We start from the raw sequence: 72,089 nt of genomic DNA on the forward strand, positions 1-72,089 counted from the left end.
GGTTGTGCGTTTTGGTTGACCACCTTTGGCAAGGTGCACACTTTGTGTGTACGTTATCACATGGGCTTGTGATTTGGATGATCAATCCTTAATTAGCGATGTTACTTAATTACGGATTGAGTGGAATAAGATTACAATGGAGGATGGAATGTTTGATGACTATTTTGGGCCCCGATGATCGTCTTTCACTTTAACTATCAAGTGATCAACCACCCCGACCCGGTCTTGATTGTTAATTAGCATAATTCACCTTTTCGCAATGTAAAGATCCCTTGGACAAGATCACAAGTGGAAATTACAAAGGCTTAGGCAAAATGGCAGAGAATCAACAACCTATAAATGAGAGGCCATGCTCCCTATTTATAGTATTCGAGATATCCGCGGTCTGCGAATTACCTAACCATCCGCGGAAACTCAGCGGATTAAACCGTAGTCTCTTATTAACGCGGAAACATAACTGCTGCACTTTATTTTCAGCGAATATTGCATATCTTGGCTTTAGGGTCCGCGTAATTCTGCTCTTGGCCTGTAGCAAATAAAATATACATATACAACGCTATGTATATGATCAAGTCCCCTCAGTTTATTATGATACATTTTCGCGAAGCAAATGTATCATGATAAACTCTAAAAATAAAGAAGTGCTTATTAAAATATTTCACTAGCAATATTTTATAATTTTTACCGTCCATTTATTACCGTTGTTTTTATTAGGCCTAACGCGTAATTACAACGGTAACTTTTGCCATTCTGTCAAATCAATACGCTGTAACGGTTAGAAATTTACCGTTTACACGTTGCGGTAATTTTAGCCGTTTAAATGTAATGATTACCATTTCCACTTGCTCGCCCTAATTCCAATTATAAATAGCTGAATAATCCGCATAAAAACTGTACGCTTTCTCGCTCGATTTCATTTTCAATCAAATTCATCAAATCGTACCAAGCAATTAACGAATCCAAGCTTTAATTTCTTCAATTCCAACTTCCGATTTATTTTCCTTATTACAAATGGCGTCGTCTTCATCTATGCATACTCCTGGGGGTTATGTTTCCTATATGATGGAATCAAAACTCCGAACCCCACAAAAGTGGTATCCGCCACTTGCCTAATTTGTTCCTACCGCACCCGCATCTGAACAACGAGCTGACACTCCCCCTAAGGGGATGATTTCTATTTATGAGGCTGCCATCTCACAGGGCAACCTATGATTTCCACTGACTCAATTCTTCCGCAGTGTATGTGAGTATTATAAAATTGCTGTGGCACAATTGCATCAAAATGCGGTTAATAAAATTGTGCTGTTCGAGATATACTGCAATGCCACCAACGTACAACCGCTGCTAAACGTGTTTCGCACGTGTAACAGTCTGATTTTATGCGATGCGGGATGGTTTTCATTCCGCAGCAAACTGGGTACAATGATTTCGCCAAAAGACTCAATCGGTAATTGGCGCGGTTCTTTCTTTTATATTAACGACATCGCTAATGTGAACAGCAACATACCAAAAATATGGTGTACAGAACTTGATCCCAATCTCAATGAGAAACCTGTACTTGATGATCTTGAGCATGATATTCTCAAGACACTAAAAAACGCAGGCCTAATTCTGCGAGCTTATTCGAATGTACCGCTGTACATCGGCAGAGTTTCAATTCAATGGCCATGGAGCGACTATGATGCGCTTTTGGTTGACCAGGCAAAAAATGGTATTTCGCTTAAACTTATCGCATAATACTTTTCATACTTTTCGCAGTATATTTTTGCTTCACATAACACTATATGTTTATATTTTCGCAGTGATTGCTCTTGACCTTATCATGAGGTCTGCCGATATCAGCAGGATCAGCCCTACTCGTCGCCTAAAAAATGGCGACGGCGAGATTATACTTATTGATGAGCCAATCATCAATACATGTTATATTACTGGTGGCGAGGACCGCGGCAAGCGAAAAGTTGTGGAAGGTACCCCCACTCCACGCAAAAGATGACTACGGTCTCTTTCTGAACAAGAAACAAGTAAGCAATTGCTAAGTTCACAGTATTCCTTCATTATGCGCTTTGTTGTTTTCGCATAGATTCGCTACATTTGTTTATCTGGTTATAGTTGTTCTTTCAGAGTCATCCGCTGAAACCACCCCGCTCTACAACATCAGAGGGAGCATCCCTATAGATGTTCTTGAAGAGCCTGATCGCGAAAATTTATCACTTCCTTCGGATGCAGAAGCATCTAATCGAGAAGAGGAAGGAGAAGATGATGCGGAAGAAACCGCAGCAGCAGAACTGTCCAATCAACTATACCACAAACTTTACAAATTTATTCCAAAGGATACAAAAGAGCAATATCGCAATTTTTCATATCCTGAAGCTGCAAGGCAACGATTGCATAATTGCTATAAAGCAATTTGTCTCACTGTAGACAGTATGGAGCATTACACCGAGATGTCGGATGAATATGATATTGTTGTGAATATTGCCAATGCTAGCGAGAAAAAAGTGCAAAGGGCTTAGGCGCGGTTAAAAAAGGCTGCGGAAGAGAATGCCATTCTCAAAAAGAGGGCGAAAACTGCAGAACATAATTTCGCACAGCTGGTCAAGTATCTCCCAACTTTCGCAGAATAAAGTGATGGGCTCCAATCCAGTCACTAAAAAATTTCAAGCGTATGCCCAAGCAGCAAAACTTGCCACCCGCTGTGAGTGGTACGATTTATTATGCAAGCTTGGTGATCTTTCTCAACCTCTACCTTCTGACATGGCGAAAGAAATATGCGCCACAGATGATGCTCGCGAAGCACTCGAGAGAGCGAAGAAGGAGGTCAAGAAAGTTAGCATACCTGCCCTGGAGGAACTTAGTCAGCGCGAGGGCATTTAATTCGCTGATATTGAAGCATTAGAGCTTTAAATTTGGCTTAGCTAGCTTTCGAATGTATTCTCGCAATCTTGAATTGCGTTTTTTGTAATGACCCGCGTTGTTTCCACGCTTAATATTAATGACTTATTTATAATTCGCAGTTGCAACTTCTTTTATTTATATAGCGCTTTACATTATCATATATTCATAATTCAGACTTGCCCTTTGCAATTTCCGCATTCGCTATTTTGCACATAACAAAGCGTACTCTATACGAAACAATCTTTTAATCATTATGAATCTTCTAAGTCCGACAAATCGATCCTTAGGCAAATTTAGCATTGCGAAGCATCTAAGTATTGGCAAGATCAAGTACTTAGGAAATTTTATCCTTTCACAATTAGTAACACAAGTGGGCAATTTCATCACTTTGTTTTTAACAAATTATTTCGCAATGCATTTTTGCATTACTATAACATTTAAGTAGGCCATGTTTAGCGAAAACCATGCCACCTTACTTAAAGTATCCGCAGAACAAACATTAACTCAGTGTTATAAAAGATAAGTAATTGTATTCTGCGAAATTATCACTTCATGTGGCCACACGCAATGCATTCGCTTTGTTAAAGAAACAACTACTAACACTGAAATTAACTTTGCCTCATTCATTATTGTTTCGCATTACAAGGTTCAAAAAATAAACGCAACAATCATATTCGCATTATTATATCATACATTGATGAAGTTTGCCTTAGCATATCATTATAACTTTTAAGATTTCGCACTATTCATGATTAACTGAATGTTCTTCAATACCCATATCCGCATTTGCCATAATCATAGCGCAGAATGGCTCCATCTCCGCAGAAATTAGCGTGCCAATTCCCTTATTGGCAGAAAATTTAACCATGCCATGTATAGTGGAAGGAATAGCGCCAAACATGCGTAGAGCAGTGCGCCCAAGTATCATATTGAATCGCGATTGATTTCGTATTATGTATAGATTCAATAAAGCTTGGCGCCTTAGCGACTCATCGCTGTCATCAACTAGCTCCATTTGCAATTCTAACTGGCCAACAGGCCAGGATGACTCTCCTGAGAACCCAGCAAGTGAAACCGCAGTAGGTTTCATCAAAGCTTGAATGTTTGCGGGCAGCTTGCTAAAACATTGTTCATACATGACATCGACACTGCTACCAGTATCCACATGTACCTTCATTATCATTATACCAGTATTCGCAATACGGCATGAAACCACCACAGGTTTATCATCATCCGCGGTCAAGCTTGCAGGAGGAAAAGTAATGGAGGGGCACCTCCAACTTACCATCTGCTCAGAAATTTGAAGTACTGACAGTTCGCCCTGCACTTCTACCACATTAATTACTTGAATTCCGCGCTGATTTTCTTTCTTATTTACCATCTTCACCCCCAGATTTTTCACTGCGGGAGCCTTTCGCTCAACCGCATTTGATGCATTTGAGGTGTTAGCTTCTGTAGGCATTATAATCACATTTGCAGTGTTTTGTGCGATTAAATGGTCCAGCTTGCCTTGCTCGTATGCTTCTGCAATGAATTCCGCCAAATCTCTGCAGCGATTGGTGTCATGACCATAATCGTCATGGAAAACACAAAACTTTGATCGATCGCGCCTGCTATTTTCTCCCAAAGGCTGCGGATCAGGAAAAGATTTAGCAACTCTTTCCTGTAACAAAATCTCCTTTGGTGTTTTTGTTAGCATCTGAATGATATTGAAAGATTCATTGTTCCACTTTCGCGTAGAATAGCGATCACGACGGCCATATCCATGATTATCATTTTGCCCTTGAAACCTGTCATTTCGCGGGTATCCACTGCCGCTATTTCTCCGCGGAAAACTTGGTCCGCGATAATTGTCACTATTACCATCATGAAAAGAATCATTGTCATCTCGCTAACTTTTGTCTCTACCCCACCCACATGCAGGGGTTATAGTGCTATCCTCTCCACCGCGGAGATAATCATATGTTTCCTGTTGAACTTTGGCAAAAGTGTGCGGGACATCTCTTCGCAGCCTTCGCACCAGAGTTGGATGTCGCTGCGGATTAATAGCATGCAAAAATCCAGAGATTTTTTGAACTTCATGCAGGCTTGGAATCTTTTGACATTCATAGATGTACCGCGTAAGTAATGCATTCAAGGTTTCCTTGTTGCCTTGTTTAATATCGTGACATTCGATATGCGTCTTTTTCTGCGGTAGTAGATTCTGGAATTGTAACAAGAATTTTTCGTGAAGATCAATAAAGCCAATAATACTGCGAGATTGTAGACTATGAAACCACTCCCTTGCTGACCCTTGCAAAGCCATGGGGAACACTCTACACGTAACTGGTTCATCCCAGTTATAGGTGCTTACCACCCCTTCAAAGCGTTGCAGAAAATCTAAGGGATCGGTTAAACCCAAATAGACTCCTAGAGTTGCCGGCACGATCGGCGGAGAAACAATTGGATAGTCAGAAATATGCTGGGTAAACTTGTCCGCAGCAGTAGTGATTTCTGTTGCCTTCTTTGTGCGAGTATCTACATTCTCCGTACAAAACTTGGTAATCATGTCTTGCAAAAAATTTGGCTGATCAAACTTATGTTGCATTGATTTTGGCGCAATGCTTCTGAAAGCATCCGCTAAAAAATTTTGAGCATTTTCTCTGCGGGCAGCATCATATGCTTCACCTTCTTCCCCATAACGAGGGAAAGGTGTTGGTGGGCATTTTCGCTTAATATGTGGAACTTTAACAAATTCTTCCACACTATCTGAATCATCAGAAAATTCGCTTTCCTCTCTTGGCGCCTTAGCCATTTTTGAGTTATATGCAGAATTCAAATTAACGCACTCTTCTGCATTATCACTATCACTATCGTTTCGCTCAATAACTAGGCGATCGACCTGTGATCCTGAATCATTTAACGGCCGTAGGTAAGTTCGCGGTATGCGGGACTCGCGACTACATTTAGCATCTTTCTTAGCCTGTTCAATAGCAGTGCCACCAATTTTTTCAGTTCGCAGACTAGATTTTCCAGCCAAAGCCCTCATTTTCTTTCCTTCAGTAATTGTTTCATCGCGATTTTGCAGCAAAGTTCTGCGCACAATCATTTTCTCAGCAGCGATTTCTAGCTGCGAATCACTAGCGTTGTTTACAGTGGATGTTTTAGCAATCGGTTCCTGAACCGATTTTCCCGCAGTTATACTAGCATTTGTTTGCAATGGAAATATAACGACGTTCTGCGAATTGCTGGGCAGTTCATTAGCATTCGCAGAAATGCCAGTTTTCTTTACATTTGTCATCGTGACTGTCAAGCAGATCAACTGATTACGTATTCAAAAATTACCTGTAAATCATCACAATAAAAACACGATTGAAATTAAACTGACGAATTAGTTGTTTGATGGCTCGAAACAAAAAAATTTCAGTTTAATTTGTAAAACGTGTCCCACGGATGGCGCCAATTGATCAATCCTTAATTAGCGATGTTACTTAATTACGGATTGAGTGCAATAAGATTACAATGGAGGATGGAATATTTGATGACTATTTTGGGCCCCGATGATCGTCTTTCACTTTAACTATCAAGTGATCAACCACCCCGACCCGGTCTTGATTGTTAATTAGCATAATTCACCTTTTTGAAATGTAAAGATCCCTTGGGCAATCAAGTGAAAATTACAAAGGCTTAGGCAAAATGGCAGAGAATCAACAACCTATAAATGAGAGGCCATGCTCCCTATTTATAGTATTCGAGATATCCGCGGTCTGCGAATTACCTAACCATCCGCGGAAACTCAGCGGATTAAACCGTAGTCTCTAATTAACGCGGAAACATAACTGCTGCACTTTATTTTCAGCGAATATTACATATCTTGGCTTTAGGGTCCGCGTAATTCTGCTCTTGGCCTGTAGCAAATAAAATATACATATACAACGCTATGTATATGATCATTGGATAACCCTGATGATGTGGAATTTTATAATCCCGACGGCGTAGGTTTGGTATTTGAGTTACGGAGGAGTAACCCCGATGATGTGGATTTTTATAATCCCGGGACCGTGGGTTTTGATTTGGGAGGTGAATCACGAGTGGTGCGGATTCAAGATGACGCGTGTAGTTTCGGTTATCTTATTGAGGTAGTGGTCACGTGTGGTGTGTAAAGACCCATCCTAATCCATAAGAACGAATATAATAACATATGATTACATTGCGAGGTATTTGACCTCTATATGATACATTTTACAAACATTTCATTCGTTTTAAAAGACAAACTTTCATTACATTGAAAGTTGACAAGCATGCATACCCTTTCATAATATATCCAATCTATAAATGACTTAATCTGTTATCTTCTTAATAATAATCTTTATTGAACTCAATGACTTGAATGCAATGTCTTTTGAAATATGCCATGAATAACTACAAGTAATATCTCTAAATGAGCAAATGCACAGCGGAAGATTTCTTTCAAACCTGAGAATAAACATGCTTTCAAGTGTCAACCAAAAGGTTGGTGAGTTCATTAGTTTATCATAAACATTCATTTTCATCATTTTAATAGACAACAAGATTTCAGATATATAATTGTACACGTAACCTGAGTACAAAATAGTACGCATAACCTGCGAATTAAAAATCATTCATATGGTGAACACCTGGTAAACGACATTAACAAATGCATCTAGAATATCCCCAATATACAGGTACACTCATTTGTATATAAAATCGAGGTACTAAAGCATCCGTAACCCAGATGGGACGTGTCAAAGTTCATAGATCTATCTTCAGAATTCGCGTCAATTTGGGGGTCTGTTCCCTAATTCTTAGGCTACCAAACTAAAAGGGTGATATACAGTATAATAATTCAACCATAAAATGTAGTTTCAAGTACTTGTGTCTATTTCGTAAAACAGTTATAAAAGCAGCACATATATTCTCAGTCCCAAAAATATATATTGCAAAAGCATTTAAAAAGGGAGCAAATGAAACTCACAAAACTGTATTTCGTAGCAATAATGCATATGACGGCACTGAACAAGTGCAAGGTTGGCCTTGGATTCACGAACCTATATTAATTATATATATTTATATGTTGGTCAATAACTGTCTAACAATTTAGGTCAGGTCATAGTGTATCACAATCCTAATGCTCGAGATCGATATGCAAAAGTCAACAAAAGTCAATTTGACCCAAGATGATTTACAAAATATTAATCATGTTTATTATATAACTTAAATAGTCGTTTTATATATTTAAATACATTTATCGGATTTTATTAGAGTAAAAATAATACAAGTCATTTATAAATAAAAATTTATATTTAAAATTTATACATGATAAAAATATACTTTTATATATCTTAAATAATAAAATTTATAAAGTTTACTTAAAATATAGTGGTATGTATTATTAATGTAATTATATTACGTGTGGTAAAAATATCTTTTTATCACATATTTATTTGATAAAATAATATCGATAATAACAATAATAAGTGAAAGTTGTATTATTTTGTAATAATAATAATTATTATTCTACTAATAAAAATAACAATATTTATATTTACTAATGATTATAATAAAATGATAATTCTAATCATGACAATCTTAATAATAACAATACTTTTTAATATTAACAGTAATAATAATATTTTATATAAAAATAATATTTCTATTCAAAATGATAATTTTAAATAATAATAATACTAAAATGATAATAATAATGATATTTTATAATAACAATGATATTTCTATTAAAAATGATAATTTTAATAAAAATTGTAACGACCCTGGATTTTCCAACATTTATTTATTAATAATTGTTATTATTAATACTTGTGATTAAACGAATGTATGTTATTACATTTACATGTTGCCATGATTGCCCGTACTTGACTTTAATTGCCCGAAACGTCTTTGTGACACACGAAACTTGCACGAATAATATTTTCAAGTATTATTTACATTCATGATTAAGTTTTATTAATCATTTTATTTAACTAAGGTTATTAGTTAATTACATGGGCTTTTATTGGATTACTTGTTAATTACTTACAAACTTGGGCTTTATATTTGTACATGGACTTAAAGAGCCCACCCTACATCTTATATGGATTAATTAGCCCACTAAGACATGTAAGTATCACTTTAATTGTAACTAGTTAGTTTAAGAGAAATTGGAATCTTGTTACTTGTTCTTCCCATGTAAGCACCCATATTATCCAACTTTTATGACATATACATGCAAGAACCAAGTGTGTAATTTTCTTTCCCCTCCCCCTTGTGCTAACCGTCGACTAGGAAGCTCCAAAGGGAGTGTTTGCTTTCAAATTTTGTTTACTTGTTCACTTGTATCTTCATTCACTCTTCACACACTTCATCTCACTTCAAACTTTTTCTCTCTTTTCTCTCTAAAATTGTAAGTAACAAAACTTAATCTCCTTCCTTTTTCTCTTGTAAAACCGAAACCAAGACACCCTTTATCATCATCATCTTTTATCACTTGTTGTAGTTTACTTGATCATGATTTACTTACTTACTTGTTGTTGTTACATACTAGTTTCAAGAATCAACTCTTTAGTTTGATTCTTCATAATATCTTGTATTTTCAAGAACACAAGAACATAAACTTACTAGTTTATGATTCTACATTTATTGTTTCAAAAGATTTAAGGTTCATGTGTTGTAAATCATACTTGTAATTCATGTTAGTAAACTTTAAAGTTTACTTTCTTAAAGATCAAACTTTGGTTTGAATCTTTAAAGTATGAACAACCCATGAACTAGTTACTAGTTACTTGCTTACTTAGCTTATTTACTTCATTTACTTGCACTTTAATTTCATGATTTATGTTCTTGTTGGTCAAGTGTTACTAGTTAACATTGATCTCATTAATCTTGAACTAAAAGTTAACTTTAATAGTTCAAGAACATGTAAGTAAGATTTCTTTAATTATAACTTTGTACACTTATGTTAGATCTAGACTTTTGAGTCTTGGATCTTCAAGATCAAACTAAGAACTATGTTTTACATCTTAAGATCTTGATTTCATAAGTTCACTTTCAAGTTTGTAACTTATTATTAGTTTTAAAGTTCATGTATGTGTTAGATCTAAGACTTTGATGTAACTTTGGTTCATCAAAACACTTGCAACACTTAAGTGAGTTGTGCTTCATGTCTTAGACTTACACTTGGGTTATGATGGTCAAAACTTGGTGAAAATGATGCAAACACATCAACGAGTTGTACACTTGAAGCTATATGCATCAAGGATGAGAACCATGATAAGCATCGAGCACCAAGAACCACCGGAACCTACTGACCCTACTGTTCTACTGTTTCTGTGTCTGACCTGTATGACCTGGGCTACTGTAATTATGATTTTCAGATATCTCTATTCGAGTAGATAACTTTTCATATAGGACTCATCTTAATCCGAGTTACGGTTTAGGATTTATGGCCCTCCGATCGTCACTATGTCCATTTAACGTTGTGCTGACAATTCTGACCTACTCGCACTTAGACCGTCGCCACGGTCAAACGAAGATGAGTTTGCTTCTGTAATTTTTACCATACTTAAAGGACTCAAAACGGAGCTATGGTCACTGGTCTCACCTTATTTCAGTAGGTGTAGAGGCCGTGGTGACTGACCGAACTCAGCCTTTGTTTTAAACTACTTTCATAAACGAAACTTACTTTACACCTTTTGTTAAATGATGAATGATGATGACCCTTAAGACCTTATTTACATACTTTTAAACCTATTCAGACGATTTACTGACTTAGTGCTATTTGACTTAGGTTGAGGACCCGTTTGGACAACCTTCATTACTTGCTTACTTTCCGAATCATACTTTACCGCTACTTTATCATTGTGAGTTATAGCATTCCCTTTTTACTTTAACTTATTTTGGGAACTGAGAATACATGCAGATTTTATGTTTTACATACTAGGCACGAGTACTTAAACTTATATATGTGTGGGTTATACAACGGCATAAACATTCCCTTTAGCTCGGTAACGTTTAATCATTGGATTTTGAACCATGAACGCGAATCTTAGATATGGATCCATAGGGTTTGACATCCCCACTCGGGCTAGTCGCGCTAGCATTTAACGAGTGTTTAATACTTCGTAGACATACGCACTTGCCAAGTGTACTTTCAGGGGGTATAAACGTTAAGTTAGTTACCAAGTGCCCACGGTTAACATATACTTTATCATACTATTTTGAAATGCTCTTTGTAGCACTGAAATCTCGTGGCCTACCTTACATACTGTTATACTTAAACTATAGCTCACCAACCTTTGTGTTGACATTTTTAAGCATGTTTTTCTCAGGTGCTTAAGGTTATTTGCTTCCGCTGTCGTGCTAGTCTTGCCGTAGACACCCGCTGCTCTAGTGATATCACCGCATGAAGTGTTTATCTTGCATTCAAACTTTAATACATTTGAAACTATGTTTTGTAACGACCTAAGGGTCACATACATTTATTCATGTTTGCTATTCATAGAAGCATACTGTTGGTGTAAAACAATTGATGTCGGTTATGACGTCATCCTTTTATCATGAATGCAACTTCTTTTTATTACAACATATAGTACTTAACCTTGTAATGATCCTGTTGTTGATGATTCGTACACGATGGTTTTGTACGGGGCATCACAAAAATGATGGTTTTAATATTAGTGATACTTTTAATAATAATAATGATGATAAAAATAATAAATTGATAGTTTGATAAAAATATTAATTATTTTAATAATAATAATAATAATAATAATAATAATAATAATAATAATAATATTATTATTATTATTATTATTATTGATTATTAAATAATAATAATAATAATAACGATAATAATGACGATAACGATAACGATAACGATAACGATAACGATAACGATAACGATAACGATAACGATAACGAATAACGATAATGATAACGATAACGATAACGATAACGATAACGATAATCATTTTAACAATAATACTTTAAAATTATAGATAATTCAATTGGCGATATCTTTTAATCCGTTCATCAAAACCATACGATATCTAAATGAAAAGTTTATAGTTTTTCGCCAGCTTTCCAATGACATGCATATCCTATACCTTATCTCAGTAGCATATGTATCAAATTTATGATTTATCAAAACTATCTAACGACTAAATTAAACATACATGCATGCATAATCATATTTACTCGAGCACTAGTCAGGGATACAATAATAATATATAAAAGTTAAGTTATGAGTGCTCATGTATCAATATTGAGATTCAATATTGTAGGAAAGTACGTAGACGCAACAGAGATGATAAACACTAGTTTGACCTCACAAGCATGCCCTCGAACATTACCCATAACCTCCAAAGCAATAACCCATATTTTCCTTAGCTCTATCCCTCTCAAAAAAACAGTTTTGAAAATCCGTTTTAAATTACTCGAGCAGCACTCCGTCATAGTATTTTACGTATAATACAATAATATTAATACTAACACTAATACTAATAATAATAATATTAAGACTAATAATAATAATTAATATATGTATGTATGTGTGTAAAGAACTCGAGAGATAGATAGATAGTTAAACTGGAACCAGAAGTCGAGCTTTATAGAATGTCACCTGACCCCTCTGGCCATGCGATCGCATGGCCTCACCATGCATTTACCATGCGATCGCATGGTGCTACTTTCCAGCCCATAACCACGATCAAAATGCTGCCGACAGTTTTATATATTTATTTAATATATATTTATTTAATTTATATAATTAATTATATATTATATTATATTTACGAGCATGGTAAAAATGTAATTTTTGTTCTAATGACATGGACGTTGTCACTCGACTCATGTCCCGTTTTCGATTTTCTCGAACTCATTTTCGTATGCTTAGAAGACTAACACTTTATATTTAGTGACTCGTACCCTTATCAAAATATAGACTTAAATCATTAGTAACTATATTACACGAAGTGTAACCTATGCATTTGAGTATTTTGGTCATTTGCTTCTATAAATCATCGTCTCGTTGTATATACATATTATCAAAACATTTTATGACCAAGTTAAAATATATTTATATTTATATTTTCATTTCGAAATATAAATTTGGAATATTTATTTAACACAATATATAATATATAGTTTTTCAAAACTAATGATATTCAAAACTTATATATTTTGAAATCGTTTAAATAATAAGAAATATTATTTCGTAACATTTGTATTTTTAAAGTTTAAAATTGATATACTTCATTTATATACAAACATTTACAAAGATATTTTAATAATCAAATTATTTTATATTCAAAATAATTTTATTACAAAGGTTATAATAGTAGAAGTTGTTTTGTCATAATACGTTCTTAATAATAAAAGTCTATTATATCGAAAAACATTTTCGTTTAAGGAACACTATATATATACCTTTATAATATAAAGCTTAAATTCTGCTTTCTATATAATTAATTTACCTTTATAAATAATAGATTACAATAACTCAGTTTTTGAAATCATTTTCATACATTTGAAAATAGATCAGTCGAACATTATGAAAACCAGTTCTCCACTAACTTTTGTCTAACCCACGTCAATTGACACATTTGTTCTTACTTGTAAATGACTTTACCATTTATTTCGAATATCATTAAAAATGAACGATTTCTCAAATCAACGTGGACCTTACCCCAAAGACTTATAATAATATCATAATGTAACGGATAACTCAATCATTTGACATTATCTTCTAATTCCGTCGATAAATATATTGAAACAAATACGTTCATGTAAAGTATTATTCATCTAATACTTTGTTAACATTTTCAAGTTATAATATATACACATATACATATATAATCATATTCATTTATATAATGGTTCGTGAATCGTGAAAATTTGGTTGAGGTTAAATGAATGTATGAACACAGTTTAAATTTCTTGAGATTTAACATTACAGACTTTGCTTATCGTGTCGGAAACATATAAAGATCAAGTTTAAATTTGTTCGGAAATTTCCGGGTTGTCACATGGTGCGGATTCACTAAGGCTCGTATAGTTTCGGCCAATCTCAATGTTGTGATGGTAATGAAGATAGTAGTCTCGTGTGGTGCGGATTTACTAAGGTGAGACGTCCCGTTCATATCGAATATAAACGTCACGTATTCATTGGTGTCATTGCGAGGTATTGACCTCTATATGTGACATTTTTAAAAAAAATTCTGCATACGTTTTTATGATACAAACCATAAACTTTATTATAACCAAAGACTTAAACAACATAATAATGATTATCATTTAGCGATAATATTAGTCTTACAAACTTTACATTTGCTAATGATAGTACGATTTCCAACATATTTCACATTACAAATCTTCCGATATGCAGTTTTATTTTTGACACAAATATGCATACTCCAAATCTTGCTTAAATTCGGCATAATGCAGCGGAAGCTTTTAATTATCACCTGAGAATAAACATGCTTAAAACATTAACATAAAGTTGGTGAGATATAGGTTTAATGCTAGCAGCGTTATAAATATAGACCATAAGATTTCATATACACAAACGTTTTAATAAAAATATTCTAAGTGGTTGAGCACTTGATAACCATACTTAACATTTAATCAACGTCGCATATTCCCTTTATTATGAAATCTCACTACACCGTACCAAGTATAGTTACCGAAACGAAGTACTGTACAACCGTTGAATACTGGTCGTCCAGTCCGGTTGGGGTTGTCAGGCCCGATAGATCTATCAACAGGATTCGCGTTTACAATACCGCATGTAAATAGTAGTTACCAAGTTACAGGAAAGTATGCCAGTGGTACAACTCAACGTAGAATATATATTTTTTATCACTTGTGTCCATAACGTAAATCATAAAATGCATGTATTCTCATCCCGAAATATTTAGAGTTTAAAAGTGGGACTATATACTCTCTTTTGCCTTGAAGATATTTAACACGACTTGGTCTCCGATAGATATCACGAACCTAACCATATATATATTATATCAACATATTTTCTTTTCAAATAATCGTTTCATATATACTTATAATACTTTTAATATCTATTAGTCCGTAGTTAGCAGTCCGATGTTAGTGGTCCACAATTAGTTGCTCAATAAAATAAATAAAGACCCCATCGTATTCATATTGATCGGAATTAATCTCGACCCATGGTACCATGTTGTCAAATGACGTGTTGCGTACATAAAGTACGGTGTTGTCAAATGACGTGTTGCGTACAATCATGAGGTCTTATAATTAATCCTCTCGTGTTGTTTACGGGTGGTCCTGAAATATATAAAATCAAATCATAAGTAAATATATATAAAATATCATATTAATTAGCAAAGACATGATTAGTTTAGTTTTACTCCAATTAATTTCGTAGCTAAACTAGCTTCGGATACCCAATTTTGTTTTAGCCGCAGTTTCTTCAATACAACTCCGTTTTTGTTGGTTCAACTTGCCACTTCCTTAGATCGAGCCATTATTTATGAATATGAACTGTAAATACCTTAGTTTGCATTTGAAATCACAGGTTATAGGTCAAACTTTGGTGAATCTTGTGAAAGTGATCATGTTCGTTGTAAAAACAACACCTAGATGATCATTTTTACAAAAATACTTACACTTTGAGTTACATCATGAGATTTTTATATATTAACATATTCATAAGAAATATCATTTTTCCAGAATATAAACTTCCAATTCAAAGTTTAAGATGGTTTTTAATTATCCAACCCAAAACAGCCCCCGGTTGCACTCCAACAATGTAGATTCAGTTTTAAGGTGTTCTTTGTAAAATCAAGTTGTATCTTGTTAAGTTAGCATATCATTATGATATATTACAGGTCTTGAAGTGTTTTAAAAGTCAAGTTAGAAGGATCTATTTAGTTTGTGAACAAGTTTGAAATCATTCAAACTATGTTCTTGTTGTTATGATTTGTATATTCTTAATACGATAGTTATAATTGAACAAGATGATGAACAAAGGTTATACCTCAAGTATGATGAAGAAAGTTACTGAATAAATAAGATATGAACTTGTTCTTGATGACTTGGAAGATTAAGATGTGAAATCATGAAAAGAAACAAAGGTTGTAAGTAAGTTTATATCTTGATTTAAGATAAATAACTTACATGAATTGAATCAAAGTTTAAACATAGTTTTACCTTGATTATGAAGCTATAAGATGGTGAAAATGCTTGGAGATGATCAAGTATGATGTTAGGAGTATTTTGAGAGAGAATTTGGAGTGTATGTATGAGAAAATGGAATGGAAAAATGGGTTGAAATCATAAAAACGAATTTACTTGTTATATAGAAAAAAAATATCCTTAAGTTTGTTTTTTAGCTCATAAGTCTTCCTAATTGATCCCACATGTTGTTGATTAACAATGGCTGCTAAGAGCAGATAATTAAGGTCTAATAATTGGTATTTATCAATAGTAAATACATCTAGAAGCTGCGTATAATACGGGTACATATACCCTAAGTATACGTGTAGAAATCTTGAGGAAATGGAATGAGAATTCAAATATAACTATCTTTTGTGAATATACTTATGTTATTTTATGTATTTAAGCCCTTTAAAAGTGATTAAATACGTATTTATACGATACTTGTATAAGCATTATAGATTATAGGTATATATGTCGAAGAACGTTACGTATAGTTACCGTTTTGAAAACTTAAGTTAGTAGTCTCAAAGTATACTTATAACTCATTGTTATTAGTACACAATGATATGTTAAACCATCCTTAGATCTTGTTAAATATGTATAAATACGTATATGTACACAACCGTATAATTATCGTATGTTATATAGTTAGTGATATCATCGGTCAAATTGGACGGTCAAACGTTGTGTAAAACTCTTTTCAAAAACACAAAACTCAACAATTTGGATTGCTTATCATGTTGGTAATGTTTAATTTATGTAAATATTAATCTTATATGTATAAAACGATCAAAAAAATCCGTGTCGTTACAGTACCTACCCGTTAAATAAATTTCGTCCCGAAATTTCAAAGTTGTTCCTATTTTGCGTTCTCGGGAAACAAATGTGGGTACTTTTGTTTCATCTAATCCTCTCATTCCTAAGTAAACTCGGGACCCCTTCGAGCATTCCAACGAACCTTAACGATTGGTATGTTGCTCTGCTTGAGCTGTTTAACTTCACGGTCCATGATTTCGACTGGTTCTTCTATGAATTGTAGTTTCTCGTCGACTTGGATTTCTTCAAGGGGAATGGTGAGGTCTTCCTTTGCAAGACACTTCTTAAGATTTGAAACGTGAAACGTATTATGTACTCCGGTGAGTTGTTGTGGTAACTCGAGTCGATAAGCTACCGGTCCAATGCGTTCGATGATCTTGAACGGGCCTACATACCTTGGGTTCAGTTTACCCCTTTTGCCGAAACGTATTACACCTTTCCAAGGTGACACCTTTAGCATAACCATGTCACCGATCTGAAACTCTAATGGTTTCCTTCGGACATCGGCGTAGCTCTTTTGGCAACTATGGGCTGTTTTCAATCTCTCCTTGATTTGTACTATCATCTCAGTAGTTTCGTGTATGATCTCGGGACCAGTTAATCGTCGATCTCCTACTTCATTCCAACAGATAGAGGATCTACACTTCCTTCCATACAGTGCTTCAAATGGTGCAGCTTTAATGCTCGCATGATAACTATTATTATACGAGAATTCTACTAATGGTAGATATTTATCCCATCCGTTTCCAAAATCGATCACACATGCCCTGAGCATGTCTTCAAGAGTCTGAATTGTTCTTTCACTCTGCCCGTCAGTTTGCGGATGATATGCGGTGCTCATATCCAAACGAGTTCCCAGGGCCTCTTGTAGTGATTGCCAGAACTTTAATGTAAATCTACTATCACGATCGGATATTATGGAAATAGGTATTCCATGCCTTGAAACAATTTCCTTTATGTATAATCGTAATAGTTTTTCCATTCTATCCGTTTATTTTATAGGCAAGAAATGTGCATATTTGGTGAGACGATCAACTATTACCCAAATGGTGTCATAACCCCATGCAGTCTTGGGTAACTTCGTGATAAAATCCATGGTAATACCGTCCCACTTCCATTATGGGATTTCTAGTTGTTGAAGTAACCCTGATGGCTTCTGGTGTTCTGCTTTGACTTTGGAACAAGTTAAACATTCCCCGACATATGTTGCAACGTCTGTCTTTAAATTGGGCCACCAATAATGCGTCTTAAGATCTTGATACATCTTTCCAACTCCAGGATGTATCGAGTATCTTGTCTTTTGTGCCTCGTTCAATATCAACTTCCTTAATCCACCCAACTTTGGTACCCATATACGTTTTGCAAAATATCGAATTCCATCTCCCTGTATAATGAGTTGCTTCTCATACTTCTTCATTGTTTCATTTACTATGTTTTCTTTAGTAAGAGATTCTCGTTGAGCCTCTTTGATTTGTGAGTTGAGATTCATGCGAATTTTTATGTTCATCGCTCGTACTCGAATTGGCTCTCGTTCCTTTCTGCTTAGAGCGTTGGCCACTACATTCGCTTTCCCGGGATGATAGCGAATCTCACAATCATATCGAATACCTTAACAGTAATATCCTTAAAATGAGCTAATGCACAGCGGAAGATTTCTTTAATACCTGAGAATAAACATGCTTTAAAGTGTCAACCAAAAGGTTGGTGAGTTCATAGGTTTATCATAACAATCATTTCAATATATTAATAGACCACAAGATTTCCATTTATAAATATATGTACACTCGTAAGTGTATAAAAGTATTCTATAAGTTGTAGGCACCCGGTAACAAGCTTTAACGTTCATGTTTTACCCTCTGAAGTACACCAGATCAGGTGTGTTCAAAATTACCTCGAAGTACTAAAGCATCCCATAGTCAGGATGGGGTTTGTCAGGCCCAATAGATCTATCTTTAGGATTCGCGCCTACCGTACATAGACAAGTAGTTTAATGTTACCAAGCTAAGGGTATATTTTTGGTTTAAACCCACGTAGAATTAGTTTTAGTACTTGTGCCTATTTCGTAAAACATTTATAAAAACAGCGCATGTATTCTCAGTCCCAAAAATATATATAAAAGGGAGCAAATGAAACTCACAATACTGTATTTCGTAGTAAAAATACATATAACGTCATTTAACAAGTGCAAGGTTGGCCTCGGATTCACGAACGTATCAATATTGAGATTCAATATTGCAGGAAAGTACGTAGACGCAACGGAGATGATAAACACTAGATTGACCTCACGAGCATACCCATGAACCATACCCATCACCTCCATAGCTATAACCCATAATTTCCTTAGCTTCGACTCATTCAAAAAAACTATTTTGAAATCACTCGGACAGCACTCCGTCGTAATATTTTATGTATACTAATAATATTTTGAAATAATACAGAGCAAATATATATATATATATATATATATATATATATATATATATATATATATATATATATATATATATATATATATATATATATATATATATATATATATATATATATATATATATATATATATAAATCGATTGAGAGAGTTTAGAGAAATATATTTTCAAGTTTCTATGAAATAATAAAACCTATTGAATTCTATTTATAATAGATTTTTGAATTATTAAAGTGAATTATTAAAGTGAATTATTAAAGTATGAATTATTAAAGTGAATTATTAAAGTATGAATTATTAAAGTGAATTATTAAAGTATGAATTATTAAAGTGAATTATTAAAGTATGAATTATTAAAGTGAATTATTAAAGTTAAAGTAAAGTAAAAGTAAAGTAAAGGTAAAGTTAAAGTATAGTAAAAGTATAAAAACTATGTATGTATAATACGCGTATAAATATATATAATATTAATTTAAATCGTTATTTATATTTAATGAAATAAAATATAAATATCGTTATATTTATTATACTGGTTAAGTAATGAGTTATCAAAAGTGATTCTAGATATTTATAAAAGTTATATACGTTTTAATAATAAAGTTCTTTTTAAACTGAAAACGTCTTTGTACATTTGAAAATAGATTAATAGAATATTATGGAAACCAATTCTCCACTAACTTTTGTCTAACTTTCGTAAATGACACTTTTTGTTTTTATTTATAAATAGTTTTACAAATTATTCTGAATATCGTTAAGAGGAATAGATTTTCTCAAATCATAGTGGACCTCTCAACAGAGACTTGTAATCATAATTCAATGTTTCTGATAATTCAATCATTTAATATATATTTTTTTAATTTCGTCGAAAATCATATTGAAACAAATACGTTCGTGTAAAGTATTATACGTTTAATACTTTATTAATATTCTCAAGTTATAATATATATATACATATACATATCTATTTATATATAACGGTTCGTGAATCGTTGGAATTTGGTCGAGGTTATAATGAATGTATGAACACAGTTTAAAATTCTTGAGATTTAACTTAACAAACTTTGCTTATCGTGTTGGAATAATATAAAGATTAAAGTTTAAATTTGGTCGGAAATTTCCGGGTCGTCACAGTACCTACCCGTTAAAGAAATTTCGTCCCCGAAATTTGATAGAGGTCGTCATGACTAACAATGAGAATGTTATTATAACGATTATAGAGTTTTATCATGTTCAAGAAGAATGGATAAAATAATTCAATTACTCGAAGCGTGTGAATGAAGTTATCATAAATGAATGAAATAAGATAATAGTGATTCATCGTATCTTTTGACGTCATCACGATTGATCTTCGAAAAGAAAATCTTTGTAATCTATATTGGATTTGATTATTCGGCGATTAAGGAAATTATGATCCTCTTCGAATTAATGCGATAATCCATTTTGATTTCTCTGTCGGATATTTCACTATAAATCCACCTCATTTGTTTTCTTACAACTCACACCTTCTCAACTCATATTTTAAAGTATTTGTCAATATGCTTCATCCAGTGCTGATTCTTGATATACTCCTCACTTTCATATCTGTCGCTCTTCTTTTTCATCTGCCTCCGGAAGAATCTATTTACTTCTACTATACTCTTAGTTTTATAGTGTTTTTAGTTCTCCCGTGTCTTTATATTGCTATATGCATTGATATATACGGTTTGTGATTTCTGGGTTGTTGTTGGGTTTTATATCTTCCCTTATATTTCAAAGTCCTTGTTTCTTCTATAATCATTGTCATCCATAGTTAATGCTCTCTTCTATTTGCTATGATTTATACTCCCATTTCTAGTTCGGAGCTTTGTCCTTTCGTTTCTTCTTCTTGCGATTAAGCACCGCTTGTAATGGTCCAGAATTCGCAGATATAAATTTCGGAATGAACATTGTTAATGTTCTAGGAAGGAAATTGTAATGGCACGATCTTGACTTGTCAAATTACCAGAATACCTCGGAAAAGGCCGAATCATCAAGAAATATTTTCTTGATATTTAGAGATCAAAGAGAATACAAGAGTCGTGTAACATAGCACATGACGACGTTATGATCTGTGAATCATCATGTTCCATTTAGAAACTCAGCATAAATTACTGTAATATAATCACGTTGATCAAGTGTCATTATATTATACTAACTCATGCTTCAGCTCCCAACACTTCTTCAAGAATATTCCTATTTTAAACTTTAATGTTTCAGAATATAGAAACTAAAATAGTTTCTTTTTCTTTTATGATATAATACAGATAGCGCGAAGAGATAAATGATTTCAGATAAGAATAATTATAAAAATATCTTCAAAAATATGGATGATATTTATAATGAAAGATACGATGATATCTTAGAATATCTAATATCAGAGGATGATGAAGGATATTGTCTGCAGGGGTTTAGAGTCAGGAGCAAGGTATTCGTTAATGACTTCAGCAAGTACTGAATCATTCGGATTCATTAAAGGCTGGTTCAGCCTTTGTGATTTGTCCACAGCCTCCTTCATACTTTGCTCAATCCGTTTTCCAGTTCCAAAGCTTCTCTTTTTTTGAGCTTTGCCAATATACTATCCTTTATCATCCAACTTTTTACTGTTAAGGTCGTTTACAGTTTTTGCTACTTCATCTGCATTTTTCAAAATTCCTGAGACGTCCCGTTCATATCGAATATAAACGTCACGTATTCATTGGTGTCATTGTGAGGTATTGACCTCTATATGTGACATTTTTTAAAAAAAATATGCATACGTTTTTATGATACAAACCATAAACTTTATTATAACCAAAGACTTAAACTATATAATAATGATTATCGTTTATCAGCTCGACCCACCTACGTTGCCTCATGTTCAGCTGTTTTTGATCGAAAATATGTTGAAGGCTTTTATGATCGGTAAACACTGTGCATTTAACCCCATATAAGTAGTGTCTCCATATCTTCAATGCAAACACTACTGCTCCCAGTTCTAGATCATGCGTCGTATAATTTCGCTCGTGAATCTTCAATTGTCGGGATGCGTACGCAATAACTTTCTTTCGTTGCATAAGGACGCAACCAAAACCTTGTCGCGAAGCGTCACTATATATCTCAAAATCATCGTTCCCTTCAGGTAATGATAAAATAGGCGCCGTAGTCAACTTCTTCTTCAGTAATTGAAATGCACTCTCCTGCTCAGAAGTCCATTCGTACTTCTTCCCTTTTTGCGTTAACGCTGTTAATGGTTTAGCTATTCGGGAAAAATCTTGAATAAATCTTCTATAATAACCGGCTGAACCCAAAAATTGACGTATTTGTGTTGGTGTCTTAGGAGTCTCCCACTTTTCAATAGCCTCAATTTTAGCTGGATCAACCTGAATTCCTTTGCTACTAACAACGTGACCAAGAAATTGCACTTCTTTCAACCAAAATGTACACTTAGAAAATTTGGCATATAACTGTTCTTTTCTTAACAATTCTAATACCAACCTTAAATGCTGCTCATGCTCTTGCTTATTTTTGGAATAGATGAGAATATCATCAATGAAAACGATAACAAACTTATCTAAATACGAACTACAAACTCGATTCATGAGGTCCATGAATACAGCTGGCGCATTCGTCAATCCAAACGGCATGACCAAAAATTCGTAATGACCGTAGCGTGTCTGGAAAGCAGTTTTCGGAATATCTTCTTCTTTGACGCGTAGTTGATGATAGCCCGATCTTAGGTCGATTTTCGAATAAACACATGATCCTTGCAGTTGATCAAATAAGTCGTCAATTCTCGGTAGTGGATACCGATTTTTGATAGTTAACTTATTTAATTCACGGTAATCTATACACATTCGGAAGGATCCATCTTTCTTCTTGACGAATAAAATCGGAGCTCCCCACGGTGAAGTGCTCGGTCGAATGAAACCACGGTCCAGTAATTCTTGTAACTTACTTTGTAACTCTTTCATCTCAGATGGTGCAAGTCTGTATGGAGCACGAGCCACTGGTGCCACCCCTGGTACCAGATCTATTTGAAATTCTACAGATCTAAATGGAGGTAATCCCGGCAACTCTTCCAGAAATACATCAGAAAAATCTTTTGCTACAGGAACGTCATTGATGCTCTTCTCTTTTTCCTTCGTTTCGGCTTTATTAACATTTGCTAAGATAGCATAGCACCCTTTCTTCAAGCACTTTTGGGCTTTCAAACAGCTAATGAGTTTTAGCTTTGAGTTACCCTTCTCTCCATAAATCATTACTGGCATTTTATCCTTACGAGGAATGCGAATTGCCTTCTTGGCACACATAACTTCAGCTCCTATTTTGGACATCCAGTCCATGCCGACTATTACATCAAAACTTCCTAATTCTACGGGTATCAAATCAATTTTAAATGTTTCTCCGGCTAAATTTATTTTACAATCACGGCAAATTTTATCGGCTTTAATTAGTTTACCATTAGCTAACTCAATCATTTACTTAGCATCTAGAGGTAATGATGAGCAATTCAATTTAGCGTAAAATTCTCTACAGACGTAACTTCTATCGGCACCAGTATCAAATATAATAGATGCTGATAAGTTATTAATGGTAAACGTACCCGTAACAAGCTCTGGGTCTTCACACACCTCTCTAGTATTAATAATAAATACTCTTCCACGTGCAGATCCGTTATTCTTCTCTGGATTCGGGCACTGGCTCTTATAATGACCTTGTTTCCTACACCCATAACAAGTAACAGTGGCCAAGGTAGTTCTATTTGCATTAGTGGCAGGAGTCTTGGTGCCATTGGTATTTGTAACAGGAATCCTACAATCTTCAGCAAGATGACCCCTTCGATTACAATTATCGCACACCACAATACAATAACCAGAGCGATGTTTGTGGCATCTGTTACATAAAGGATTTCGTCCTTTGTAACCTGAACTTGAACCACTACCCACAACTTGCGTGGTTTCTTGTTTCTTATTGGATTGTTGATTACCTTCCCACTTTCTTTTGTTTTCCGATGTCTTGACATCGGTGTTCTTATCCAGAATAATCTGGTCCATCAACTCGTTTGCCATAGTGATGGCTTCATGAATAGTCTTGGGTTTCGATGCTGTAACATTTGCCTTGACATTTTTAGGTAAACCATCTTTGTACAGTTCTATCTTCCGTTCTTCGGTTGGTACCAATTTGGGACATAAAAAAGCTAATTCCACGAATCACTGATTGTAGTTGGTGAGTTCAGTACCAACAACTTTCAGGCTTTGTAATTCCTAACCTCGTTCCTTGGACAATACTCGTTGATTAGCATTTTTTTGAATTCTTCCCATGGAGTATCATAAGCTACATCTCCTCCTACAGCCTTCACATAGTTTTTCCACCACGTGAGTGCACTATCTTGTAAGGTGCACGATGCATACTTGGTCATGTCCTTCTTAATACAACCACTGATTTTAAACACAGACTCAATCTTTTCGATCCACCGGGTTAAACCGATCGGTCCTTCTGTTCCACTGAATGATGAGGGCTTGCAACCTTGAAAAGATTTGTAGGTGCATCCCACACGAGGATTTGGGTTAAATGCAGCACCTCTTGCAGCCTCGATCCATAACATTCTGTCGTTCACTCGCTGATTGATGAGTTCCTCGATTTCTTGTTCCGTCATTCGGTTCATTCGCGCCATATTCTTCAATAAGAATGAAAAAAATAATTATTCACATGGAATATTATATATGTAGTGTGTATTTACAGTACATCGTAGCTTATTAATAATATGAACCAGTTATTATTATAAAATCCTTTTCTTCTTATTAGCGTTTTATAATTATATCTAGGGTAGTACCTACCCGTTAAAGTTCATACTTAATAGCTTAGTACGAAAATCAATTACTACCATCCAAATAATACTCCACCATGGAAAATTATTGCATTTCACACTTCACTATTTTACATATGCTTATCTTACATCAAATATTAAGCAAACCACACTAGTAATATTATACAAAACGTTATACGATCCCATGGTTTAAAACAACAGCGCATCATTTAACCCAAAATGTTTGTGTTCAAAGAAATCGCTTAAAGCTTATCCTGGATGTCTCCCTACGTTTTGGCTGAGGGGCCGAAGAACTGGATGCTGGGATAGAACTAATAGGAATAGCGGGAATAGGGGTGGAAGTGTCTGGTGGAGTTGGTGCCACAACATCCTCACTAAACTCGGGATTTGGATTTTCCAATTCAGTAGCCTTTCGTTTCTTTCCTCGTTCAAACTTGTCTTTCATAATTTCTTGTATTTCTTCCTCCTCAGGATCACTTTCCGGTTCCTCTTTAATTGATTCATCCGGAAATTGTGAGTCTTCCCCAAAGGTGTCGTTTTCATCATCGGATAGGTTAATGACTGGAACACCATCTGAGGATTCTGGTTCGGAGTCGCTGAATGTGATAACAAGTTCTAAGCCAGACATCTATCACACAACAACTAGCATGTTAGTACCACATAATATTTACATATTAATTTTTTAACCAACAAGGATAAGCAATAGTTTTCGAAATCAAACACGATCTAAGTCCAGACTCACTAATGTATCCTAACAAACTCGATAAGACACAATAATTCAAATTTTCTGGTTCTCTAAGACCAACGCTCTGATACCACCTGAGACGTCCCGTTCATATCGAATATAAACGTCACGTATTCATTGGTGTCATTGCGAGGTATTGACCTCTATATGTGACATTTTTAAAAAAAATTCTGCATACGTTTTTATGATACAAACCATAAACTTTATTATAACCAAAGACTTAAACAACATAATAATGATTATCGTTTAGCGATAATCTTAGTCTTACAAACTTTACATTTGATAATAACAGTACGATTTCCAACATATTTCACATTACAAACCTTCCGATATGCAGTTTTATTTTTGACACAAATATGCATACTCCAAATCTTGCTTAAATTCGGCATAATGCAGCGGAAGCTTTTAATTATCACCTGAGAATAAACATGCTTAAAACGTCAACATAAAGTTGGTGAGATATAGGTTTAATGCTAGCAGCGTTATAAATATAGACCACAAGATTTCTTATACACAAACGTTTTAATAAAAATATTCTAAGTGGTTGAGCACTTGATAACCATACTTAACATTTAATCAACGTCGCATATTCCCTTTATTATGAAATCTCACTACACCGTACCAAGTATAGTTACCGAAACGAAGTACTGTGCAACCATTGAATACTGGTCGTCCAGTCCGGTTGGGGTTGTCAGGCCCGATAGATCTATCAACAGGATTCGCGTTTACAATACCGCATGTAAATAGTAGTTACCAAGTTACAGGGAAGTATGCCAGTGGTACAACTCAACGTAGAATATATATTTTTTATCACTTGTGTCCATAACGTAAATCATAAAATGCATGTATTCTCATCCCGAAATATTTAGAGTTTAAAAGTGGGACTATATACTCACTTTTGCCTTGAAGATATTTAACACGACTTGGTCTCCGATAGATATCACGAACCTAACCATATATATAATATATCAACATATTTTCTTTTCAAATAATCGTTTCATATATACTTATAATACTTTTAATATCTATTAGTCCGTAGTTAGCAGTCCGATGTTAGTGGTCCACAATTAGTTGCTCAATAAAATAAATAAAGACCCCATCGTATTCATATTGATCGGAATTAATCTCGACCCATGGTACCATGTTGTCAAATGACGTGTTGCGTACATAAAGTACGGTGTTGTCAAATGACGTGTTGCGTACAATCATGAGGTCTTATAATTAATCCTCTCGTGTTGTTTACGGGTAGTCCTGAAATATATAAAATCAAATCATAAGTAAATATATATAAAATATCATATTAATTAGCAAAGACATGATTAGTTTAGTTTTACTCCAATTAATTTCGTAGCCAAACTTGCTTCGGATACCCAATTTTGTTTTAGCCGCAGTTTCTTCAATACAACTCCGTTTTTGTTGGTTCAACTTGCCACTTCCTTGGATCGAGCCATTATTTATGAATATGAACTGTAAATACCTTAGTTTGCATTCGAAATCACAGGTTATAGGTCAAACTTTGGTGAATCTTGTGAAAGTGATCATTTTCGTTGTAAAAACAACACCTAGATGATCATTTTTACAAAAATACTTACACTTTGAGTTACATCATGAGATTTTTATATATTAACATATTCATAAGAAATATCATTTTTCCAGAATATAAACTTCCAATTCAAAGTTTAAGATGGTTTTTAATTATCCAACCCAAAACAGCCCCCGGTTGCACTCCAACGATGTAGATTTAGTTTTAAGGTGTTCTTTGTAAAATCAAGTTGTATCTTGTTAAGTTAGCATATCATTATGATATATTACAGGTCTAGAAGTGTTTTAAAAGTCAAGTTAGAAGGATCTATTTAGTTTGCGAACAAGTTTGAAATCATTCAAACTATGTTCTTGTTGTTATGATTTGTATATTCTTAAAACGATAGTTATAATTGAACAAGATGATGAACAAAGGTTATACCTCAAGTATGATGAAGAAAGTTACTGAATAAACAAGATATGAACTTATTCTTGATGACTTGGAAGATTAAGATGTGAAATCATGAAAAGAAACAAAGGTTGTAAGTAAGTTTATATCTTGATTTAAGATAAATAACTTACATGAATTGAATCAAAGTTTAAACATAGTTTTACCTTGATTATGAAGCTAAAAGATGGTGAAAATGCTTGGAGATGATCAAGTATGATGTTAGGAGTATTTTGAGAGAGAATTTGGAGTGTACGTATGAGAAAATGGAATGAAAAAATGGGTTGAAATCATAAAAATGAATTTACTTGTTATATAGAAAAAAAAATCCTTAAGTTTGTTTTTTAGCTCATAAGTCTTCCTAATTGATCCCACATGTTGTTGATTAACAATGACTGCTAAGAGCAGATAATTGAGGTCTAATAATTGGTATTTATCAATAGTAAATAAATCTAGAAGCTGCGTATAATACGGGTACATATACCCTAAGTATACGTGTAGAAATCTTGAGGAAATGGAACGAGAATTCAAATATAACTATCTTTTGTGAATATACTTATGTTGTTTTATGTATTTAAGCCCTTTAAAAGTGATTAAATATGTATTTATACGATACTTGTATAAGCATTATAGATTATAGGTATATATGTCAAAGAACGTTACGTATAGTTACCGTTTTGAAAACTTAAGTTAGTAGTCTCAAAGTATACTTATAACTCATTGTTATTAGTACACAATGATATGTTAAACCATCCTTAGATCTTGTTAAATATGTATAAATACGTATATGTACACAATCGTATAATTATCATATGTTATATAGTTAGTGATATCATCGGTCAAATTGGACGGTCAAACGTTGTGTAAAACTCTTTTCAAAAACACAAAACTCAACAATTTGGATTGCTTATCATGTTGGTAATGTTTAATTTATGTAAATATTAATCTTATATGTATAAAACGATCAAAAAAATCCGGGTCGTTACAGTACCTACCCGTTAAATAAATTTCGTCCCGAAATTTCAAAGTTGTTCCTATTTTGCGTTCTCGGGAAACAAATGTGGGTACTTTTGTTTCATCCGATCCTCTCATTCACAAGTAAACTCGGGACCCCTTCGAGCATTCCAACAAACCTTAACAATTGGTATGTTGCTCTGCTTGAGCTGTTTAACTTCACGGTCCATGATTTCGACTGGTTCTTCTATGAATTGTAGTTTCTCGTCGACTTGGATTTCTTCAAGGGGAATGGTGAGGTCTTCCTTTGCAAGACACTTCTTAAGATTTGAAACGTGAAACGTATTATGTACTCCGGTGAGTTGTTGTGGTAACTCGAGTCGATAAGCTACCGGTCCAATGCGTTCGATGATCTTGAACGGGCCTACATACCTTGGGTTCAGTTTACCCCTTTTGCCGAAATGTATTACACCTTTCCAAGGTGACACCTTTAGCATAACCATGTCACCGATCTGAAACTCTAATGGTTTCCTTCGAACATCGGCGTAGCTCTTTTGGCGACTACGGGCTGTTTTCAATCTCTCCTTGATTTGTACTATCTTCTCAGTAGTTTCGTGTATGATCTCGGGACCAGTTAATCGTCGATCTCCTACTTCATTCCAATAAATAGGGGATCTACACTTCCTTCCATACAGTGCTTCAAATGGTGCAGCTTTAATGCTCGCATGATAACTATTATTATACGAGAATTCTGCTAATGGTAGATATTTATCCCATCCGTTTCCAAAATCGATCACACATGCCCTGAGCATGTCTTCAAGAGTCTGAATTGTTCTTTCACTCTGCCCGTCAGTTTGCGGATGATATGCGGTGCTCATATCCAAACGAGTTCCCAGGGCCTCTTGTAGTGATTGCCAGAACTTTGATGTAAATCTACTATCACGATCGGATATAATGGAAATAGGTATTCCATGCCTTGAAACAATTTCATTTATGTATAATCGTAATAGTTTTTCCATTCTATCCGTTTATTTTATAGGCAAGAAATGTGCAGATTTGGTGAGACGATCAACTATTACCCAAATGGTGTCATTACCCCATGCAGTCTTGGGTAACTTCGTGATAAAATCCATGGTAATACCGTCCCACTTCCATTATGGGATTTCTGGTTGTTGAAGTAACCCTGATGGCTTCTGGTGTTCTGCTTTGACTTTGGAACAAGTTAAACATTCCCCGACATATGTTGCAACGTCTGTCTTTAAATTAGGCCACCAATAATGCGTCTTAAGATCTTGATACATCTTTCCAACTCCAGGATGTATCGAGTATCTTGTCTTATGTGCCTCGTTCAATATCAACTTCCTTAATCCACCCAACTTTGGTACCCATATACGTTTTGCAAAATATCGAATTCCATCTCCCCGTATAATGAGTTGCTTCTCATACTTCTTCATTGTTTCATTTCCTATGTTTTCTTTAGTAAGAGCTTCTCATTGAGCCTCTTTGATTTGTGAGTTGAGATTCATGCGAATTTTTATGTTCATCGCTCGTACAAGAATTGGCTCTCGTTCCTTTCTGCTTAGAGCGTCGGCCACTACATTCGCTTTCCCGGGATGATAGCAAATCTCACAATCATATCGAATACCTTAACAGTAATATCCTTAAAATGAGCTAATGTACAACGGAAGATTTCTTTAATACCTGAGAATAAACATGCTTTAAAGTGTCAACCAAAAGGTTGGTGAGTTCATAGGTTTATCATAACAATCATTTCAATATATTAATGGACCACAAGATTTTCGTTTATAAATATATGTACACTCGCAAGCTAAGGGTATATTTCTGGTTTAAACCCACTTAGAATTAGTTTTAGTACTTGTGCCTATTTCGTAAAATATTTATAAAAACAACGCATGTATTCTTAGTCCCAAAAATATATATAAAAGGGAGCAAATGAAACTCACAATACTGTATTTCGTAGTAAAAATACATATAACGCCATTTAACAAGTGCAAGGTTGGCCTCGGATTCACGAACGTATCAATATTGAGATTCAATATTACAGGAAAGTACGTAGACGCAACGGAGATGATAAACACTAGATTGACCTCACGAGCATACCCATGAACCATACCCATCACCTCCATAGCTATAACCCATAATTTCCTTAGCTTCGACTCATAAAAAAAAAAACTATTTTGAAATCACTCGGACAGCACTCCGTCGTAATATTTTATGTATACTAATAATATCTTGAAATAATAGAGAGCAAATATATATATATATATATATATATATATATATATATATATATATATATATATATATATATATATATATATATATATATAAATCGATTGAGAGAGTTTAGAGAAATATATTTTCAAGTTTCTATGAAATAATGAAACTATTGAATTCTATTTATAATAGATTTTTGAATTATTAAAGTGAATTATTAAAGTATGAATTATTAAAGTGAATTATTAAAGTATGAATTATTAAAGTGAATTATTAAAGTATGAATTATTAAAGTGAATTATTAAAGTATGAATTATTAAAGTATGAATTATTAAAGTTAAAGTAAAGTAAAAGTAAAGTAAAGGTAAAGTTAAAGTATAGTAAAAGTATAGAAACTATGTATGTATAATACGCGTATAAATATATATAATATTAATTTAAATCGTTATATATATTTAATGAAATAAAATATAAATATCGTTATATTTATTATACTGGTTAAGTAATGAGTTGTCAAAAGTGATTCTATATAACTTTTATTATAAAAGTTATATACGTTTTAATAATAAAGTTCTTTTTAAACTGAAAACGTCTTTGTACATTTGAAAATAGATTAACAGAATATTATGGAAACCAATTCTCCACTAACTTTTGTCTAACTTTCGTAAATGACACTTTTTGTTTTTATTTATAAATAGTTTTACAAATTATTCTGAATATCGTTAAGAGGAATAGATTTTCTCAAATCATAGTGGACCTCTCAACAGAGACTTGTAATCATAATTCAATGTTTCTGATAATTCAATCATTTAATATATATATTTTTTAATTTCGTCAAAAATCATATTGAAACAAATACGTTCGTGTAAAGTATTATACGTTTAATACTTTATTAATATTCTCAAGTTATAATATGAAAGGACCCGTTCATACACATTATAAACGATTCACAATAGTTGATTACATTGCGAGGTATTTGACCTCTATATGATACATTTTACAAACATTTCATTAGTTTTTAAAAGACAAACTTTCTTTACATCGAAAATTGACAGGCATGCATACCATTTCATAATATCCACTATCCAACTATAAATTGATTTAATAATAATCTTTGATGAACTCAATGACTCGAATGCAACGTTCTTCGAAATATGCTATGAAAGACTCCAAGTAATATCTTTAAAATGAGCAAATGCACAGCGGAAGATTTCTTTAACACCTGAGAATAAACATGCTTTAAAGTGTCAACCAAAAGGTTGGTGAGTTCATTAGTTTATCATAATCATTTATTTCCATCATTTTAATAGATCACAAGAATTTCATTTCTAGTTCTCATAAATATACGTCCCATGCATAGAGACAAAAAATAATCATTCATATGGTGAACACCTGATAACCGACATTAACTAGATACATATAAGAATATCCCCTATCATTCCGGGATCCTCCTTCGAACATGATATAAATTTCGAAATACTAAAGCATCCGGTACTTTGGATGGGGTTTGTTAGGCCCAATAGATCTATCTTTAGGATTCGCGTCAATTAGGGTGTCTGTTCCCTAATTTTTAGATTACCAGACTTTAATAAAAAGGGGCATATTCGATTTCGATAATTCAACCATAGAATGTAGTTTCAATTACTTGTGTCTATTTCGTCAAACATTTATAAAAGCGCATGTATTCTCAGTCCCAAAAATATAAAGGGTAAAAAGGCAAATGAAACTCACCATGCTGTATTTCGTAGTAAAAATACATATAACGTCATTGAACAAGTGCAAGGTTGGCCTCAGATTCACGAACCTAAATTAATTATATATATTTATGTGTTGGTCAATATTTGTCTAACAAATTAGGTCAAGTCATAGTGTACTACAATCCTAATGCTCGAGACTAATATGCAAAAGTCAACAAAAGTAAATTTGACTCAAAATAATTTCCAAAAATCTATACATGATTAATATATAGTTTAAATATCGTCGTTTTATATTTTTAAATATTTTTAAAAGATTTATTAGAGTAAATAATATAATTTATTTATTAACAAATAAAAATTTATATTAAATTTATATAATAAAATATACTTTTATATATATTAAGTAATAAAATTTATAGGGTTCATTTAATATCATAAAGATAATATGATAGGTATTATTAAAGTAAGTTATTACACGTAGTAAAATATGTTTGTATCACATATTTATTTGATAAAATAATATCTATAATGATAGTAAGTAAAAGTTGTATAATTTTGTAATAATAATTATTATTATAAAAATATCAATATTTATAATTACTAAGATGACATTATGATAAAACGATAATTCTAATTATGATAACTTTAATATTTACGATAATTTTTAATATTATCTTTAAAATAATAATTCTATTTAAAATAATAATAATAATGATATTTTATAGTAACAATGACATTTCTATTAAAATGATAATTTTTGTTAAAATGATAGTTTTAATACTAACGATACTTTTAATAATAATAGTAATGATAAAAATAATAAGAACGATAATTTTATCTAAATCAATATCTTATAATATTTTAATTTCATCATGATACTCTTACTCATTATTTCCTAATCATTTTGTTTAATAGCTTTTAATCGTCTTTTATATCGTGTTCATAATAATGATAATAATAGTAATCAAAATAATTAGGTGTTACAAATATTTGTTTTAATTACACTAATATTAATAATGATAGTTACTATAACATTATTAACGATAATACTAATAATTATCTTAATGATAATATAGTAATAATAATAATAACAATAACAATAACCATTTTTAAATAATGATATGTATATTAATAATGATAATAATAATAATAATAATACTAATAATAATAATAATAATAATAATAATAATAATAATAATAATAATAATAATAATAATAATAATAATAATAATAATTGGATAATAATAATAATACTAATTATAACTTTAACGATAATAACGATAGTAATAATAATAAAAAAATAACAATTTTTAATGATAAATCCCTTTTATTGATAAAGATAATAATAATGATAATAATAAGATAAAACTAGAACGACGATAAAAACGACGATAATAATAATCATTTTTAATAAAAATATCAAAAATTCAATTGATTATAACTTCTAATCCGTTCATCAAAACCATTCGATATATAAAGGAAAAGTTCTTAATTTTTCGCTAGCTTTCCAAGGACATGCATATCTTATACCTTATCTCAACCGCAAGTGTAACTAATTCAAGATTCAACCTAACCTGTCTAAGGACAATATCAAAAGTACAAGCATGCATAATCTTAAATACTCGAGCACTAGTTAGAGATACACTATTAGTATGTAAAAGTTAAATTATGAGTACTCACGTATCAATATTGAGATTCAATATTGCAGGAAAGGTACGTAGACGTAACGAAAATGATAAACACTATATTGACCTCACGAGCATACCCATGAACCATACTCAATCACCTCCATAGCTATAACCCATAATTTCCTTAATCCTATCCTACTCGAAAAACAATTTCGAAATCACTCGGACAGCACTCCGTCGTAATATTTTATGTATACTAATAATATCTTGAAATAATACGGAGTAAATATATATATGTAAATCGATTGAGAGAGTTTAGAGAAAAATATTTTCAAGTTTCTATAAAATAATGAAACCTATTGAATTCTATTTATAATAGATTTTTGAATTATTAAAGTGAATTATTAAAGTATGAATTATTAAAGTGAATTATTAAAGTATGAATTATTAAAGTGAATTATTAAAGTATGAATTATTAAAGTGAATTATAAAAGTATGAATTATTAAAGTGAATTATTAAAGTTAAAGTAAAGTAAAAATAAAGTAGATGTAAAGTTTAAATATAGTAAAAGTATAAAACTATGTACGTATAATACGCGTATAAATATATATAATATTAATTTAAATCGTTATATATATTTAATAAAATAAAATATAAATATCGTTATCTTTATCATACTAGTTAAGTAATGAGTTGTCAAAAGTGGTTCTAGATATTTATAAAAGTTATATACGTTTTAATAATAAAGTTCTTTTTAAACTGAAAATGTTTTGGTACATTTGAAACTAAATAGATCAATCGAGTCTTTATGAGATTCAAACTTCCACTATCCTTTGTCTAGTTCTCAATGATTGATAATTTGTTCTTATTTATAAATCACTTTACCATTTTCCGAATATTGTTAAAATGGAAAGATTTCTCAAATCAACGTGGGCCTTTCAACAGAGACTTGTAATCATAATTTAATATATCTGATAATTCAATAATTTGATCTTATCTTCTAATTCCATTGATAAACATTTTGAAACAGATACAATCATATAAAGTATTTAATCTAATATTTTGTTTACGTTTCAAGTTATAATATATATACACATATACATATATAATCATATTCGTTTAATGGTTCGTGAATCGTTGGAACTTGGTCGAGGTTGAATGAATGTATGAACATAGTTTAAAATTCTTGAAATTTAACTTAACAAATATTGCTTATCTAAACATATAAAGATTAAAGTTTAAATTTGGTTGGAAATTTCCGGGTTGTCACAGTACCTACCCGTTAAAGAAATTTCGTCCTGAAATTTGAGTGGAAAGGTCGTGAATGATAATAAGTATGTTTTCATGATGCATACGGGCTGAAAATTAGAGTTTTATCATCAGCAAATAATTTGGATAAACAATCCATTTATATGAAGAGTACGAATGAAGCTAACATAGAAGAGTGAAATGAGTATGTGTAGATTCATCTTATCATTTGACGTAGATATGATTGATTCCCAGATTTCAAGGGATTTGAAGAAAATCTTCTTAATAAGATTTGACTCTCCGGTAATCAAGGGAATTAGGATCCGCTTTAAATGCGATCGTCTATTTTAATTGTTCTGTCGGAGATTTTCTTATAAATTCACCTCCTTCGTTTCCTTACAACTCACACCTTCTGTTGATGCATTTTATGCAAGTCCCTAGACATTAACCCACGTCCATTGCAGGTACAACAGTTTACAGGCCACCATGATTGCTCGTTATTATCCTATCCATGTTTGTATGTGGTTACAGGAATTGCAGGAACGAGATTTAGATGTTTGACTATGTTAGACTTAGTCAGACGTACGAGTGAAGCCTCACTAGTACGGCTGACAGGCTCATACGCACGGTTGATACTGAGCTAAGTCACAATTACAACCTAAATGAGAAGACACGAGTGAGTGATCACCCGTATGGCTGATGAAGCCAACTCGTACGTTTGATGAATAAATCGTATGGGTGAATCAACAGCAGGGGTATATAAAGTCTTATGTTCTTCATTTTAGGTTAAGCCTCTCATTTGTTACACACACTCAGATCTAGTGAGCTCCTCCGATTCTCTCTAAGTCCAAATCACTCAGGTGGTGAATAATAGCTCTAGGTGTTGATCTAATCACACTTGATTTAGTTGTGGTTTGACTAAATTAATCAAAAAAAACTTAACCTATTCACTAGAGGGTCTGATTCACTTATTCCGCCATTGTGTGAGTTAAATCTGTTGGTTTCTAAGTTCCTAGTCATGTTTCATCACCTTCTATTCTTTCCCCCTCAACACATATTTTAAAGTATTCATCAATATGCTCCATCCAGTTCTGATTCTCGATATACTTCTAACTTTCATATCGGTCATTCTTCTTTTTCATCTACCGCCAAAAAAATCGATTTACTTCTACTATACTCTTGGGTTTATAGTGTTTCTAGTTCTCCCGTGTCTTTATATTGCTATATGCATCAATATATATGGTTTATAATTTCTGGTTTGTCGTTGGGCTTTATATGTTCCCTTATATTTCAAAGTCTCTGCTTCTGTCTTCTATAATCATTATCATTCACAGTTAATGCTCTCTTTTATTTGCTGCAATTTATACCCCAATTTCTATTTTAGAGTTTTGTCCTTTCGTTTCTTCTTCTTGCGATTAAGCACCGCTTTTAATGGTCCAGAATTCACAGATATGAATTTCGGAATGAACATTGTTAATGTTCTAGGAAGGAAATTGTGATGGCACGATCTTGACTTGTCAAATTACTAGAATACCTTGGAAAAGGCCAAATCATCAAGATATATTTTCTTGATATTTTAGAGGTTAAATAGAATACAAGAGTCGTATAACATGGCACATGATGATGTTATGATCTTAGAATCATCATGTTCCATTTAGAAACTCAGCATGACTTACTGTAATATAATCACATTGATCAAGTGTCATTATATTATACTAATTCATGCTTCAGTTCCCAACACTACTTCAAAATATTCCTATTTTAAACTTGAATGTTTCAGAATTTAGAAACTAAAATAGTTTTTTTTATGATGTAATACAGATAGCGCGAAGAGGCAAATGATTTCAAATAAGAAAAATTAAGAAAATCTCTTCAGAAATATGGAGGATATTTATAATGAAAGATATGATGATATTTTAGAATTTCTAATATCAGAGGATGATAAAGAATATTGTCCGCAGGGGTTTAGAGTCAGGAGCAAGGTATTCGTTTATGACTTCAGCAGGTACTGAATCATTTGGATCCTTTGAAGTCAGGTTCAGTCTTTGTAATTTGTCCACAGCCTCCTTCCTACTTTGCTCAATCCGTTTTCCAGTTCTAAAACTTCTCTTTTTCTGCTCTTTGCCAGCACACTTCATCATTATCATCCAGCTTTTACCGTTTAAAGTCGTTTATAGTTTTTGTTGCTTCATCTGCATTTTTTCCATTTTCGGAGAACTAATTCGTAGTTCGGAGTGTTTTTCAGAAACTTCACATTCAAATTAAGTCCAGAAGATAGACGTTATATATACACATATAACTGTTGGCGTAGACATGCTGCGAGATTTCAAAATACTGATTTCTAATTCCCAATGATTCGTATGGCAATTCTCATTACAAGATGCGAATGAGTAAATGATGGGGTTTCAATGAATAATTATAATGACTTTTTGGAGAGGCTAAAGTCAAAGGGTAATGAAGTTGTTGGTACATGTGCTAATAATGTGGTGGAATGTAAAAGGTTCCCTGGTAACGATGGTGTATATCTCAAGGTTATAATAAGGTTAGTCGGACTGAAAAGTTGAAGTTGACCTGCTGGAGCTGTGACAAAACTGGCTACTTTGAATAGGAGTCGCAAAGTTATTTTTGCTAATAAATGTCAAAGAATCTGACGCGGATACGTTGTTTAAACTTTTACTTTGGTTTCAAGAGTTTTTCGGGTACATAACTGTGGGTAACATGTGGTTGGATCATCATCTCGATTGCTCATCATTCGAAGTGTCTTAAGAAATTTTCGAAGGGTTTGAACACAGATTGTAATCGTTAACATACATTTGATGTTCTAACACAGTTTTGAAGTCAAAATATAGCTTGTGAAAGATGTAAGGATCTAAGAGTGATGATTTTGGTCATATCTCAAGTTGAATTTTGAGCTTTCAAAATCAGAATATGTAATTAAATTTTGAATGAGTATGGTTGTTTTGATTTCTATAAAAGAATGTATATTGTTGTGAAAGTAGGGAGTATAATGGATGATTTGCTGAATCAGATTCGAAGAATGTAACATATTAATTGTGAATTTATATATCTCTCGGGTATTACCTACCCGTTAAAAAAAATTTCACAATTAATATTTTGTACAAAAGAATTTTATTACAGTCTTTATGAAAATATATACGTATATTTTCTTCAGATGTAACATAGATTTAATGAGTTAATGTTAAATTAAACTCATTTGATTTACGGTTGAAACTAGAATTGAATAATCCCTAAAGGCTTTAAAAAGTACATAACTTTTACGCAGTATTTCTTTAATGACATTGAAATTATGAATCAATACTTCGTTATTTGTTGATGTATGATGTTCGGTTCGTGGAATTCTTGTGAATTTCGCAAAGTACGAATGATGTTATCTGAAAAGTTTCGGGTACATCGATGATGAAAGTGTAAAATCAAATATATACTTGATTTATTATGAATTGGAATTTGTTGAATTACGACAGAGATTGTAGTTAACGCTGGTTAAGTTGCGGCCGAAGGACGTACATTATTGCATATTTGTAATATGAATTAACCGAGTAGTTAAGATTCACACACAATAGCTTAGCACGGAAAGATTTATTTCAATATATATATATATATATATATATATATATATATATATATATAATATACATATAATTTCTTCAGAGGGAATGAGTTAATTCTTCATAACTCGTTGATACAATATACACGTTATTGATTCGTAATGATGTCCACAGTGATTCTTGAACTAACGGAGTTTGTGATGTTATCGGTGTTGTTGATTCGGATGTTGACTGTACTGACGATGCTGGTAACGCTGACGGTACTGTTGATGCTGTTGGTAAAGCAAGTTTAGCTTGTTAATCACACACTATTTTTGTCAGGGTTTCTACTCTTCCTTCTATCATTTTGGTTCGCTTAACTGATTTATGGTTAGGGCTAGATTAGATAATCTCTAAGACTTTAGAGATTACATAATCGCCGCAGAATGTTTCTCCAATGAAGTTATGAATTAATACTTCGTCAGTTATTGTTGTTGGTACTCCTTGGTATCTATGGTGCGTATGATGTTGATGCTCGTGGCACAGATTGTGAAGTTGAGGTTTACGACGCGGTTGTGGTTGGAGGTGGTAATGGTACTGTTGGCGTTGATGATGGTGGTACTGGTTATGCTGCTGATGCTGCTGCTGGTGTTTGTAATCTCTGCACCATATTCTCCAAAGCCACTACCCGAGTGCGAAGCTCGTTGACCTCTTCTATTACACCGGGGTGATTGTCGGTTCGGACGAGCGGATAAATAAAATCTAAAATTTGATGTAATATATAATCGTGACGAGATACTCTGGAAATGAGCGAGAAATTGGTGTTTCGGACAGGTTTGCCGGTAAGTGCTTCAGGTTCTTCGTCAAGAGGGAAATGTGGTGGATGGAAGGGATCACCTTCTTCTTGTCTCCAATGATTGAGGAGGCTACGAATCCATCCCCAATTCATCCAGAATAGGTGATGACTGATTGGTTGATCTATTCCGGTCACACTGCTTTCGGAGCTTGAATGGGATTCCATTTCGGAATCTGAGTGACTTGAACTGATGACGAATTCCATTTCGTACGATTGGACAAAGGATTTTTTTTCGATATGAAATGATTTTGGCTAACGGATGGTATTCTAATTACATAGAATATATATATATACATATATATATATATATATATACATATATATATATATATATATACATATATATATATATATATATATATATATATATATATATATATATATATATATATATATATATATATAGATCAAAAGATTTCGTAGATTACGGAGGACTTTGCAGGATATGTCAGACAAAGTTTAAAGTAACAGATACGATAAGATATGATTTAGCAGATATGCTAAGATATGAATTTTTGTCTATACACTATTCATGCAATCAATGCAGCAAGACGTGTCTTAGACTAAAAATGATAAGCAGGTAATTTTCTGAGGATAATAAGTAGTTAATTTTCGACACAAAATGATAAGCAAAACTTTTGACATGCAGACACGGTCGAAGTCCAGACTCACTAATGCATCATATCAACTTATCAGTTAGACACACTAATGTAGACCTGGTTCGCTAAGACCACTGCTCTGATACCAACTGAAAGGACCCGTTCATACACATTATAAACGATTCACAATAGTTGATTACATTACGAGGTATTTGACCTCTATATGATACATTTTATAAACATTGCATTCGTTTTTAAAAGACAAACTTTCTTTACATCGAAAATTGACAGGCATGCATAACATTTCATAATATCCACTATCCAACTATAAATTGATTTAATAATAATCTTTGATGAACTCAATGACTCGAATGCAACGTTCTTCGAAATATGCTATGAAAGACTCCAAGTAATATCTTTAAAATGAGCAAATACACAACGGAAGATTTCTTTAACACCTGAGAATAAACATGCTTTAAAGTGTCAACCAAAAGGTTGGTAAGTTCATTAGTTTATCATAATCATTTATTTCCATCATTTTAATAGACCACAAGAATTTCATTTCCAGTTCTCATAAATATACGTCCCATGCATAGAGACAAAAAATAATCATTCATATGGTGAACACCTGGTAACCGACATTAACTAGATACATATAAGAATATCCCCTATCATTCCGGGATCCTCCTTCGGACATGATATAAATTTCCAAGTACTAAAGCATCCGGTACTTTGGATGGGGTTTGTTAGGCCCAATAGATCTATCTTTAGGATTCGCGTCAATTAGGGTGTCTGTTCCCTAATTCTTAGATTACCAGACTTTAATAAAAAGGGGCATATTCGATTTCGATAATTCAACCATAGAATGTAGTTTCAATTACTTGTGTCTATTTCGTCAAACATTTATAAAAGCGCATGTATTCTCAGTCCCAAAAATATAAAGGGTAAAAAGGCAAATGAAACTCACCATACTGTATTTCGTAGTAAAAATACATATAACGTCATTGAACAAGTGCAAGGTTGGCATCGGATTCACGAACCTAAATTAATTATATATATTTATGTGTTGGTCAATATTTGTCTAACAAATTAGGTCAAGTCATAGTGTACCACAATCCTAATGCTCGAGACTAATATGCAAAAGTCAATAAAAGTAAATTTGACTCAAAATAATTTCCAAAAATCTATACATGATTAATATATAGTTTAAATATCGTCGTTTTATATTTTTAAATATTTTTAAAAGATTTATTAGAGTAAATAATATAATTTATTTATTAACAAATAAAAATTTATATTAAATTTATATAATAAAATATACTTTTATATATATTAAGTAATAAAATTTATAGGGTTCATTTAATATCATAAAGATAATATGATAGGTATTATTAAAGTAAGTTATTACATGTAGTAAAATATGTTTGTATCACATATTTATTTGATAAAATAATATCTATAATGATAGTAAGTAAAAGTTGTATTATTTTGTAATAATAATTATTATTATAAAAATATCAATATTTATAATTACTAAGATGACATTATGATAAAACGATAATTCTAATTATGATAACTTTAATATGTACGATAATTTTTAATATTATCTTTAAAATAATAATTCTATTTAAAATAATAATAATAATGATATTTTATAGTAACAATGACATTTCTATTAAAATGATAATTTTTGTTAAAATGATAGTTTTAATACTACGATACTTTTAATAATAATAGTAATGATAAAAATAATAAGAACGATAATTTTATCTAAATCAATATCTTATAATATTTTAATTTCATCATGATACTCTTACTCATTATTTCCTAATCGTTTTGTTTAATAGCTTTTAATCGTCTTTTATATCGTGTTCATAATAATGATAATAATAGTAATCAAAATAATTAGGTGTTACAAATATTTGTTTTAATTACACTAATATTAATAATGATAATTACTATAACATTATTAACGATAATATAATAATTATCTTAATGATAATATAGTAATAATAATAATAACAATAACAATAACAATAACAATAACCATTTTTAAATAATGATATATATATTAATAATGATAATAATAATAATAATAATAATAATAATAATAATACTAATAATAATAATAATAATAAAAATAATAATAATAATAATAATAATAATAATAATAATAATAATAATAATAATAATAATAATAATAATAATAATAATAATAATAATAATAATAATAATTGGATAATAATAATAATAATACTAATTATAACTTTAACAATAATAACGATAGTAATAATAATAAAAAAAATAACAATTTTTAATGATAAATCCCTTTTATTGATAAAGATAATAATAATGATAATAATAAGATAAAACTAGAACGAAGATAAAAACGACGATAATAATAATAATCATTTTTAATAAAAATATCAAAAATTCAATTGATTATAACTTCTAATCCGTTCATCGAAACCATTCGTTATCTAAAGGAAAAGTTCTTAATTTTTCGCTAGCTTTCCAAGGACATGCATATCTTATACCTTATCTCAACCGCAAGTGTAACTAATTCAAGATTCAACCTAACCTGTCTAAGGGCAATATCAAAAGTACAAGCATGCATAATCCTAAATACTCGAGCACTAGTTAGAGATACACTATTAGTATGTAAAAGTTAAATTATGAGTACTCACGTATCAATATTGAGATTCAATATTGCAGGAAAGGTACGTAGACGCAACGGAAATGATAAACACTATATTGACCTCACGAGCATACCCATGAACCATACTCAATCACCTCCATAGCTATAACCCATAATTTCCTTAATCCTATCCTACTCGAAAAACAATTTCGAAATCACTCGGACAACACTCCGTCGTAATATTTTATGTATACTAATAATATCTTGAAATAATACGGAGTAAATATATATATGTAAATCGTTTGAGAGAGTTTAGAGAAAAATATTTTCAAGTTTCTATGAAATAATGAAACCTATTGAATTCTATTTATAATAGATTTTTGAATTATTAAAGTGAATTATTAAAGTATGAATTATTAAAGTGAATTATTAAAGTATGAATTATTAAAGTGAATTATTAAAGTATGAATTATTAAAGTGAATTATTAAAGTATGAATTATTAAAGTTAAAGTAAAGTAAAAATAAAGTAGATGTAAAGTTTAAGTATAGAAAAAGTATAAAACTATGTACGTATAATACGCGTATAAATATATATAATATTAATTTAAATCGTTATATATATTTAATAAAATAAAATATAAATATCGTTATCTTTATCATACTAGTTAAGTAATGAGTTGTCAAAAGTGGTTCTAGATATTTATAAAAGTTATATACGTTTTAATAATAAAGTTCTTTTTAAACTGAAAATGTTTTTGTACATTTGAAACTAAATAGATCAATCGAGTCTTTATGAGATTCAATCTTCCACTATCCTTTGTATAGTTCTCAATGACTGACAATTTGTTCTTATTTATAAATCACTTTACCATTTTCCGAATATTGTTAAAATGGAAAGATTTTTCAAATCAACGTGGGCCTTTCAATAGAGACTTGTAATCATAATTCAATATATCTGATAATTCAATAATTTGATCTTATCTTCTAATTCCATTGATAAACATTTTGAAACAGATATAATCATATAAAGTATTTAATCTAATATTTTGTTTACGTTTCAAGTTATAATATATATACACATATACATATATAATAATATTCGTTTAATGGTTCGTGAATCGTTGGAACTTGGTCGAGGTTGAATGGATGTATGAACATAGTTTAAAATTCTTGAAATTTAACTTAACAAATATTGCTTATTGAAACATATAAAGATTAAAGTTTAAATTTGGTTGGAAATTTTCGGGTTGTCACATAATATATATATACATATACATATCTATTTATATATAACGGTTCATAAATCGTCGGAATTTGGTCGAGGTTATAATGAATGTATGAACACAATTTAAAATTCTTGAGATTTAACTTAACAAACTTTGCTTATCGTGTCGGAATAATATAAAGATTAAAGTTTAAATTTGGTCGAAAATTTCCGGGTCGTCACAGTACCTACCCGTTAAAGAAATTTCGTCCCCGAAATTTGATAGAGGTCATCATGACTAACAATGAGAATGTTATTATAACGATTATAGAGTTTTATCATGTTCAAGAAGAATGGATAAAATAATTCGATTACTCGAAGCGTGTGAATGAAGTTATCGTAAATGAATGAAATAAGATAATAGTGATTCTTCGTATCTTTTGACGTCATCACGATTGATCTCCGAAAAGAAAATCTTTGTAATCTATATTGGATTTGATTATTCGGCGATTAAGGAAATTATGATCCTCTTCGAATTAATGCGATAATCCATTTTGATTTCTCTGTCAGATATTTCACTATAAATCCACCTCATTTGTTTTCTTACAACTCACACCTTCTCAACTCATATTTTAAAGTATTTGTCAATATGCTTCATCCAGTGCTGATTCTTGATATACTCCTCACTTTCATATCTGTCGCTCTTCTTTTTCATCTGCCTCCGGAAGAATCTATTTACTTCTACTATACTCTTGATTTTATAGTGTTTTTAGTTCTCCCGTGTCTTTATATTGCTATATGCATTGATATATACGGTTTGTGATTTCTGGGTTGTTGTTGGGTTTTATATCTTCCCTTATATTTCAAAGTCCTTGTTTCTTCTATAATCATTGTCATCCACAGTTAATGCTCTCTTCTATTTGCTATGATTTATACTCCCATTTCTAGTTCGGAGCTTTGTCCTTTCGTTTCTTCTTCTTGCGATTAAGCACCGCTTGTAATGGTCCAGAATTCGCAGATATAAATTTCGGAATGAACATTGTTAATTTTCTAGGAAGGAAATTGTAATGGCACGATCTTGACTTGTCAAATTACCAGAATATCTCAAAAAAGGCCGAATCATCAAGAAATATTTTCTTCATATTTAGAGATCAAAGAGAATACAAGAGTCGTGTAACATAGCACATGATGACGTTATGATCTGTGAATCATCATGTTCCATATAGAAACTCAGCATAAATTACTGTAATATAATCACGTTGATCAAGTGTCATTATATTATACTAACTCATGCTTCAGCTCCCAACACTTCTTCAAGAATATTCCTATTTTAAACTCGAATGTTTCAGAATTTAGAAACTAAAATAGTTTCTTTTATGATACAATACAGATAGCGCGAAGAGGTAAATGATTTCAGATAAGAATAATTATAAAAATATCTTTAGAAGTATGGATGATATTTATAATGAAAGATACGATGATATCTTAGAATGTCTAATATCAGAGGATGATGAAGGATATTGTCCGCAGGGGTTTAGAGTCAGGAGCAAGGTATTCGTTAATGACTTCAGCAAGTACTGAATCATTTGGATTCTTTGAAGGCAGGTTCAGCCTTTGTGATTTGTCCACAGCCTCCTTCATACTTTGCTCAATCCGTTTTCCAGTTCCAAAGCTTCTATTTTTTCTGAGCTTTGCCAATATACTATCCTTTATCATCCAACTTTTTACTGTTAAGGTCGTTTATAGTTTTTGCTGCTTCATCAGCATTTTTCAAAATTCCTGAGACGTCCCGTTCATATCGAATATAAACGTCACGTATTCATTGGTGTCATTGCGAGGTATTGACCTCTATATGTGACATTTTTAAAAAAAAATCTGCATACGTTTTTATGATACAAACTATAAACTTTATTATAACCAAAGACTTAAACAACATAATAATGATTATCGTTTATCAGCTCGACCCACCTACGTTGCCTCATGTTCAGCTGTTTTTGATCGAAAATATGTTGAAGGCTTTTATGATCAGTAAACACAGTGCATTTAACCCCATATAAGTAGTGTCTCCATATCTTCAATGCAAACACTACTCCCAGTTCTAGATCATGCGTCGTATAATTTCGCTCGTGAATCTTCAATTGTCGGGATGCGTACGCAATAACTTTCTTTCGTTGCATAAGGACGCAACCAAAACCTTGTCGCGAAGCGTCACAATATATCTCAAAATCATCGTTCCCTTCAGGTAACGATAAAATAGGCGCCGTAGTCAACTTCTTCTCCAGTAATTGAAATGCACTCTCATACTCAGAAGTCCATTCGTACTTCTTCCCTTTTTGAGTTAACGCTGTTAATGGTTTAGCTATTCGGGAAAAATCTTGAATAAATCTTCTATAATAACCGGCTAAACCGAAAAATTGACGTATTTGTGTTGGTGTCTTAGGAGTCTCCCACTTTTCAATGGCCTCAATTTTAGCTGGATCAACCTGAATTTCTTTGCTACTAACAACGTGACCAAGAAATTGCATTTCTTTCAACCAAAATGCACACTTAGAAAATTTGGCATATAACTGTTCTTTTCTTAACAATTCTAATACCAACCTTAAATGCTGCTCATGCTGTTGCTCATTTTTGGAATAAATGAGAATATCGTCAATGAAAACGATAACAAACTTATCTAAATACAGACTATAAACTCGATTCATGAGGTCCATGAATACAGCTAGCGCATTCGTCAATCCAAACGGCATGACCAAAAATTCGTAATGACCGTAGCGTGTCTGGAAAGCAGTTTTCGGAATATCTTCTTCTTTAACGCGTAGTTGATGATAGCCCGATCTTAGGTCGATTTTCGAATAAACACATGATCCTTGCAGTTGATCAAATAAGTCGTCAATTCTCGGTAGTGGATACCGATTCTTGATAGTTAACTTATTTAATTCACGGTAATCTATACACATTCGGAAGGATCCATCTTTCTTCTTGACGAATAAAATCAGAGCTCCCCACGGTGAAGTGCTCGGTCGAATGAAACCACGATCCAGTAATTCTTGTAACTGGCTTTGTAACTCTTTCATCTCAGATGGTGCAAGTCTATATGGAGCACGAGCCACTGGTGCCGCCCCTGGTACTAGATCTATTTGAAATTCTATAGATCTAAATGGAGGTAATCCCGGCAACTCTTCCGGAAATACATCAGGAAAATATTTTGCTACAGGCACGTCGTTGATGCTCTTCTCTTTTTCCTTCGTTTTGGCTTTATTAACATGTGCTAAGATAGCATAACACCCTTTCTTCAAGCACTTTTGGGCTTTCAAACAGCTAATGAGTTTTAGCTCTGAGTTACCCTTCTCTCCATAAATCATTACTGCGTTTTATCCTTACGAGGAATGCGAATTGCCTTCTTGGCACACATAACTTCAGCTCCTATTTTGGACATCCAATCCAATGCGACTATTACATCAAAACTTCCTAATTCTACGGGTATCAAATCAATTTTAAACGTTTCTCCGGCTAAATTTATTTTGCAATCACGGCAAATTTTATCGGCTTTAATTAGTTTACCATTAGCTAACTCAATCATGTACTTAGCATCTAGAGGTAATGATGAGCAATTCAATTTAGCGTAAAAGTCTCTACACACGTAACTTCTATCGGCACCAGTATCAAATATAATAGATGCTGATAAGTTATTAATGGTAAACGTACCCGTAACAAGCTCCGGGTCTTCACACACCTCCCTAGTATTAATAATAAATGCTCTTCCACGTGCAGATCCGTTATTCTTCTATGGATTCGGGCACTGGCTCTTATAATGACCCTGTTTCCCACACCCATAACAAGTAACAGTGGCCAAGGCAGTTCTATTTGCATTGGTGGCAGGAGTCTTGGTGCCATTGGTATTTGTAACAGGAATCCTACAATCTTCAGCAAGATGACCCCTTCGATTACAATTATCGCACACCACATTATAATAACCAGAGTGATGTTTGTGGCATCTGTTACATAAAGGATTTCGTCCTTTATAACCTGAACTTGAACCACTACCCACACCTTACTTGGTTTCTTATTTCTTGTTGGATTGTGGATTACCTTCCCACTTTCTTTTGTTTTCCGATGTCTTGACATCGGTGTTCTTATCCAGAATAATCTGGTCCATCAACTCGTTTGCCATAGTGATGGCTTCATGAATAGTCTTGGGTTTCGATGCTGTAACATTTTCCTTGACATTTTTAGGCAAACCATCTTTGTACAGTTCTATCTTCCGTTCTTCGGTTGGTACCAATTCGGGACATAGCAAAGCTAATTCCATGAATCGCTGATTGTAGTTGGTGAGTTCAGTACCAACAACTTTCAGGCTTCGTAATTCAGCTTCTAACTTCCTAACCTCGTTCCTTGGACAATACTCGTTGATTAGCATTGTTTTGAATTCTTCCCATGGAGTATCATAAGCTACATCTCCTCCTACGGCCTTCACATAGTTTTTCCACCACGTGAGTGCACTATCTTGTAAGGTGCACGATACATACTTGGTCATGTCCTTCTCAATACAACCACTGATTTTAAACACAGACTCAATCTTTTTGATCCACCGGGTTAAACCGATCGGTCCTTCTGTTCCACTGAATGATGAGGGCTTGCAACCTTGAAAAGTTTTGTAGGTGCATCCCACACGAGGATTTGGGTTAATTGCAGCACCTCTTGCAGCCTCGATCCATAACATTCTGTCGTTCACTCGCTGATTGATGAGTTCCTCGATTTCTTGTTCCGTCATTCGGTTCATTCGCGGCATATTCTTCAATAAGAATGAAAAAAATAATTATTCACATGGAATATTATAGATGTAGTGTGTATTTGCAGTACGTCGTAGCTTATTAATAATATGAACCAGTTATTATTATAAAAGTCTTTTCTTTTTATTAGCGTTTTATAATTATATCTAGGGTAGTACCTACCCGTTAAAGTTCATACTTAATAGCTTAGTACGGAAATCAATTACTACTATCCAAATAATACTCCACCATGGAAAATTATTGCATTTCACACTTCACTATTTTACATATGCTTATCTTACATCAAACATTAAGCAAACCACACTAGTAATATTATACAAAATGTTATACGATCCCATGATTTAAAACAACAGCGCATCATTTAACCCAAAATGTTTGTGTTCAAAGAAATCGCTTAAAGCTTATCCTGGATGTCTCCCTACGTTTTGGCTGAGGGGCCGAAGAACTGGATGCCGGGATAGAACTAATAGGAATAGCGGGAATAGGGGTGGAAGTGTCTGGTGGAGTTGGTGCCACAACATCCTCACTAAACTCGGGATTTGGATTTTCCAATTCAGTAGCCTTTCGTTTCTTTCCTCGTTCGAACTTGTCTTTCGTAATTTCCTGTATTTCTTCCTCCTCAGGATCACTTTCCGGTTCTGCTTTAATTGATTCATCCGGAAATTGTGAGTCTTCCCCAAAGGTGTCGTTTTCATCATCGGATAGGTTAATGACTGGAACACCATCTGAGGATTCTGGTTCGGAGTCGCTGAATGTGATAACAAGTTCTAAGCCAGACATCTATCACACAACAACTAGCACGTTAGTACCACATAATATTTACATATTAATTTTTAACCAACAAGGATAAGCAATAGTTTTCGAAATCAAACACGGTCTAAGTCCAGACTCACTAATGCATCCTAACAAACTCGATAAGACACACTAATGCAAATTTTTTGGTTCTCTAAGACCAATGCTCTGATACCATCTGAGACGTCCCGTTCATATCGAATATAAACGTCACGTATTCATTGGTGTCATTGCGAGGTATTGACCTCTATATGTGACATTTTTAAAAAAAAATCTGCATAGGTTTTTATGATACAAACTATAAACTTTATTATAACCAAAGCCTTAAACAACATAATAATGATTATCGTTTAGCGATAATCTTAGTCTTACAAATTTACATTTGATAATAACAGTACGATTTCCAACATATTTCACATTACAAATCTTTCGATATGCAGTTTTATTTTTGACACAAATATGCATACTCCAAATCTTGCTTAAATTCGGCATAATGCAGCGGAAGCTTTTAATTATCACCTGAGAATAAACATGCTTAAAATGTCAACATAAAGTTGGTGAGATATAGGTTTAATGCTAGCAGCGTTATAAATATAGACCACAAGATTTCATATACACACACGTTTTAATAAAAATATTCTAAGTGGTTGAGCACTTGATAACCATACTTAACATTTAATCAACGTCGCATATTCCCTTTATTATGAAATCTCACTACACCGTACCAAGTATAGTTACCGAAACGAAGTACTGTGCAACCGTTGAATACTGGTCATCAAGTCCGGTTGGGGTTGTCAGGCCTGATAGATCTATCAACAGGATTCGCATTTACAATACCGCATGTAAATAGTAGTTACCAAGTTACAGGGAAGTATGCCAGTGGTATAACTCAACGTAGAATATATATTTTTTTATCACTTGTGTCCATAACGTAAATCATAAAATGCATGTATTCTCATCCAGAAATATTTAGAGTTTAAAAGTAGGACTATATACTCACTTTTTCCTTGAAGATATTTAACACGACTTGGTCTCTGATAGATATCACGAACCTAACCATATATATAATATATCAACATATTTTCTTTTCAAATAATCGTTTCATATATACTTATAATACTTTTAATATCTATTAGTCCGTAGTTAGCAGTCTGATGTTAGTGGTCCACAATTAGTTGCTCAATAAAATAAATAAAGACCCCATCGTATTCGTGTTGATCGGAATTAATCCCGACTCATGGTACCATGTTGTCAAATGACGTGTTGCGTACATAAAGTACCGTGTTGTCAAATGACGTGTTGCGTACAATCATGAGGTGTTATAATTAATCCTCTCGTGTTGTTTACGGGTGGTCCTGAAATATATAAAATCAAATTATAAGTAAATATATATAAAATATCATATTAATTAGCAAAGACATGATTAGTTTAGTTTTACTCCAATTAATTTCGTTGCTAAACTAGCTTCGGATACCCAATTTTGTTTTAGCCTCAGTTTCTTCAATACAACTCCGTTTTTGTTGGTTCAACTTGCCACTTCCTTGGATCGAGCCATTATTTATTAATATGAACTGTAAATACCTTAGTTTGCATTCGAAATCACAGGTTATAGGTCAAATTTTGGTGAATCTTATGAAAGTGATCATTTCCGTTGTAAAAACAACACCTAGATGATCATTTTTACAAAAATACTTACACTTTGAGTTACAACATGAGATTCTTATATATTAACATATTCATAATAAATATCATTTTTCCAGAATAAAAATTTCCAATTCAAAGTTTAAGATGGCTTTTAATTATCCAACCCAAAACAGCCCCAGGTTGCACTCCAACGATGTAGATTCAGTTTTAAGGTGTTTTTTTGTAAAATCAAGTTGTATCTTATTAAGTTAGCATATCATTATGATATATTACAGGTCTTGAAGTGTTTTAAAAGTCAAGTTAGAAGGATCTATTTAGCTTGCGAACAAGTTTGAAATCATTCAAACTATGTTCTTGTTGTTATGATTTGTATATTCTTAATAAGATAGTTATAATTGAACAAGATGATGAACAAAGGTTATACATCAAGTATGATGAAGAAAGTTACTGAATAAACAAGATATGAAATATTCTTGATGATTTGGAAGATTAAGATGTGAAATCATGAAAAGAAACAAAGGTTGTGAGTAAGTTTATATCTTGATTTAAGATAAATAACTTACATGAATTGAATCAAAGTTTAAACATAGTTTTACCTTGATTATGAAGCTAAAAGATGGTGAAAATGCTTGGAGATGATCAAGTATGATGTTAGGAGTATTTTGAGAGAGAATTTGGAGTGTAAGTATGAGAAAATGGAATGGAAAAATGGGGTGAAATCATAAAAACGAATTTACTTGTTATATAGAAAAAAAATCCTTAAGTTTGTTTTTTAGCTCATAAGTCTTCCTAATTGATCCCACATGTTGTTGACTAACAATGGCTGCTAAGAGCAGATAATTGAGGTCTAATAATTGATATTTATCAATAGTAAATACATCTAGAAGCTGCGTATAATACGGGTACATATACCATAAGTATACGTGTAGAAATCTTGAGGAAATGGAACGAGAATTCAAATATAACTATCTTTTGTGAATATACTTATGTTGTTTTATGTATTTAAGCCCTTTAAAAGTGATTAAATACGTATTTATACGATACTTGTATAAGCATTATAGATTATAGGTATATATGTCAAAGAACGTTACGTATAGTTACCGTTTTGAAAACTTAAGTTAGTAGTCTCAAAGTATACTTATAACTCATTGTTATTAGTACACAATGATATGTTAAACCATTCTTAGATCATGTTAAATATGTATAAATACGTATATGTACACAATCGTATAATTATCGTATGTTATATAGTTCGTGATATCATCGATCAATTGGACGGTCAAAGGTTGTGTAAAACTCTTTTCAAAAATACAAGACTCAACAATTTGGATTGCTTATCATGTTGGTAATGTTTAATTTATGTAAATATTAATCTTATATGTATAAAACGATCGGAAAAATCCGGGTCGTTACATAAGGCTCGTGTAGTTCGGCCAATCTTCATTTGGTATTGGGTTAAGGGGTTAACCTTGGGCGGTTTGCGCATTGTTATACATATATACTGCCATATTGTTGTGTTGTAGCTAACCCTCCGGGTGTAATTTGATGGCGTTGTACATATCGTTGTTGGTGTACTTTCATTTGTTGACTTATTAGCTTGTTGTATAGCGATCGTACGACATGCTTAGATTAGCTTGCCTTTATGCTTGGATGCTCCGGTATGTGCTATTTGATTATTATTATGTGGCGTGTCCATTTTATGCTTATATATAGATGTAGTATACTTTCACTCACTAAGCATTAGCTTACCCTCTCGTTCTTTACCTTTTTATAGATTCACGTGGAGGTGGTGGATCGGGTAAGCGTGGGAACTAGTGAACTTGCGTAGGTTGCTCTAAAAGACGTGCTTTTGGATTTATTAGGATTGGGTAGCGTATCCCCAATCACCATGCTCGGTCTTTGTTTTGTGTTAAACTGAAACGGGTCGAAATGGTCACTTATTTATGGGTTGTTGGAGCCCCAAATGTTGTAATGTACTTTTTTCAATTTAAAACCCAGTTGTTTAAGGTTTGAAAAGTGTTGGTCTTGGTTTTGGAGTTAATGGAACTCGGGTTGGGCGAAAAATGGTTTTATGCTTAAAAATGGGCTGAATTGGCTTCCCAGCTGTAGTGCGCACCTCGCACGGCCTTGCGCGTCGTGCAAATGGCCACTTGCTGGTGGTCTGTCCAGTTTTAGATTTCTGGCCTGGTTACACGTTATAATGCGCGCCGCGCATCTCTGGGCACACCGCACAAATCCCAGGCCAGGATCACCGTTCCTTTAAAAAACAAATATGTCGAGTTTTGGGTAATCAAAGTTGGGTTGTTACAAGTGGTATCAGAGCATGGTCTATGGGATTTAGGTGACTTGAGATAGGTGCCTATACTTAGACTTTTATGTGTGTGCTTGTTTGTTCCGGGACTCGTAGGGGTACGGTTGGGAACGGGCTGTAGTTAGTGCCTTAGTTTGTAGGCGAACTGACTAGGATTGTAGCTTGTATCGTGATATCATTTCGTGTATGTTTATATCGCGTTGTGTTTGTGTTTATGTTTGCATTTACGGATATCATCGAGCCAGATAGTCATTGTACTAACAAGTTGAGACAGCGTGTGCACGTAATAATGACTAGCTACCATTGTTATGAGTACAAATCGTGTCTAACAAGTGATGTAAAATGAATATTGAGCAAGATGGGGCGGTGTTGTGCGTGTGGTTTTATACGTTCAAGATCTAATCGCTTTGCATTCTTTAGAATGACGACGAGAAACGGGATCGAGACGAGCAACGATGAGTTTAACGCTAGAGTTGCGGCCACCGTTGCAGAGCAATTGGGAGCGTTATGAGAAGAAATTGATATGAAGTATTCCGAATTTCAAAGTAGTGGTGAAATGGAGCGTTGTCATAAGAGCTTCATGAGGACTAAACCTCCGATGTATGACGGGAAACCGGATCCTTTAATAAGCACGACATGGATCTCGGATGTCGAAGGGTGTTTTCGCACTATTGAATGCCCTCCCGAGAAGAGGACAAGACTCGCTACTAGCTTGTTGCGGGGTAGGGCAAAGGATTGATTGGATGGAAAAACTGATATTGTTGGTGGTGAATCGTTTATGGGGTTGTCGTGGGACGATTTTAAGAAGGAATTCTTCGAGGAGTTCCGGACGCAAGCCGATTTGGTGGAGTTACGTGACTAGTTGCGAAATTTGCAACAAGGTTCTATGGATTTGAATACTCTCAAGACGACCTTTATGGCGAAGGCACGTTTTTGCCCGGAGTATAACGGAAGGGATAGTATGTTGATGGGAGATTTCTATCGAACTTTGAATGATGACTTGCAGAGCAAGAATAGCCTTGGTCAAGTGAACTCATTCGCGAAGTTATTCGCTGTGGCTAGGGGTTTCGAATCGCATTCGCAGTCGATAGTTGGTGAACCTTCAAGTAAGAGAAGGGTTGTTTCTTATGGTGCTCCAAGTAAAAGAACTAAGGGTGCAAGTGTGAGCACGGGCAGTATGCGGAAGGGTATATCGGATTCTAGTGCGTCTAGATGTTACAATTGTGGCGTGAGAGGTCACAACTTTTGGGAATGTTCGGTGCCAAAGGGTGATGGCACGATGTGCTCCAATTGCCAAAGAGAAGGACATCGCAAGTCGGAGTGTCCCGAGTTAGCGGGGACGGGTGTGACGAGAAGACGTTAAGGTACTTTTCGTTTTAATAAATATGTCCTTTGATTATTTATTATGTGCTGATGAGTTTGGGTTGTAAATGCATTGTGTTGTGCATATTATTGTTATGGGTGATGCATCTAAGCAAATTCTTTGGGATTCCTTGTCAAGTCTAATGGTGAATCATCCCGATGAGGCTTGGGTCTTGTGTGGTGATTTCAATGAAGTCAGAGATGAATCTGAAAGGTTAAATTGTGATTTTGTTGAAGCCCGAGCAGGAAAGTTTAATGACTTCATCACCAACAATGATCTAATTGATATTCCTATTGGCGGTAGAAAATTCACACGGGCCAGCAACAATGGAATTAAATTCAGTAATTTAGACAGGTTCCTGGTGTCGCAACAATTCAGCTCGGTCTAGGGTTCGATTTCCATAGTGGCCATGGACAGACTCACTTCCGACCACTGTCCGCTGCTCCTAAAAGATGAAGATAAAGACTTCGGCCCAAAACCGTTCAAAATATTCGATTACTGGATGGATGATCCTGATTTTTTACAGATTGTCACAGATTCTTGGAATGAACCGATGTGTGCTGGGCAACCCAAAGACTTATACTTTCTCAAAAAACTGAAAAGGTTAAAAGAGAAACTAAGATCGTGGCGCAAAGAAAAGTTTGGTAAGATCGATAATGAAATAGACGCCTACAAAGATGCTAGTATGGAATTCGAATTAAAAGCTGAATCAGGTCTGATCACATCCCATGAATTAGGTCAGTGGATTGACATCAGGAAAAAATGGGTCGAAAAGGAGAGGGCGAAAAAAAGTATGTTGAAACAAAAAGCACGGGTTCGGTGGGCCTTAGACGGAGACAAAAACACCAAATTCTTTCATGGTATCATCCTAAACAACTACAACAAAAATAACATTCGCGGCCTCACAATTAATGGGTGTTGGAATGAAAATCCACATGAAATTAAAGAAGAAGCGCTAAATCACTTTCGTACACTTTTTGAAGAAAAAGATACCCTACGCCCTTCCCTTGAAGACCTGAATTACCCCATGATTACTTGCTCAGAAGCTGATGCACTAGAACAAATGTTCTCTGTATAAGAAATTTTAGATGCAATCAATGACTGTGCGAGCTCGAAAGCGTCGGATCCAGATGGGTTTTCGTTGAGTTTTTATAAAAAATATTGTAATATTGTAAAAGATGACCTCGTAGTGGCTCTTAACTGGTTTTGGGAAAGAGGGGAAATCTCGAGAGGGTGCAATGCATCTTTTGTCACCCTTATTCCAAAAAAGTCAAACCCGGAGGGGTTTGGAGAATATTGCCCGTTTAGTCTAATTGGGAGCTTCTACAAAATTGTATCTAAATTACTTTCCAATCATCTCTGGTGGGTTGTTCCCTCTCTTGTTGGCCCCGTGCAAAGCGCATTCGTAAAAGGGCGGTACATTCTTGACGGGGTTTTAATTGCAAACGAAACTATTGACTTCTTAAAAGTCAACCGGAAAAAGGGTGTTGTTTTTAAAGTCGATTTTGAAAAAGCGTTCGATAGCATCAATTGGAACTTTCTTTTAGAGGTCATGAAAAGTATGGGTTTCGGGGCGAAATGGAGAAAATGGATGCTTAGTTGTCTCTCCTCGGCCTCAATTTCCATCCTCATTTATGGGTCCCCTACTCGTAAGTTTTCACTTAGAAGAGGGGTGCGTCAAGGCCACCCGCTATCTCCATTCTTATTTATTATCACGACCGAGGGACTAAACATTCTTACAAAAGCGACAACGGAAAAGGGATTGTTTAAAGAATCGAAGTCGGGGAAGATAAAGTTCTAGTGTCGCACCTACAATACGCGGGCGACACCATCTTTTTTGGGGAATGGAGTAGGTTAAATGTCAATAGCTTTGGTAATCTTCTAAAATGCTTTGAACTCGCATCGGGCCTCAAAGTAAACTTTCATAAAAGTAGTGTTTTCGGCATTGGGGTTGATGGTCATGAGGTTAACATTATGTCATGCTATCTAGGTTGTCAAATAGGTAAATTCTCGTGCACATACCTTGGATTGCCAATCGGATCAAAAATGAATAAGCTTAGTCGGTTGTAGACAAATTTAATAACCATCTTTCGAGTTGGAAAATGTGAACGTTGTCTTATGGGGGAAGACTAGTCCTCATTAAATCGGTGCTCAATAGTCTCCCATTGTACTATTTTTTCGCTCTTTCGTGCTCCGTCGTGTGTGTTAAAACTACTTGAGAGAGTGAGCAGATCATTTTTTGGGGCGGGTCGGGTTCAAGTAATAAAATCTCGTAGGTTAAATGGGAAAATGTTTTAAATACTTATGGGAATGGGGGTTAAACATTGGTTCTCTTCGTGCTAAAAACTTAGCCTTATTGGGAAAATGGTGGTGGAGGTTTAAAACCGAAAGCACCTCTCTTTGGGCTAAGGTAATTCGTAGTTTACATGGTAATTATGGTGGCTTATTGTCGGGGGATGAGCCTTCTCATCAACCAACATTAGGCACTTGGCGTAATATTGTTTTGACAGGTAACACGATTGAGGAGCTTCAAATTCCTTTCAAGAATTCTTTTGTGAAGATTATAGGTGATGACGGAGATACATCCTTTTGGAATGAGCAATGGAGCGAAGGGGGCGAACTTCATGACATCTGCCCAAGGCTGTTCAGATTAGAACGAAACAAAGAAACTTCATTCAAAGATAGGGTCACAAAAACCGACACTGGTTTTGTTTTTTCGTGGGATTGGACGAGACTTCCAACAGGATGTACAAGGGGAGAACTCGAGCATCTGGAAGCAAGTCTGGCTGCTGTTAGTTTCGATCCAGATTCAGAAGACAAATGGCAATGGGCTCTTAATTCAAATGGTGTGCTCGAAGTTAAAGGTCTTACATCCGCTATCGAGGAAAAATTGTTCGGTAATGTCACTTCATCTCACCCCACTATCAAAAACAGTCTCGTCCCCAAAAAAATTGAAATATTTATATGGAGAGCCTTAAAAAAATGGTTACAGGTTCGGATCGAACTTAACAAAAGGGGTATTGATCTTGATATTACTCGGTGCCCCCTATGTGATGACGATTTAGAATCGGTTGATCATTCAATTATTTTTTGCAATTCCACTCTTGATGTATGGGAAAGATTGTTTAGATGGTGGGGTCTTGGAACCTTCTTGTGTTTCAGCATTCCCAAAATTGTCAATGAAGATTGCAACATTCCCTCTTCTAGTCACGGAGTAAAGTATGGCAAGCCACTAAATGGGTTTGTGCATACCTTATATGGAAAAATAGGAATAATATGGTCTTTCAAAGGAAAAGTTGGTGTGGTCCGGTCGCGCTAAATGAGATGCAAGTAATGTCATTCGAGTGGATTTCTAATAGATTAAAAGGGAAGAATCTCGATTGGTTCACTTGGCTATCCTACCCTTGTCATTATCTAAATCTTTCGTGAGCTTGTATGTATGTATTTTTTCTTTGTAACGAGTTGCTAGCTTTGCAATATTTTTTCTTTGTAACGAGTTGCTAGCTTTGCAACTCCCACGTGTTCTCGTGTTTTTCTCTTGGTTTCTTGGCTAAATGCCAACGAACTCTTGTGTATCTTTATTTTTGTGATATGAAATTGTCTTGCTTTTCAAAAAAAAAAAAAAAAACACCTTATGAACATATGTACAAACTTTGAAGCATATTGTACAACCGTTATATAATAATTGTATTTTAATTTTTTAAATAAATTTTAAGAGGCATTTGTTATTACTAATAATTATATGTATTTAAAAATATATATACTTCATTTTTAAGCAACCTTTATTTTTATAATTATAATAACTATAATTATTATATTATTATTATTATTATTATTATTATTATTATTATTATTATTATTATTATTATTATTCAGATACAAGTTCTCTTTACGGGATTAATTACGTTACATATATATGCGAAATACATGTCTCAATAAAAGGTTGTAATGTAGGCTTTTATGACAAGGAAAATAATAATTGTAATGAAAATTGGAAGATGGTGGTAAGAGAATATGAAGCGACCCATCCTAATCCATAAGGACGAATACAATAACATATGATTATATTGCGAGGTATTTGACCTCTAAATGATACATTTTACAAACATTGCATTCGTTTTTAAAAGACAAACTTTCATTACATCGAAAGTTGACGGCATGCATACCATTTCATAATATATTCAATTATAATTGACTTAATAATAATCTTGATGAACTCAACGACTCGAATGCAACGTCTTTTGAAATATGTCATGAATGAATCCAAGTAATATCTTTAAAATGAGCAAATGCACAGCGGAAGATTTCTTTAATACCTGAGAATAAACATGCTTTAAAGTGTCAACCAAAAGTTTGGTGAGTTTATTAGTTTAACATAATCGATCATTTCCATAATTTTAATAGACCACAAGATTCTCATTTTTCATAAATATCATTACACTCGCAAGTGTATAAAAATCATTCATATGATGGACACCTAGTAACCGAACTAACAAGGACGCATATAGAATATCCCCCGCATACTCGCAAGTATGCTATATAACGGCAATCGCAATCACCTTTTACAATCAAAGTACTAAAGCATTCCAAATTTCAGAATGGGGTTTGTTAGGCCCATAGATCTATCTTTAGGATTCGCATCAATTCGGGCCATTTCCCTAATTCTTAGGTTACCAGACTTGAAGCGGCGATATTCAATTTCGATAATCCAACCATATAATGTAGTTTCAAGTACTTGTGTCTATTTCGTCAAACATTTATAAAAGCAGTGCATGTATTCTCAGCCCAAAAATATATATTGCAAAAGCATTTAAAAAGGGAGCAAATGAAACTCACAATACTGTATTTCGTAGCAATAATGCATATGACGGCACTGAACAAGTGCAGGGTTGGTCTCGGATTCACGAACCTATATTAATTATATATATATATACGTTGGTCATTATCTGTCTAACAATTAAGGTCGAGTCATAGTATACCACAATCCTAATGCTCGAGACTAATATGCAAAAAGTCAACAAAAGTCATCTTGACCAAAATGACTTCCAAAATCTATACATGATTATTATATAGTGTAAATATAGTCGTTTTATATATTTAAATATTTTTAATAGATTTTATTAGAGTAAATAATATAATTCATTTAATAATAACTAAAATTTTATATTAACATTTATATAATAAAAATATACTTTTATATATCTTAAGTAATAAAATTTATAAAATTTATTTAATATCATAAAAATAATATGATAGGTATACTTTTGAAATAATAAAAATATATACTTTAGAAAACTAGCGTTTTACATTTCGTGATGCGTACCTTTAACAAGAATATAGACTTAACTATCGATAAACTATATATCTTAAAGTATAATTCATACATTTGAATGTTGTGGTCATTTGCTTCTATAAATCAATGTTTCGTTGTTTATCAAAATGTATATTTTAAATCAAACGTTTTATGACTAAGTTAATATTATATCTATCACCTTGTAATATATATATATATATATATATATATATATATATATATATATATATATATATATATATATATATATATATATATATATATATATATGTATATATATATATATGTATATATATATATAATCATTAAAAATATAAATTTGTACGTATTGTATGTAGTTGAAATATTTATTTAATAATATAATATTTAGTTTTTCAAAACTAATTATAATTTAAAGTTGTTTTAAAATCGTTTAGAACAAAAATTATAACACGTAACGTTTTCATTTTAAAACTTAAATAGATACCATTCATTTATGTACTAACGTTTTAAATATCAATCGCATCACTGAGCGAGTGTTACTATTGTGCACGTAACTAATTTGAAAACATATATATTTAATGAACGCGTTTTAAATACAAGTAGCAAGTTATCTATATATATTTAACAACCAATATTCCAACTTAAGTTTATTTAATCAAAGACATTTTAAATAATCAAGTTCTATTATAATGAAAAGCGTTTTCGTACATTTGGAAACTACATCAATTGATTACTATGTAATTTAGTCTTCCACTAATATTTGTCTAACCCACGTCAATTGAAACCATTGTTCTTACTTGTAAATGACTTTACCATTTATTCCGAATATCGTTAAAAATGAACGATTTCTCAAATCAACGTGGACCTCACAATAGAGACTCATAATCATACAATGTATATGATAAATCAATCATTTGATATTATCTTCTTATTCCACCGATAAACATATTGAAAAAAATACATTCATTAATACTTTGTTAACATTTTCAAGCTATAATATATATATACATATACATATATAATCATACCCGTTCATTTAATGGTTCGTGAACCGGTGGAATTTGGTCGAGGTTAAATGAATGTATGAACACAGTTTAAAATTCTTGAGATTTAACTTAACAAACTTTGCTTATCGTGTCGGAATAATATAAAGATTGAAGTTTAAATTTGGTCAGAAATTTCCGGGTTGTCACAGTACCTACACGTTAAAGAAATTTCGTCCCCGAAATTTGATCGAGGTTGTCATGGGTAACAATAAGAATGTTTTCATGACAAATATGAGTTGATAAATAGAATTTTATCATCATTGAGTAATATGGAATAAACAATCCATTTATGTGAAGAGTATGAGTGAAGTTATCACAAAAGAGTGAAATAATTAAATGTAGCTTAATTTTAACCGGTGACGTAGTCACGATTGGTTTCCGAAAATCAAGCAATTTAGAGAAAATCTTCGTAATAAGATTTAGTTCATCGGTAATTAAGGAAATTGGATCTTCTTTGGTTAAATGCAATAATCTGTTTCGATTGCTCTGTCAGATATTTCACTATAAATCCACCCCCTTCGTTTCCTTACAACTCACACCTTCTATTCTTTCCCCCTCAATTCATACTTTTAAAACATTCGTCAATATGCTCCATCCCATTCTGATCCTTGATATACTCTTAACTTTCATATCTGTCATTCTTCTCTTTCATTTACCACCGGAGGATTTTATTTACTTTTACTATTATCTTGGGGTTATAGTGTTTTTAATTCTCCCGTGCCTTTACGTGGCAATACGTATTAATATGCACGGTTTGTAATCTATGTGTTGTTGTCGAGCTTTATATTTTCTTTTATATTCAAGAGTTCCATACTTTTGTCTCCTCTTCCCGACTTCAAGCGAATAATGGTCCAGAATTCGTAGGTATGGATTTTGAAATGAACATAGTTAATGTTCTATGAAGGGAATTGTAATGGTAAGATCTTGATTTGTCAAATTACCAGAATATCCTGGAAAAGACCGAAACATCAAGAAAAATTATTTTCTAGATATATTTAGAGGTTAAGTAGAATACAAGATTCGTGTAACATGGCACATGATGACGTTATGATCTGTGAATCATCCCGTTCCATTTAGAAACTCAGCATGACTTACCGTAATATAATCACATTAATCAAGTGTCATTATATTATACTAACTCATGCTTCAGTTCCTAACACTACTTCAATAACATTCATATTTTAAATTCGAAGGTTTCAGAACTTAGAAACTAAAATAGTTTCTTTTATGATGTAACACAGATATCGCGAAGAGATAATTGTTTTCAGATAAGAAGAGTTATGAAAATATCTTCAGAAATATTTAAGATATTTATAATGAAAGATATGATAATATCTTAGAATATCTAATATCAGAGGATGATGAAGAATATCGTCCGAAAGGGTTTAGAGTCAGGAGCAAGGTATTCGTTAATGACTTCAGCAGACACTGAATCATTTGTATTCTTTGAAGTTAGATTTCATCTTTGTGATTTATCCACAGTCTCCTTCATAGTTTGCTCAATCCGTTTTCCAATTCCAAACCTTCTCTTTTTCTGAGCTTTGCCAACACACAATTCTTTATCATCAAACTTTTTACTGTTAAGGTCGTTTACAGTTTTTGCTGCTTCATCGGCATTTTAAGAACTAGTTCACAATTCAGGGTGTTTTTCAGAAACTTCACATTCGAATATGTAAATCTTGGAGGTAGACATTATATGTATATATATAACTGTTGACGTAGAATCGTTGTGAGATTCGAGAATAATGATTCAAGCTTTTCGATACGGTAACTACTATTACAAGATACAGATGTGTACATGATAGGGTTTTAATGAATAAGTATAGTGATTTTTCGGAGAGGCTCAAAGATCAATGAAGTTGTTGGTAAATTTACTGTTATTGTGGTGAGATATTAAAAGGTTCTTCGGTAACGATGACAAAAGGGCAACGTATATATCGAGGTTTAATAAGACTGTTCCATCTGTAAAGTCGAAGTCGACTTGCTGGAGCTGTGACAAAACTGGCTAATTTGAAAAGGAATCGCAAAGTTATTGTAGCTAATAAATGTCAAAGGGTCTGACATGGATACGTGTTAAACTATGACTTTAGTTTTGAGGGTTTTTCAGGTACAAGACTGTGGATAATATGTGGTTGGATCATCATCTCGATTGTTCATTATTTGAAGTGTCTTCCGGAATTTCAAAGGGTTTTAAATGCAGATTGTCATTGTCAATATCCAAATGATGAAATCGTCATGAATCTCGAATGATTCTAATATCCTTCTGAATGTTACGAATAAAAGTGATGTTCTATCATAGTTTTGAATTCAAAGTATGGCTTTGATAGATGTAGGAATTTAAGAGTGATGTCATCTGTTAAATCTTGACTTTGATTTTTGATTTATCAAATTCAGAATATGTAATCTAATTTGGATGAGAATGGTTGTTTTAATTTCTATAAAAGAATGTATATTGTTGTGAAAGTTGTGAGTATAGTTGGTGATTGCTAAATCAGATTCGAAGTATGTATCATATTAATTGTGAATTTATATATATCTCTCGGGTATTACCTACCCGTTAAAAAAAATTTCACAATTAATATTTTGTACAAAAGAATTTTATTACAGTCATTATGAAAATATATATATATATGTATATTTTCTTCAGATGTAACATATATTTAATGAGTTAATATTAAATTAAACTCATTTGATTTACGGTTGAAACTAGAATTGAATAATCCCTAAAAACTTTAGAAATTACATAACTTTTACGGAATATTTCTTTAATGAAATTGAAATTATGAATCAATACTTCGTTATTTGTTGATGCATGATGTTGGTGTTCGTGGAATTCTTGTTAATTTTGCAAGGTACGAATGATGTTATCTGAAAAGTTTCAAGTACATCGATAATGAAAGTGTAAAAATCAAACATATATTTGAATAATACACTTGATTTATTATGAAATGAAATTCATTGAATTGAAACAGTGATTGTATTTAATGATGATTAAATCGCTGACGAAGGATGTACATCATAGCCTATTAGTAATATGAATTAACCGAGTAGTTAAGATTCACACATAATGGCTTAGTACGGAAAGATTTATTATGGTTTAAAAATTTATATATATATAAGATATACATATAAATCCTTCAGTGAAAATGAGTTAATACTTCATAACTCGTTATTTCGATATACCTATTGGTGATTGTGTTGTCGATATCGTTGGTGGTTATGTAATTGATGGAGCTTGTAGTGTTACAGGTGTTGCTGGTGTTAGTAATACTGACGGTGATGCTAGCGGTACTAGCGGTGCTAGTGATGCTGACGGTACTGTTGATGCTGCTGGTAAACAAGTCTAGTTTGTAATTCGTGCACCATCCTTATCAGAGTTTCTATTCTTCTCTGTATCATTTCTATCCATCCATTCATCTTGGTTTACGGCTATGATTTGAATAAATAATCTCTAAAACTTTAGAGATTACATATTCACCTTAGAATATTTCTCCGATGAAGTTATGCATCAATACTTCATCGTTTGTTGTTGTTGGTACTCCTTGGTATCTATGGTGTGTGTGACGTTGATACTCAAGGTACTGATTGTGATGTTAAAGTGTGGGATGCGGATGTTGCTGTTGGTGGTGGTGATGGTGTTGTTGGTGGTACTGTTGCTGCCGGTGCTGCTGCTGGTGCTTGTAACCTTTGCACCATATTCTCCAAAGCTACTACCCGAGCGCGAAGTTCGTTGACTTCTTCTATTACATCGGGGTGGTTGTCGGTTCGGACGAGTGGATGAATAAGATCTAGAATGTGAGATAGTATATAATCATGACGAGATACTCTGGAAATGAGAGAGAAAATGGTGTCTCGAATAGGTTTGCCGGTAAGTGCTTCGGGTTCATCGCCAAGAGGGCAATGTGGTGGATGGAAGGGATCGCCTTCTTCTTGTCTCTAATGATTAAGTAGACTACGAACCCATCCCCAATTCATCCAGAATAGATGATGACTAATTGGTTGATCCATTCCGGTCACACTGCTTTCGAAGCTCGAGTGAAACTCCATATCGGAATCCGAGGGACTTGAACTGGTGGCGAATTCCATTTCGTACGATTGAATAAAGGATTTTTTTCCGATATGAAATGATTTTCGGCTAACGGATGATATTCTAATTACATAGAATATATATATATATATATATATATATATATATATATATATATATATATATATATATATATATATATATATATATATATATATATATATATATATATATATATATATAAAGCAAAAGATTTCATAGATTACGAAGAAATTTACGGAATAGGACAGACAAAGTTTACAGTAACAGATACGCTAAGATGTGAATTAGCAGATTCGCTAAGATATGAATTTTGTCTATACACTATTCATGCAATCAATGTAGTAAGATGTGTCTAGACTAAGAATGATAAATAGATAATTTCCTAAGGATGATAAGCAGATGATTTCTGACTAGAAATGATAAGCAAAACTTTTTGATATGCAGACACGATCGAAGTCCTGACTCACTAATGCATCTTAATAACTATCCGTTAGACACACTAATGCAAGACCTGGTTGGCTAAGACCACCGCTCTGATACCACATGAAGCGACCCGTCCTAATCTATAAGGACGAATACAATAACATATGATTACATTGCGAGGTATTTGTGTAGTGACCCGAACTTTTCCATGTTTATATATTAAATGAAAACTATATTTACATGATTAAATGTTTCCAACATGTTAAGCAATCAAACTTGTTAAGGCTTGAATAATTGAAATGAGTTTATGTAGACACTTGACCACCTCGTTTGCCTGATAATTCACGAACGTCATAACTTGTGATGATTATATAATCATTTTATTTTTTTATGATGTAAGTTTATATATATATATATATATATATATATATATATATATATATATATATATATATATATATATATATATATATATATATATATATATATATATAAGAAGAAATACAATTAAATCAAAGATGTACAAGTAAAACACTATTTGCTACAGTAAATTTTGCTTTGCTACAGTAAAATACTATTTGCTACAGTAACACTATTTACTACAGTGAACACTATTTACTCGTATTCAATCTGTATTCGTACTCGTACAATACCCAGCCTCTAGACGTATATACTATTGGTATATACACTCAATGATCAGCTCCTTAGCAGCCTTAATGAGTCATCATACATGTGGGAACCATCATTTAGTAACTAGCATGAATGATTACACTAAAAATCAAACTAATGGAGCCTATATCTTGACTCCATATTCACATTTTCTTTCACACACCACAAACACATTTTCATTCCAACTTTTCTGCGTCAAACACATCTCTCTCAAATTCTCTCTTGATGTTCTACGTGTTCTTCATCATCTTCATCAGAATCTACATCAATCTAGCTCATAAATCCATACATAAACCAACTTACAAAACAACAACTCAAGAACACATCAAGAACACTTTCAAGTTTACTAGTTTACTTCCAACCTTGCAAATCCATTTCAAGTGATTATCCAATCTCAAGAAATCTTTGTTATTTATAGTAGGTTATCTTTCTAATTCAAGGTAATACTCATATTCAAACTTTGATTCAATTTATATAACTATAACAATCTTAATTCGAGTAGTAAACTCACTTGAACTTGTTTTCGTGTCATGATTCTACTTCAAGAACTTTCAAGCCATCCAAGATCCTTTGAAGCTCTAGACCATTTCTTGTCATTTCCAGTAAGGTTTACCTACTATACTTGAGGTAGTAATGATGTTCATAACATCATTAGATTCATATATATATAACTATCTTATTCGAATATTTAAACTTGTAATCACTAGAACATAGTTTAGTTAATTCTAAACTTGTTCGCAAGCAAAGTAAATCCTTCTAAATTAACTTTTAAAATCAACTAAACACATGTTCTATATCTATATGATATGCTGACTTAATGATTTAAAATCTGGAAACACGAAGAACACTGTAAAACTGGACAAACGCCGTTGTAGTAAAACCGGGGGCTGTTTTGGGTTAGATAATTAAAAACTATGATAAAATTTGATTTAAAAGTTGTTCTTCTAACAAAATGATATTTCATATGAACATGAAACTATATCCAAAAATCATGGTTAACCTCAAAGTGCAAGTATGTTTTTCAAAATGGTCATCAAGATGTCGTTCTTTCGATGGAAATGGCTATCTCTTTTAAAAATGACTTGTAACTTATATTTCCAACTATAAAACTATACTTTTCTCTGTTTAGATTATTAATATTTGGTTCAATATGAAACCATAGCAATTAGATTCACTCAAAACATATTTAAAACGAAGAAGTTATGGGTAAAATAAAATTGGATACTTTTGCTTGTTTTAGCTACGTGAAACTTTGTAACAAATCTATACTAACCATAACTTAACTAACTTATATTGTATTATACATGTATTCTAACATATATTATGTAATCTTTATAGACCATAGACACGTATACAATGTTTTGACATATGATATCGACATCATCTATATATATTATTTGGAATAACCATAGACACTCTATATGCGGTAATGATCGAGTTAGCTATACAGGGTTGAGGTTGATTCCAAAATAATATATATACTTTGAGTTGTGATCGAGTCTGAGACTTGTATACACTGGGTCGTGGATTGATTCGAGATAATATATATAATTGATTTATTTCTATACTACTAACCGTGGACAATTAATTATGGACTACTAACGTTGGACTGTCAACTTAACAAACTTAAATCGTTAAAACGTAATAAAATATGGTATGAATATATTTCTATCATACTTTGATTTATATGTATATATTTTTTATAGGTTCGTGAATCGACCCGTGACCAAGTCTAATTCTCGACGAATTGATAATCTGTGAAAGTGAGTTATAGTCTCACTTTTAAAATCTAATATTTTTGGGATGAGAATACATGCAGTTTTATACATGTTTTACAAAATAGACACAAGTACGTGAAACTACATTCTATGGTTGAATTATTAAACCGAATATGCCCCTTTTTAGTCTGGTAATCTAAGAATTAGGGAACAGACACCCTAATTGACGCGAACCCTAAAGATAGATCTATTGGGCCCAACAAGCCCCATCCAAAGTACCGGATGCTTTAGTACTTCGAATTTATCATGTTCGAAGGGAGTCCCGGAATGATGGGGATATTCTATATGCATCTTGTTAAGGTCGGTTACCAGGTGTTTACCATATGAATGATTTCTATCTCTATGCAGTTTGTGAAATGCCTGATATGAGATGGATGTTTATGAAAAGTGAAATCTTGTGGTATATTATTACAAATTGATATACATATAGGCTAAACCTATAACTCACCAACATTTTTGTTGACGTTTTAAGTATGTTTATTCTCAGGTGATTATTAAGAACTTCCGCTGTTGCATGCTAAATTAAGGACAAGATTCGGAGTCAGCATGCTTGTATGTTAATGTTTAAAGAAAAACTGCATTCGGAAAATAAATTGTTGGAATATATTATCGTAACCCATTATGTAATGGTCGTATGTAAACGTTGTACTTTAGATTACCATTATTTGGTAATCTACGCTATATCTTTTAAACCTTTATCGATAAAGTAAAGGTTATGGTTTGTTTTAAAAATCGAATGCAGTCTTTGAAAAACGTCTCATATAGAGGTCAAAACCTCGCAACGAAACCAATTAATATGAAACGTTTATAATCGATATGAACGGGATATTTCAGTTGGTATCCGAGCGTTGGTCTTAGAGAACCATAAATTTTGCATTAGTGTGTCTAACCGAGTTTGTTAGGATGCATTAGTGAGTCTGGACTTCGACCGTGTTTACTTGAAGAACGATTGCTTAACACTTTTTGTTGGAAACTATATATTGTTAACATGTAAATATTATGTGATATATTAATCTCTTAACGTGTTTGATATTGTGTGATAGATGTCTACCTCTAGTACAAATCCCATCGACTCACCTAATAATAATGAAGAGTCGAATGAATTGCGGGAAGATTCACAAAATCCGGAAGAAGAAGAAGAGGAACCGGAAGAAGAGGTTCCGGAGGAGGAAATATTAGGAACCACAGAAAAACAGATAAATAAAAGAAAATCATCAATTAATGGACCAAAGTTAAAAATGGTTTGTGGTGTCTCCGCTGAGGAAGAAAAATATTGGGAAAATTACTAATTTTCCGATGAATCGGATCCCGATGAGGATTCCGATGATGTTACTGAAATTACCTCGGCTCAATATAATAAGGCAAAATACAATAATAAGGGAAAAGCTATCAAAATAGAAAAACCCGAGTCCAAAACCGATGAACTTTATGTTAACATGAAATACCCCGATGGTGTATACCGTAAACACCCGTACTTCTTAAATTTTAACTATAACCCGGGAACATCTAAACCACCAGGTTTTTCTAGACCATTTGTGAAAACGACGGCTCGTATTAGAGGAGCACCATGTATCCCTAACAAATTAGTTAAACGAACTAAGTCCGAGGAGGAAGAAATAAGTGAGTCGGAATAAAGAGTTGTAATCATGCTGTGTAATATATGTATTATAGTGTGCTTGTACTTTTATGATATATGTAAAAATTGCTTGTATTGTTTGTTAATTATCTTTTACGAATCTAATCCTCGTCTATTTTACAGTATAAAAACACAAAATGGATGTTAAGGATAGACAACCGAATATTTTAGAAGACCTACCAGGGGATATGATTGATGAAATTTTGTCTAGAGTTGGTCAGGTTTCATCGGCTCAATTGTTTATGATGAAATTAGTTTGTCGAACATTTGAAAGACATTTCAGGCATGCCTTAGTTTATAAAAGGATTTTCTTTGAAAGATGGGGTATATCACATTGGGGAGACCTTAAGTTACGCCATGTTTTCTTTAAAGCATTAAGTACGGGGAACCCAAATGCAATTTTACGCTACGGGTTGAGAGCCTATTTTGACTCCACATATCCCAACATAGGACTTCGTTCTTTAGAAAGAGCTTCCAACATGCAACTTAAAGAAGCATGTTATGTTTATGGGTTAGTGATGTTCGCTTCTCACCAAATTGAGAAAAAGAACATCGGATTACAACTGTTAAATAAAACATTCCCACAAGTGACGGATTCAGTAGTTGGGGTGAGAAACAAGATTTTTAGATTGTTACGGGGCTGTTGGGCATTACGTAACCCCCGTCCTTTTGACGATGTTACAACATGCTGCCTAGCCAACGGTCACCACGGTTATTTTCCACAAGACCGAGGATGGGAAATAGTATTAGTAAAACCCGAATGCATGACTTATTTCTGGACCTACGAATTACGTGTCTTGATTGCCTTTGCTGAACGACTTGCGTTAAACTAGAATGGTCTTCGCGAGTGCCTTGTATCGAAGTTATTGTGTACTATATTTCATGCTATATGTAAAATAGCGATATTGTACGTTTGTAAATATTGTATAAAAGTTTGAATGTAATATTATTGTAATCAGTTTTTCATATAGAATTGTAGTAGTTGAATTGTATATTAGCTACTAAGTATGAACTTAACGGGTAAGTACTACCAGAACTAAAAATTATAAAACGCTAATATGAAGAAAAGGCTCTTATAAATAAGTTCATATTATGCTACGAAATACTATTAACTACTCCTAATATTATATATGATTAACTTAACTCTTTTGGCTATTTTTGAAGGAAATGGCACCGACTACTCGACAGAACTTGAATATGAACGAAGAAGATTTCCGTGCATTCCTTGCTACAAACATAGCCTCAGTACAGGCTGCAATGCAAAACAACAACAATAATTCAGTCTAGCAGTGGAGTTAACTCCACAGGAAACCATGTAGGATGCTACTACAAGGCTTTCACTGCCTGTAAGCCTCTGGAATTCGATGAGACTGAAGGACCAGTCGGACTAAAACGTTGGACCGAGAAGGTCGAATCTGTGTTTTCTATAAGCAAATGTGCTGAAGAAGACAAGGTAAAGTACGCCATGCATACCTTCACAGGTACTGCGTTAACATGGTGGAACACCTACCTCGAACAGGTGGGACAAGATGCTGCTTACGCACTACCATGGTCAGCATTCAAACACTTGATGAATGAGCAGTACCGTCCCAGAAACGAAGTCAATTAGCTCAAAACAGAGCTTAGAGAATTACGAGCGCAAGGATTCGATATCACCACATATGAACGATGATTCACTGAGTTGTGTTTATTGTGTCCAAGAGTGTTCGAAGATGAAGAAAAGCAGATCGATGCGTTTGTAAAGGGGCTACCAGAGAGAATTCAGGAGGACGTGAGTGCGAGCGCGCCCACTTCAATG

This window comes from Rutidosis leptorrhynchoides, chromosome 4 (genome assembly GCF_046630445.1).
Source record: "Rutidosis leptorrhynchoides isolate AG116_Rl617_1_P2 chromosome 4, CSIRO_AGI_Rlap_v1, whole genome shotgun sequence".
Classification (NCBI taxonomy): domain Eukaryota; kingdom Viridiplantae; phylum Streptophyta; class Magnoliopsida; order Asterales; family Asteraceae; genus Rutidosis; species Rutidosis leptorrhynchoides.